The 60,333-nt window shown below is 41.2% G+C and overlaps 1 protein-coding gene across 3 annotated transcripts; it reads left to right on the top strand.

Annotated features, from left to right (window-relative positions):
- Positions 1–17,095: 17,095 nt before the first annotated feature.
- On the top strand, positions 17,096–55,876 carry LOC307126921 (E3 ubiquitin/ISG15 ligase TRIM25-like). 3 transcript variants are annotated; one of them, XM_079817793.1, is made up of 7 exons: positions 17,096–17,724; positions 34,317–34,412; positions 34,499–34,732; positions 36,927–37,086; positions 37,240–37,287; positions 51,363–51,918; positions 54,587–55,876. In XM_079817793.1, the coding sequence occupies exons 1-6, from the start codon at positions 17,161–17,163 to the stop codon at positions 51,887–51,889; spliced, it is 1,629 nt and encodes a 542-aa protein (XP_079673919.1). In that variant the 5' UTR covers positions 17,096–17,160; the 3' UTR covers positions 51,890–51,918; positions 54,587–55,876. The 3 variants fall into 3 exon arrangements, 2 of the variants coding, with proteins under 2 accessions (XP_079673919.1, XP_079673918.1); XM_079817792.1 differs by having other exon boundaries at positions 51,363–51,910; positions 54,611–55,872; XR_013816571.1 differs by lacking the exon at positions 54,587–55,876 and adding an exon at positions 52,868–53,255 and having other exon boundaries at positions 17,101–17,724; positions 51,363–52,413.
- Positions 55,877–60,333: the final 4,457 nt, after the last annotated feature.

Genomic DNA, 60,333 nt, shown 5'->3' on the forward strand with positions numbered 1-60,333 from the left:
AGGCTTGTGAGGCAGTTTTCTGGCCTGGCATCACAGAAGACGTAAAAAACTTTGTCAGCAGTTGCGCCACATGCAACACTATCCATGTGAAACAGCAAAAAGAAACATTGATTCCACACAAACTACCTCACCTCCCATGGTCTAAAATAGGAATGGACCTATTTACTGCAAATGACTCCATGTTCCTAATTATGGTGGATTACTATTCCGACTACTGGGAGATAGACAGAATGCCAGATTACACCTCATCCACAGTCATCGAATGCTGCAAAAGACAGTTCAGCAGACATGGCATTCCCCTTGAAGTCTTCACAGACAATGGACCACCATTCAGTGGCATGGACTTTCAAGAATTCGCAGAGGAATGGGACTTTAACCATGTCACATCATCACCATATCACAGCCAAAGCAACGGTAAAGCAGAGTCAGCTGTAAAAATAGCAAAGACACTGATAAAAAAAACCTCCACCTTGGAAGGGGGAGACCTGTGGAAAGCAGTTCTGGCATGGAGAAACACCCCAACAGAAGGCCTCAATAGCTCTCCAATTCAAAGGCTCATGTCAAGGAGAACACGCACCACCCTGCCTGCTGGAGAGGCCCTTCTGCATCCTAAAGTAGTGCAAGAAGTTGTCACAAGAAAAATAGCCAAGCGAGCAGCAGTGAAGCAACGCTATGACACTACAGCACGGGACATGCCAAGCATAATTCAAGGACAGACAGTGCGGGTACTTCTTCACCCCAATAACCCAACCAGTACATGGGCACTTGGCATCTGCATTGATCAACTCAGTGACCGGTCCTACATACTGCTAGTGAAAGGCAAAAAATACAGTCGCAACAGAAAAGACATTCGTCCTGTGCCTGAACAGCTCAAAGTCACCTTACCGGCAGACCAACCCACCGTAATTGATGATTACTGGGTGACAGGAGAGTCTTCAGAGAGCACCACACAGCAAATAACAAACAGAGATGCTACCTCGCCACCCACAGTCCCAGTTCTAAGACACACAAGAACCAGGTCCAACATCAAAATTCCTGCTAGATACTCTACGGACTATGTTATGTAAAAAAAAAAAAAAAGGGAATATTATACATATGCAAAAACAATGTCATGCTTATTTAACTATTCATTAAGACATTCGCAGAACAACAGATAGTTTTGTTCAACCTGTTAATCTGTATAAGGGGTTTTCTAATTGAGTTGGGTTATGTTGTGTAGTGTTCAATTTCAAGAACTTTCCTTTGTTATGTGAAGGGAGATGTTACGATATAGGTTAGCCAATAGGTGGCAACAGTGAGCTATCAGGAGATGGGGAGGACACGAGGTGAAGAACAGTGTGAAAACAGAGAAATGCATGTGGAGTACGAGGAAAAGTGAGCGGAATAAAAGCTAGTGTTTGACCCATCACAAGTCTCATTTATGAACATGAAACAATAGCGACTTTAGTTTGTGATTATACATGACTCTGTGCCAGCTTTAGTTTAATTGATGTTATATTAATGCAATAAATATAAATTTGGTTTTCCCATGGTTTACCTATTTGTGTTCATAATCATTAAACTAACCATAAATCTCACGTCATGAATAAACTCATCAATGAGTCTACATTATTGTGTGTAGTTTGTATTTATTTTTAATATCTTTAATGTGACTGTCCGAGCTGTTTTTAAGACAATGATCATGTGTGTTTAGCGCCATCCCCTGACAAATATAATGAGATTAATTCATGAAGGAATACCTTCATTCTCGTTTATTTAATTCTGACAAAATATTCGACCACGGCTGTTTCTCATGATTATTTACTGTAAAATAAGGTATCGTAAATAGCTAGGTAACGACCTTGACAGCTCCTCATAAAGTCAAGGTAATGTCATCGCTAAATTGGTCTAATTTGGACCGTCACTGTTTTAATAAGGGTGTCACATGCTCAGAGGTGGGTAGTAACGAATTACATTTACTTCGTTACATTTACTTGAGTAAATTTTTTGGGTAACTTGTACTTTTAGAGTAGATTTAAAGATGGGTACTTTTACTCTTACTCAAGTAAATTTCTTGTGAAAAAACTGTACTTTTACTAAGTTACATTCGGTGGCGTTCCTCCGTTACTGTCAAATGGTAATAATTATATTATATATTTTAAAATAAGTTAATATAACTTTCGCAAGTCTCGCGAAACGTTGGAGAGGCTGCTTCGCGAGAGGTTGCTACGCATCACCCGCTTATAATTAACGCACGTTTAGTTGGAAGATGATGGCCGAAGCAGAGGAAGATGTGTGTGAGCTACGGGAGGCAGATTGCCCGTGGCCTCAAGTTCAGTCTATGTTTTCACTCCAAGATGTCAAAAAGAATAGTTTCATAATGCGATGCATGTTGTGTGCACCAAAACAAACTGACATCTCTCAGCATACAAGAATTCCACCCTGAAAAGAACATGTAGCGGTAAGTGTCACAATGATGCCTATATTTGAACACTATTAACTAGGGCTGGGCGATATATCGCATGACATTGTTAGGCGCATCTCGTCAGTAAAGCTGGTTCCTTGATTAGTAGTAAATCGCCATCACGGACGTATTGCCTGCGATAATTAATGCGATATGGCTCAGCTTGTCAGTGAACTACGGCTCTGTGTAGTAAATGCCGCTCCATCTGAAAGCAGGTGATGGCGATTTACTACTAATCAAGGAACCGGCTTTACTGACGAGATGCGCCTAACAATGTCATGCGATATATCGCCCCAGCCCTACTATTAACGATCATTTGGTAACTATGGGAAATTTTCCCTTATTATAATACTATTTCACACACTGTCCGAGTGTTTTCCTCATATGCGCTCTTGTGCAAGCAATGACAAATCGTTTGAATCCTCCAAACAACACACGTCCACGAACAAACGTTCACATCTTCACATTTACATATCCTTTTTTTTTCACAAAACGAAACAAATTGAATAGCCTAATGTGACGTCTTGCATTTATACACAAATCCGGACAGACACCTGTCTGAAGTGTAGAAAATACATACAAATAAAAACGGTATTGTATTTTATTCCTACCTAAAGAATAGCCTATATACTATATAAAAAGCCTATATAAAAATATAAGAACAAAGTATGTTTTAAGAAGAGCTCTAGTTAGCCCAGCACACCATTAATTTACACTGTTTAACCATTAATCACACACACACACACACACACACACACACACACACACACACACACACACACACACACATATATATATATATATATATATATATATATATATATATATATATATATATATATATATATATATATGGTTCATTAGCTTACATTAGTTAACATGAACTAATAATGAACTGCACTTATAAAGCACTTATTTATCTTTATGTTAATTTAAACATTTACTAATGCATTATTCAAATATTGTTAACATTAGTCAATGCACTGTGAACTAACATGAATAAACCATGAACAGCTGGATTTTTATTAACTAACGTTAACAAAGATTAACTAATGCTGAACAGAGGTGTTGTTCATGCTTAGTTCATGTTAACTAATACATTAACTAATGTTAACTAATACAACCTTATTGTAAAGTAAGATCGATTGATCGATTGCTCTCCTGCCTGATCAATTGCTCCTGTCTGCCTGCTGTGTCTGTTGCTCTGTAGCTCAAGTCTGTAGCTCTGTAGAGCCTTGCTTACGTTTGAATCTTTATTTTGATATTTCCTCTTTCTTCTACTGCTAAATATAACTTACTCATCACCATACATTGTTTAAAAATTGCCTATCACGTTAAATTTGAGCTTTTAATCTAAATCACCATCACACGTTAGCATTTTGGTAGCCTGTTAGCTTGTTATCTCTGCACCCGGGCCTCCCTTTTTCTGAGTTCATAACTTGGATTAGTAAATTGTGTCCAGCAAACGATTGTGGTAAGTGGTAAATTGGATTAATCAACAAACACGGTAAGTCATGTCTTCTCCTGTCATTATCACCTGCAGTGCATGTCGCATGTTTAGTGTAGGCTTCTCCGCTGGCGAACAGGGCTTCACATGTGATAAATGTAAGGAGATAGTTAGGCTGACGGAGAAGATTTCAGAATTAGAAACACGCATCCATACTTTATCTGAGAGTAGTGAGGATGTAACAGCTTTAGACACTGATTTGGATGCGAATAGCTTAGTGAACTCTGTACATTCTTCGGTTCCGGCTGCAGGGCCCCCGCAGCAGGGAAACTGGGTAACAGTGAGGCAGCATAATCGCAGACCAAAGAACCGCTTTTCCGTTCCAGTTAGAACATCTAACAGGTTCTCCCCTCTCAGTGAAGCACCCACTGAGTATCCTGTTGAAAGTGCCCTAGTCATTGGCGATTCTATTACACGGAACGTGAAGATAGAGACACCAGCCACCATAGTCACTTGTTTACCGGGAGCCAGAGCACCTGACATCAAAGCAAATTTAAAAGTGCTGGCTAAAGCTAATCGTAAATTCTCTAAGATTATTATTCACGTCGGCACTAATGATGTTCGACTTCGCCAGTCGGAGATCACCAAAATTAACATTAAAGAGGTGTGTGAACTCGCTAGTACGATGTCTGAGGCTGTTTTTTTTATCTGGACCGCTCCCGGCAAAAAGGAGTGATGAGATAGTTAGCAGACTATCATCACTCAATGGCTGGTTGTCTAAGTGGTGTCTGCAAAATAACATAGGGTTCATAGACAATTGGAAAAGTTTTTGGGGCAGACCTGACCTGTTGAAGAAGGATGGCATCCATCCCTCTTGGGGTGGTGCCGCTCTTCTCTCTAGTAATCTGGCACATAGTCTTAGAGCTAAACCTTGACTCACTAGGGCCCAGGTCAGGAAGCAGACAAACTGGCTAAACCGACCGTCTGCTAGCTGTCTCACGTTACCGGAGTCAGATAAATCCCAGCACATAGAGACTCTTTCACCTAGATATTATCATATAGAGACTGTGTCTGTTCCCCGAATTAGTAAATACAAAAAAACATCAAAACCATTCAACAGTAAAAATTTAATTGACGTCCAACAAATAAACAAAATATATAATACAGATGAACAATTGATAAAGCTTGGGTTGCTGAATATTAGATCCCTTTCCCCAAAAGCGCTTATTGTTAATGATATTATTACAGATAATAATCTAGATGTGCTCTGTTTGACAGAAACCTGGCTAAAACCTGACGACTACATTACCTTGAATGAGTCCATCCCCCAAGATTATTGTTATAAACATGAGCCGCGTCTGAAAGGTAAAGGGGGAGGGGTTGCTGTAATTTATAATAATATCTTCAGTATTACTCAGAAGTCTAGTTTCAAATATAATTCCTTCGAAGTTTTGGTGCTTTATGTAACGCTATGTAGTGTACATGATAAAACCCGTTCAACATTTGTGTTAGCTACTGTATACAGGCCACCTGGGCATAATACAGACTTTATCAAAGAATTTGCTGATTTTCTATCAGAGTTAGTACTGGCCGTAGATAAAGTACTAATTGTTGGTGATTTTAATATCCATGTTGACAACGGAAAAGACGTATTGGGATTAGCATTTAAAGACACACTAAACTCTATTGGAGTTAGGCAACACGTGTCAGGAGCCACTCATCGCCATAATCATACTTTAGACCTAATATTGTCACATGGAATAAATGTTGATACCGTTGAAATTCTGCAGCAGAGCGATGACATCTCAGATCATTACTTAGTATCATGTATACTTAATTTAGCTAAGGTTGCAAAGCCACCCCCTCGCTTTAAAAATGGCAGGACAATCACTGCCGCTACTAAAGATTGCTTTTTAAATAATCTCCCTCATCAGTATCATCTGCTCAGCATCCCAGATAGTGTAGAAGAACTCGATGTTGCAACAGAAACTATTGACTCTCTCTTTTGCAGTACTTTAGACACAGTTGCTCCTCTGCGCTTAAAGAAGATTAAAGAAAATAGTCCAACGCCGTGGTATAACGAGCACACCCGGGCCCTTAAAACAGCAGCCAGAAAAATGGAGCGCAGCTGGAAGAAAACAAAACTAGAGGTATTTCGTAATTCGTGGAAAGAGCACATGATCACATACAGAAAGGCTGTAAAAACTGCTAGATCTGCTTATTTCTCAACTCTCTTGGAAGAAAACAAACACAACCCAAGGTATTTATTCGATACAGTGGCTAAATTAACCAAAAATAAAGCTTCAACTTCTGATGATTGTAAACAGCACAGCAGTAATGACTTTATGAACTTCTTCACATGTAAGATTGATAATATTAGGAAAAATTTTTTAACCATGCAGCCGTCTAATACAGCATCACATCAGACAGAGCATTGTAGTGTCACTGAGGAAAAATTACACTCATTCACTGCTATAGGAGAAGAAGAATTGGCTAAACTCGTTAAATCATCAAAATCGACAACATGTATGCTCGACCCTATACCAACTAGGCTATTAAAAGAGATGCTACCAGAGGTCATAGATCCTCTTCTTAATATCATTAATTCATCTTTGTCATTAGGATATGTACCGAAAACTTTTAAGTTGGCTATTATTAAACCACTTATTAAAAAACCGCAACTTGATCCTACAGATTTAGTCAATTATAGACCAATCTCAAATCTACCCTTTCTGTCAAAAATACTTGAAAAGGCAGTGTCTTCACAATTATGTTCCTTTTTAGAAAGAAATGGTATCTGTGAGGATTTCCAGTCAGGATTTAGACCGTATCATAGCACTGAGACTGCTCTCGTCAGAGTTACAAATGATTTGCTCTTATCATCCGATCGTGGCTGTATCTCTATATTAGTGTTACTCGATCTTAGCGCTGCATTTGATACTATCGACCACAACATTCTTTTGAATAGACTCGAAAATTATGTAGGTATTAGTGGAATTGCATTATCATGGTTTAAATCATACCTATGTGACCGTTATCAGTTTGTAGTAGTAAATGAAGATATGTCACACCGATCGCAAGTTCAGTATGGAGTACCACAAGGCTCAGTGCTAGGACCGCTACTCTTCACCCTGTACATGCTACCACTGGGAGATATCATTAGGAAGCATGGCGTTAGTTTTCATTGTTATGCTGACGATACTCAGCTCTATATTTCTTCACGCCCTAAAGAAACTTACCAATTCACAAGATTAACGGAATGCATAGCTGATATAAAACATTGGATGACTGGTAATTTCCTGCAACTCAATTCAGAAAAAACTGAATTTTTAATTATTGGACAAAAAAGCTCCACAAGTAGTAACCTAGAATACTGTCTAACACTTGATGGCTGCTCTGTCAAGTCCTCGTCGTCAGTGAGGAACCTGGGTGTGCTCTTTGATACCAATCTTTCGTTTGAAAGCCATGTTTCTAGCATCTGTAAAACTGCTTTCTACCATCTTAAAAATATATCTAAATTACGGCACATGCTCTCAATGCAAAATGCTGAACAGTTAGTTCATGCGTTCATGACCTCAAGGTTAGATTATTGTAATGCTCTACTGGGTGGTTGCCCTGCTCGCTTAATAAATAAACTCCAGCTGGTCCAAAACGCAGCAGCTCGAGTTCTTACTAGAACCAGGAAGTATGACCATATTAGCCCAGTTCTGTCAACACTGCACTGGCTGCCTATTAAACATCGCATAAATTTTAAAATCGTACTTATTACTTACAAAGCACTAAATGGTTTAGCTCCCCAATACTTGAGCGAGCTCTTAACATATTATACTCCATCACGTCTACTGCGGTCTCAAAATTCTGGCCAGTTGATCATACCGAGAATATCCAAATCAACTGCAGGCGGTCGATCCTTTTCCTATTTAGCACCTAAACTCTGGAACAGTCTTCCTAACATTGTTCGGGAAGCAGACACACTCTGTCAGTTTAAATCTAGACTAAAAACACATCTCTTTACTGTGGCATACACATAAAACACTTTTTCAATGAAATGATTGTTAGGCTGCATTAACTAGGTCAGCCGGAACCGGGAACACTTCCCATAACACCTGATGTACTCGTTACATCATCGGAAGAATGGCATCTACGCTAATGTTATTCTCTCTGTTTTATCCCGAGGTTTACTGCAGTCAGCCGGATCCGGGCCGGATCCAGATCAGATGGTGGACCTGCGCCCAGAGAAGACCAACACAGGACCCCGAAGTGTCTGGGAGACCGTGATTAGACTCCCCCTGAAACTGCCTCATCGACACGGCATCTCAATAAACCCGTCTCCAGCGTGTTGCCTCCGATCATTCGAATATTGCACTTTAATAATTATTTAATCAACATCATCCTCAATAAACCCGTCTCCAGCATGTTGCCCCCGGTCCCTCGAATATTCTGATCTATTATGACCTCCGAGCTGTAAAACTGCCAGAATAATAATAATAATACGCTGTTTGTTAATTGGCCAGAGGAGAACTGGCACCCCGACTGAGCCTGGTTTCTCCCAAGGTTTATTTTTCTCCATTAGGTCACCTAATGGGGTTTTGGTTTCCTTGCCACTGTTGCCTCTGGCTTGGCGTGCTCAGTTGGGGACACTAAATTTTTCAACTAAACATCGAAATACATCTAAATAATAAACTAAATTAACCATTTAAACTAAATTACTGATCAAATTATTGATCTAAAGCCCACACTGTCACTGTATGATACTTGAAATTTTTCCAGAATGGCTATACAGCTGAATAAAATTATGCTGCATTATTTTCCTGTTTGACACTGTAAAGCTGCTTTGAAACAATCTACATTGTTAAAAGCGCTATATAAATAAAGTTGACTTGACTTGACTTAAAGTGTTACAGAGAGGTGTGTGTGAAAGCTCTCCAAGTAGCCTGAAATTCAGGGTTTTCGCTTCTTATCAATCAGATCGAAAGTAACTATTAACTAACTAATTGAGTAGTTTTCTCATCGAATACTTTTTTACTCTTACTCAAGTAAATATTACGATTGTTACTTTTACTATTACTTGAGTAAATATTTCCGTAAGTACTTGTACTTTTACTTGAGTACAGATTTTGGCTACACTACCCACCTCATGCTCTGTGTCTGTCCTTGGACTTTTGTTGAAGTGTTTCCTGTGCTTTATATTGTAGTTTTTTGTAGTTTTTCATGTTGATTTGAGTTTCGGCTCAGGTGTGTCTCATTAGTCTTGTGAGCTGTGTCTTGTTCTCATTATCTGTTTGCTTGTGTATTTAAACCCGTGTTCAGTTGTTTTCTTTGTCAGTTCTTATCATTGCATGATGTTGGTTGTTCTGTTCCTGAGACTTGTTCCTGTCTCTATGATTTGGTATTTGTGACGTTTTGAGTTTATTTAAATAAAGACTGCATTTGGATCCTGCTTCCTCATCTTCTGCAACCATTCGTGACAAAGGGTATTTTAAGGCTTTGTGTCAGGGGAAATGAATGAATTGAAGGGTTAGTTCACCCAAAAATGAAAATTCTGTCATTAATTACTCACCCTCATGTCGTTGGACACCTGTAAGACCTCCGTTCATATTCGGAACACAAATGAAGATATTTTAGTTGAAAGCTGATGGCTGAGAAAGGCTTCAGACAGGCCTCCATTGGCATTCAGTACATTGACACTTCCAAGATCCATGAAAGGCACTTAAAACGTCGTTACAAAGTCTATCTCACCACAGTGGCTCTACAATGATTTTACGATGCGACGACAATAGTTTTTGTGCGCAAAAAAAAATCAAAATAACACCTTTATCCAACTTGTTCTCGACTTCCGTGTGTGCCTCCACGATGCATGCGCGAGAATATGACGTAGCGCCGGCGTTCGGGAATCCATGAAATACACACTTAAGCCCCATTTTGAGAACTACACCGAGACCTAAAGCACGATCAATGTAGAATCCAACAGCTTAGACACGCGCGTCTTCCTCTGCTCGTAAACAAATCGCTTCTGGGTCATATGTCCGAACGCCGGATCTGCGTCATATTCTCGCGCATGCGTCGTGGAGGCATACACGGAAGTCGAGAACAAGTTGGATAAAGGTGTTATTTAGATTTTTTTTTGCACACAAAAACTAGTCGTCGCATCGTAAAATTATTGTAGAGCCACTGTGGTGAGATAGACTTTGTAACGACGTTTTAAGTGCCTTTCATGGATCTTGGAAGTGTCAATATACTGAATGCCAATGGAGGCCTGTCTGAAGCCTTTCTCAGCCATCAGCTTTACACTAAAATATCTTCATTTGTGTTCCGAATATGAACGGAGGTCTGACGGGTGACCAACGACATGAGGGTGAGTAATTAATGACAGAATTTTCATTTTTGGGTGAACTAACCCTTTAAGTGTGTAATAACTGCAATCTTGTATTATTCCTGACCCTGTTTATGTGTGAAATTAAGTTGAGTAGTTGATTTCATCAACTCCTACAGTGGGAGTCGGGAGTCCACTCCAGAAAAACTTGATCATTGAAACATACACAACTGAGATTATTATCAATATATTGTCTCATTTACGCTTCTGCTGGGCTTCAGTATTCCATTCAAACACCCAGCACTGAAAACAGACCTTCTAATTGAGAAGTTAAAGTGATATTCAACTTTTACAGCCACCAACACATGACATCTGTACGTGTAGACTGTGGGAAAGAGTTTTATGTCTGAATTAACCCCTACGGGTCTGCACACTTTTGGGGCCCTTTAGAAGCTTTGACATGCTCTGACATTTGTGTTTTTTTCAGTTGCTTATAAACACATTAATGGCAAAAGTGTAATTACACTGTATTCCGCACAAACTTGGCTACCATAAAATGTGAGCAACATGTATGTACATGGTTGTCTTCTTGAGAGAATAACGTATATGTGTAGTTATTGAAAAAACAAAAAACTAATATGGTCAAAAAAAATGTCCACAAGACTTTTGACTAATGGGTGTTGTTGCCTATAGTTTTTCCTTCAATATTATGTACAAATCATTGTGTCTGCTCATTCACATAAAACAATATATTGATTTAAAAGACACTTTTTTGTTTACAAAGCCCAAATGTGAAGAGGCGTGAAGGATCATGAATAATGCTGTGAGGACAAAAGAACCACTTAACGAGCTGCATAATGAATGAGCCTTTGAGTCAGGTATGTGACTGAGAGTTTTGTTTTTCTCTAACGTGTGTGAGCGAGTCGTCCAATCACATAGCGTTTAGTGGGTATATAAACAGGAACTTTAAGGCACTGCTCATGTGTCAGAGCAGCGTTTGTGCGTCACTGCCCGTGGACTGCCCGTTCCGGTTTTTGCCTCCCTTCCGCTTTCAATTCAATTCAATTCAATTCAAATTTATTTGTATAGCGCTTTTCACAATACACATTGTTTCAAAGCAGCTTCACAGAAAGTGCATTTCATAAATGTACATTGAAAAATGTTAGAAAGAGAATGTTAAAGAAAAATGTTAGGATAAGTTAATCAATCATGTATTATTTTAGGCCATAACAACGCTGGCGTTGAGTCGTCTCTTCACAGGCGTCGAGTCGTCTCATCACAGGGGCATCTGAAGTCTCCATGAGAGGCTGGATACAAACTGGAGCTGACGAACTAGTTACCTCGGGACTAGTGTCCCGAGATAACAACAGAAAAGCAGATGGGAAATAATTAGCATAGCTGCTGTTCAGAATATTAATGCTGTTGGTGCGATTTAACTGTAGTATAAAACTTATTTATAATGTGAATGCTTGGCTAAAGAGATGCGTCTTTAATCTAGTTTTAAACTGGGACAGCGAGTCTGAACCTCGAACAATATCCGGAAGACTATTCCAGAGTTTAGGAGCTAAATGTGAAAATGCCCTCCCTCCTTTAGTGGACTTAGATATCCTAGGAATGACCAGAAGCCTCGAGTTTAGTGATCTTAAAGAGCGCGATGGATTGTAGGGCGATAAAAGATCAGTTAAATACACTGGAGCTAAACCATTTAGGGCTTTATAGGTCAGTAGCAATACTTTGTAATTGATACGGAACTTAATAGGTAACCAGTGTAGAGATGATAAAATTGGTGTTATATGATCATATTTTCTTGACCTAGTAAGAACTCTAGCAGCTGCGTTTTGGACTAACTGTAGCTTGTTTATTGATGATGCAGGACAACCAGCTAATAAAGCATTACAGTAATCTAGTCTCGAGGTCATGAATGCATGAATTAACTTTTCTGCATCAGAAATAGATAGCATGTTACGTAGCTTAGCAATGTTTCTAAGGTGGAAAAATGCCATTCTTGTAACATATGAAATATGACTTTCGAAAGACAAGTTGCGGTCTAATATAACACCCAGGTCTTTTACTGTAGTGGATAAAGTGACAGGACATCCTTCTAAGTTAAAGTTGTATTGTGAGAGGTTTTGTGGGCAGTTTTTTGGACCAATAAGTAATACCTCCGTTTTATCTGAATTCAATAGCAGAAAATTACACGTCATCCAGTGTTTAATATCATCAACACACGCTGTCAGTTTAGATAATTTAGCGTTTTCATCTGGGCGTGATGAAATATATAATTGAGTGTCATCAGCATAACAGTGGAAATTAATTCCATGTTTTCTTATAATATTACCAAGTGGCAGCATATATATTGAGAATAGCAGAGGGCCTAGCACGGATCCTTGCGGCACCCCATAGTCTACTGATGTTATCTTTGATTTTTCCCCATTTAGACAGACAAAATGGTAGCGGTCTGATAAATACGATCTAAACCAGTTTAATGCCTGTCCCTGAACACCAGTGTAATTTTGAAGTCGATCTAATAGTATTTTATGATCTATAGTATCGAACGCAGCACTAAGATCGAGTAGAACTAGTATTGAGATACAGCCTTGGTCAGAAGCTAGAAGTAAATCATTTGTGATTTTAACGAGTGCGGTTTCTGTGCTGTGATGCGGCCTGAATCCTGATTGAAATTTTTCATAGATATCATTTTCTTGCAAGAAAGAGCACAATTGAGCGGACACAACTTTTTCTAGTATTTTAGACATGAATGGAAGATTTGATATTGGTCTGTAATTTGCTAGGTTATTATGATCTAATTGTGGCTTCTTAATGAGAGGCTTTATGACTGCCAACTTGAATATTCTTGGAACATGACCTAAAGATAAAGACGAGTTAATAATATTGAGAAGAGGCTCTTCCACTACAGGTAACAACTCTTTCAGTAGTTTAGTGGGTATTGGATCTAATAAACATGTTGTTGGTTTAGATGCAATGATAAGTTTATTTAGCTCTTCCTGTCCTATGGTTGTAAAGCGGTGTAGTAGTTCTTGAGGGGCGATAATTGCGGTTGAATCATAAGACATCATTAATGATTGTACATTTACAATTTTGTTTCTGATGCTTTCTATTTTGTCAGCGAAGAAGTTCATAAAATCATTACTACTAAACTGTAACGGAATATTTTGTTCAGGCGATGCTTGTTTATTTGTTAGTCTAGCCACAGTGTTAAATAAAAACCTTGGATTATTTTGGTTATTTTCTATTAGTTTGCGGAGATGCTCAGCTCTGGCTGTTTTTAGGGCCTTTTTATAACGTGACATACTTTCTTTCCATGCGATTCTAAAGACCTCTAAATTAGTTTGTTTCCATTTACGCTCTAAGTTACGAGTTTCTCTCTTGATAACATGTGTAGCACTGTTGTACCATGGTGCTTTAGTTTTCTCTTTAACCTTTTTTAATCTAATTGGTGCTACAATTTCTAATGTACTAGAGAAAATGGTGCTCATACTGCTAGTCATTTCCTCTAGTTCATCTGTTTGTTTGGGTTCACTGAGCAGCTGAGACAGATCAGGTAAGCTATTTGAGAATCTATCTATAGTGGTTGGAAGGATTGTTCTGCCTGGTCGATAACGTGGCGCAACATGACAGATTTCAGCAGTACGCAGTATGCAAGTTACCATGTAATGGTCAGTGACATCATCACTTTGTGGTATAATATCTATATCGGTTGGGTTGGTTCCATGTGATATAATTAAATCTAGTGTGTGATTAAGACGATGAGTGGGACCAGTGACGTTTTGCTTGACCCCAAAGGAGTTTAATAGATCTGTAAACGCAGCCCCTAACGCGTCATTTGTGTTATCTACGTGTATGTTAAAATCTCCAACAATTAATGCTTTATCGACGTTGACCAATAGATCTGAGAGAAAGTCTGCAAACTCTTTTAGGAAATCAGCATAGGGCCCTGGAGGTCTATATACAGTAGCTAAGGCTAGAGATAATACAGATTTCTTTCTTACATCTAATAGCGTAACATTTAGCACTAGTACTTCAAATGAATTAAACCTGTGACCTGTTTCCTGGGTAACATTAAGAATATCTCTATAGATTGTTGCAACACCGCCGCCACGACCAATCAGACGGGGCTCATGCTTATAACAGTATCCTGGCGGAGTAGACTCATTAAGACCGAAATAATCATTTGGCTTAAGCCAGGTTTCAGTAAGGCAAAGTACATCGAAACTATTATCTGTGACCATTTCATTTACAATAACCGCCTTAGGTGTGAGCGATCTAATGTTTAGAAGACCTAGTTTTAGAAATTGTTTTTGTTCACTAATATTGCGATTTTCTGGTTTAATAACAATTAGATTTTTCCAAGATCCTACAGTAGATTTAATGTTTGACCTCACTAAACGAGGAATAGACACAGTTTCTATATAATGTTCTACATTGGTACTTATGTCAATTAAGTTTGGACAGCATTGTTTTTGTTCACTAATATTGAGATTTTCTGGTTTAATCACAATTAGATTTTTCCTAGATCTTACAGTAGATTTAATGTTTGACCTCACTAAACGAGGAATAGACACAGTTTCTATATAATGTTCTACACAGTTATGTTCAGACACAGTTTCTATATAATGTTCTACACAGTTATGTTCAGACACAGTTTCTATATAATGTTCTACATTGGTACTTTCAATTAAGTTAGGACAGCAAATACTGTGATTTGGACTTTGACTTACTAGTCATATGATGGCGGTGTGCAGCGCTCTCGAGATGTTGTCCGACAGAAGAGCCGCTCCGATTCTGCTGGGGTGAAGACCATCAGGACGGAAGAGCCTAGGTCGCTCCCAAAACAGATTCCAATTATTTACAAAGAGCAGCTTCTGTTCATTACACCATGACATTAACCATTCATTTAGAGCAAATAATCTACTGAACTTTTCATGTCCTAGTCGGTACGTGGGAAGCGGTCCGGACACGATGATCGTTGCTTCAGGCGATGTTCTGCGCACCGTCTCGATCAGGCTCCTGTAGTCCTTCTTCAGAACCTCCGTCTGCCGCAGCCTGGTGTCGTTCGTTCCCGCGTGCAGCACGACAGCTCCGATGCGCTCGTCACCGTTCAGGATCTCGGGAACCTGCGCAGCGACATCGAGAACTCGAGCACCAGGAAAGCAGTGAGTGGTAACCTTGCCTTTACCTGAGGTAGCGTGGACATGGCGGACGATGGAAGTACCGATGACCACAGCGTCGCGTTCCGTCTCGCGAAGAGGGGAGAAGCGGTTCCGGGTGGAGATCTCGAAGACCGGGAGGGGCGGAGAGGTCCTCGCTCTGGTCCTGGCTCGCGTCTTCCGCTGTGGAAACACCCAGGGTCCATGGCGCTGTGTCGGTGCCGGAGTGAACGAAACCAGGGATGATGATCGCGTCCTGGGTGCTTGGGTCCTGTGCAGAGAAACACGCGGAGTAGACGAGGTCGGAGTCAAAATGTTAGTATCCACTGACTTGTGTGCATCGGCGCGTGATGTTTCAAGCGCCGTTCGCCGCTCTCTCAGCACAGCTTGTCTGTCTAGTAGGTCGCGAATCTGCCTCGCCAACGACTCCAGCTCTAACTGCACCGAATGCAGCTCGAACGTGTCCTCACCTGCACTCAAAGGTAACATTAGACACACATCCGAGTTATTCGCCATTGTAGCAGAAGTGCTACGATGGCGAATTGTAGCTATCAGTGTTTACCGGGTGTAACGTTAAACAAGTTACCACGCGTGCAAGGCTAGCGGGCTACGGCTAGTAGCGGAAGTTCGGATATAAGTAGCGATATCAAAGCAATCCGATTGTTTTTTATAGAGAATCGTATCGGAGATATGTTCACACGCTGTAAATAATAGAAAGTATTCGTTTGTAAGCGAGTATTAAGAAGAAAATCAAGGATTATGAATCAATTTGACGGAGCTCAAACACAAACAACGCGCTCACAACCCGCGCATGCAGGTTTTCAGGTATTTGTTGCTCGTAGGGCTGTGAATCTTTGGGTAGGAAGCGAATTGATTCGATTCACGATTCTAAGGTTTTCGATTTGATTCAAGAATGATTTTTGACAATTCAGAACGATTCGATTCGAGATGATTCACATTAAAATTTGATTAATTCGATTCGATTATGCACTTTTTTATATGCATTCATAGGATTATTAAAACACTTCCCCTTATGTGTCTTAGTCAGGGTGTGCATTACACAGCGGCCTTCAGGGGTTGGGCGGGGGGGGGGGGCAGTAACACTTTATTAGGTTTATTAGTTAACATTAGTTAACTACTTTGATTTACATGAACTAATAATGAACTGCACTTATAAAGCCTTTATTTATCTTTGTGTCACAGATACACCAGGTTCCACCGTCACTCCCTCACAACGATCTTTGTCACCCGAATACTAAACACCTGCACCTGTCACTTATCAGCATGGACTACTTAAGCACACACATCAGTCACACTCATTGTCTGTTCTCCCAAGCAGATACAAGACTGACGCTCTCTACGCTACTTACCAAGTGAAGACATTCCTGCGAAGATTCCTATTCTCCAGCGTTCCACGATCTCCTTTTTGTATGTGCTTAACTAATAAGTATTAATATTTCCCTGGTCATCAGGGTGGCATAGTCAGCTATATTTTAGAGACATTAGAGACATATTTTACAATTCTTTCCTGCCACATTCAGTTTTATAAATGTTAAATACAGAAATGTTTATAAGAAATAAACCTGCTCGGGGGGCATCAGATATAATAACTTTCTCACTGGCAACTATTGTAGAAAACAAACGTGTGATAGCAAAGATTTGCAGTTTTGCACATGTGACGTCACTCAAACACAGAAGCAGGAAACAGGAAACTCTTCAGTTCAGAGAAAGAGAAACTGAAGTGAAGTTGAGCTGTTGTGTGTTTGTGTCTCTGTATTTAAGCTGTAAAATGGCAGAAGCCAGAATTTCTCAGGATGAGTTCCTGTGTCCGGTGTGTAAGGATCTCCTGAAGGATCCAGTGACCATTCCCTGTGGACACAGTTACTGTAAGAGCTGTATTACAGAGTGCTGGGATCAGGAGGATCAGATGAGCGGCTGCAGATGCCCTCAGTGCAAACAGACCTTCAGTCCAAGACCTGCTTTAGCTGAAAACACCATGCTGACTGATGTGGTGGACAAACTGAAGAAGAGAAAACTTCCTGATGACTGTTACGCTGGAGCTGGAGATGTGCAGTGTGACGCCTGTACTGAAAGAAAACATAAAGCCGTCAAGTCCTGTCTGGGGTGTCTGGAGTCTTACTGTCAGAATCATCTTGAAGAACATGAGAGTTTGTTTAAAAGAAAGAGACACAATCTGACCGATGCCACTGGACGACTGCAGGAGATGATCTGCCAAACACATGATAAACCCCTTGAGGTTTTCTGCCGCACCGATCAGACGTGTATATGTGTGCTGTGTACGATGGACGAACATAAAAACTGCGAAACTGTATCAGCTGCAGCAGAGAAACAGGTATGAACTTTAAACTAGACACTGATGAAATAATGCTGACACTGTTTATATATCTCACGTCGCACCTTTGACCATGGGTATCCTCAGAGGATCGATATGACCTATGACCAGTGCATATTTGAAATAGCGATGTTGGCTTACGATCCTCTATATCCTCCAGGGGGATCAAATTGATGAAATATTGTTTTAGAAGATTTAGAAGATTTAACTCTGATTTTGGGTTCTATCTGCAGGCCACGTGTTGGATTTAGCATTCCATCACAGAGGCATTTTATGTGTGCTCTCCCCTCATCTCTATGAGCAAGTGATAAAATACGTTTCTAATGATGAGATTAAGGACATTTTAACAGACCATATCATAAGGGTGAATCACAATATTTTAGCTAGATGAATATATAAAAATATCTTAATTTTTTCAGAGGGTCACAGCAGCCGTTGTGAGTGGATGCCAGCATTCAGACTGAGCAGTCGTACACACTTTCACATTTAGGGGAAAGGTTTTATGGGGGCTTTCCATAGGCATAACAATTTTTGTACTGTAACTTTATATTCTATCCCGTACACCTAAACACAGTCAGAAGAGATGGAAGCCCTGCACATGTTATTTGATCCCCTCATTTCAGTGGGTGAGGGCTTCTTAGTCAATAACACAAATACACAATAACAAGTCCTTAGTTGGTGTTATCTGCAGCTGTCAAACCTTCAGTGAAAACACAAAACTTTCCGAGAACTTGTTCAAGGCTAAAGACAACGAACACACTAGTTTTATAGAAATAAGTATCAAAGGTTATCAAACCAAAACCTGTTTACAAAAGAAAACTAGAATTCCGCTTTTAACAAAAACATCTCATATGAGTTTAACATAATTAAAAACACTGTAACTTCCCATTACAGGGATAAAAGTTGTGGTATTACTATCTTTTTGGCTACATTTTGTCCACACAACATAAGGGAATACCTGAACCACACACACACACACACACACACACACACACACACACACACACACACACACACACACACACACACACGCACAGGTGATTAAAGGAATATAAATAAAAAAATATAAAACAATGAATAATAATAAATATGTTACTAAAATTTATTTAAACATGTATCATGCTTCAGATGCTCACAGAGACAGGAGAAGTTATACTGTATGTAATATGTAAAGTAAGTCTGCTAACACCTTTCCAGAGTGAATGTTTGATAGAGTCAAAAGATAATTTCAAACCATAATCTAAAAAGTCTAAATTGCAACTTTTAAAATGAAAAGATTGTCTAAATGAGATCTTTAAAGTTTTATTACATCTTCTATTTTTCTTCCTAGAAGACTACTGTAAAATCGGATGCCCAATGATAGAAATGATATAGTTTAAACTTAACATTAAAGTATTTTATTTAAATATTTATTATTACTATATTTATATTAAACAGCGTCTGTTCAAAACTTTAAAGTGCTTAGTCATCTTTGATCAAAAGATTCAAGCACCATTTTTGTCCATGTGACATGAAACATATTGACAAAATCTGTAAACTAGAAATATCTTGTTTTAAAAAGATTTAAAATGTGAAGGTGTCTGACGCCGCACAGATACAACTCTCACATCGATTGTAAAACGAGGACTGCTCTTATTTAGTTTAAGTTATTTCTTAAATTATATTATATATAGGGAAGGCGGGGATATTATTGTGGAAAATCTGTCCAAGACAGGGTTTAAAATACAATTGAAATCTTCCCCTACAATAAAATTTTTGCTGTTCATTCCTGAGAATGTTGAAAAAATCTGGTGGGTGGGCTGGAGGGCAATAGACATACATCAAGAAGATTTTGTATCCTTGGACAGAGCCTTTAATCATAACATATCGCCCATATTTATCATTAACAGATGTTTAAATGGTAAGTTCTTACTTATCAATATTGCTACACCCCTACTCTTAGATAAAAAAGAGGAGAAAAACACCTGCCCAAAGCCTCCTTGCTGTAGTTTCATATGTTCTATATTGTCTTTTTCCGTCTTATGGGGTTATGGAACCCTCGGACATTCCATGTACAAATTTTCAGACAATTACTTATCATAATATTAATTCAATTCAATTCAATTCAATTCAAATTATTATTATTTGTATAGCGCTTTTCACGATACATATCGTTTCAAAGCAGCTTTACAGAAAATGCATGCGTCTACATTACAATTTAAATTGATTTGTACATGTTATGCATTATGCATCAGAAATGCATATATACAAAGCACACAGATTAGCTAACTATCTATTATTAATCAATATAATAACTATGGCACAGAAATAAGTGAAATAAGAATACATGTTGTTAATTAATAGGGTATATGGAGATGAGCATGAGTGCGTGTTGATGCAGAGCTGCGTCATCTGAAGTCCTCGCAGGAGTTGAGTCGTCTCTTCGCAGGTGTTCGTTATCTGAAGTCCAAGGGCGTAGGTTTGGTCTCAGCTTTGGTGGGGACATCCCGCGAGGTTTGCCCAGATTATATAGTCTATTATTTATGTTACTGAGTATGGAAATGCACCAGTTTAGGAATAAATACGAAAGAAGAAATACAGAAGTGAATTAATCTACTTCATCTCATTATACTGTATCCTGACTGATACACCATCCTGTATACTGTCCCTAAATAACTAGTATAACTGTATAATAATAAAAAATGCACTTTCTCTCCAAAAAAAAGAGACTGTGTGTAATGCTGAACAACCACATTTTTTATTAACAAATTATTATGTACAGTAGTATTTACACTAACAAAAAATAGTGTCACAATGAAGTACTCCAAAAAAAATTACCAAAAAACCAAAGCAAAAACATCTTTATTCTACTATTTGGCACTCAAAATTAGAACTCCATTATGGCTACTTTCCACATTTTACTGCATTTTCTTGATTCCTTCCTTTTATCTAAACTTGCCAAACAGATGCCTACGTCTGTCATTTACAGATACAAACTGTTGGCCTACATCTTTAAGGTCCACTTTGTCAAGGGCCTCTTGATGCACATGGCATACAGTTACATTATTAAGACGCTGCTGAAACAAGTAGATCGTAACCAAGTTTTCAGTCTCGTCAGTGCACTGAAGCTTCGTTCAGCTTCAGCTGAGGCCACAGGGACAACCAACAACAACCTAACAAGCTTCTCAACCTCATCAAATAAGCCTCTCACCTCACTTGGCATTGCTTTGAGAATGCATGCAGCTTCATCATTTGATGTGATCCTATGCTTTGAAAGAAACTTTGGTAGCTGAACCTTCAAAATGTCCCTGTTTATTTCTGGATACTGTACAATCACATCATCCATCTGCCCAGTTAGGAGAACATTCTCGATCTGTTTCAGTTTCTGTAAGTCTGGTTGGTTAAACCGTTCCTTGAATTGAATGCTCAAACTGTCCAACACCTTGAAAAATTCTATTCTATAGTATTCCTCTGGTGTTTTTGGCTTATGCTGACTAGCACCGCCAGTGAATCTTCTGGGGGGATTTCTTTGATGAGGGAGTTGAATAGGTTAAATTCCCAGGGAGTCTACCATTACCACTGCCTTCTCAAACACTTCTGCAAACTTTTCTTCACTCCTTTTTTCTTGAAGAGTTAAACAAACATAGTCAACAGCAGCTTGCATGCCTTTAATTGTTTGGGACTGCTTTTGCAATGATTTGTTTAAGCACTCAAGCTCTTCCAACACCTCTGATGCTAGCAGCAGTCCAAGTACAGTCTTACCCTTCTGGAAGCGATCTAGGAGACCATTGGCTCTAGTGCCAGTTTCAGAACCAATTGAGGCCATTTCCTCCAAACTACATAACACAGCCTCGTACTGGCTAAGAACTGTATCAACAGCTTGACCACGCACTGTCCACCCAGTTGGACACAGAGGTTTAACTGTTTTGGTAGGCCCCTCAGATGTTAGATGGCTAGCCAATACCCCTTTGAATTTCCCTGATTGGTTGCTCAGAGTTCCAAGTTCATGGACCCACTGCAATGTGTCACGTAGTAAGGTAGAGGCACTGCAAGCACTCTGTGTTATAAGATTCACACAATGTGCACAACAACGCACATACAAAGCCAATGGCTGTTCTCTCTTCAACACTGCCTGTGCCCCTGAGAACTTCCCTGACATATTGGCTGCTCCATCGTATGTCTGACCTCGCAAGCCAGAGATTGGAATATTCAATCTCAGGAGCACATCAATAGCTAGGTTAGCCATCTGATCACCAGTTGTCCCTAGTGCCTCATACAATCCCACAAAGACTTCCTGCGGCACAAGATCATGATCCACATATCTGAGACATATGGAAACCTGCTCTTTCCCCTGTATATCCTGAGTACCATCCATTATGATGGAAAACTGAAGCACAGACAAGGACCTGATTGTTGAGGCAATTTCCCTCACAATTGTGTTGGCAAATAAAGCTAAGTACTCATTTTGGCACTGTGGACTGATATAATCATGGCAACGTTTGAACCAAGAGGATAGAATAGGGTCCTTGGTTGCAAGGAATTTCACAAGATGGTAAAAATTACCCTCATTAACCTCATGTCCTCGAAAGGCAACTCCTTGCCTTGCTAGATATCTCAAAGAGCCCCTGATTTGCTCAAGACAGTACCTCGCATCCTCTTGTGATCTAGCCATTGAACTGGATATTTGTGTGTGCACTGGAGTTTGCTCCACTGCATTGACAGTAATGGCGTGATGGTGGGCTTTGCTTCCCTTGTGGCGATTAAAGCCTTCTACGGCATGTTTCCAATTGTTAAACCCATTAGAGCAAAAGGCAGAGTCATTTCTTTTCTCTAGAGTGGTCTTTTTGATGGTGTATGCTTTGACACACTCAAAACAAAGAACTTTCTGCAATGTAGGACTATAATGCAGCCATGGATATTGACTAAACCACTTTGCCTGAAACCGTAACTTCTTGTTTTGAAGTTTCTGTACTTTTATAAATTTTGGATCAGGCTGGTACGGCGCACTTCCCATGTCCAGGACACTGGTACACTGACTTGCTTGAGGATCACTGTTGCTCTTACTGACTGTCTCCTGAAGTGCAAACAAAACTTACCCTGGTCTTTATCCACAATGATATCCTTTTATACTTAGTACCAATTCATTTCACTTTCACATAATAAAACAGGTAGACTATATTTACATTTAATAATTTGCTACTAATCAATAGTAGTAGAGGAGCGTGGGGCACAACCTAAAGCGGGTTAGTTGTAACACATGGTTTAACACTTTCCACACGTAAGGATGACCAAACTTTGTGTATTTACTAGTCGCCATATCAACTTTATTTAGAGGAAAATATTGCGCCAAAATTAAAAAAATCTTTGGAAGATATCATTGAACATTTATTTAACCATCGCAAAAGTAAATTACTTAAGTTTATTTTTAATCTCTGTTTTTTGTGTTAATTTAAAATAAGAAAAAACTGATATAATTTTAATCTTATATCTGTTATTTACCAGTTGATATAGTTCTTTAATGCTGATCTAACAGCAGAAGACACGAGCCGGGGTTTAAATCCCAGTTGTGCAGGCGGGGCATGTTGTCACACTGAGCCCCTATTAGAAATAGAATCTGCACTACCGCTGCTAGTTTGTTTGGCTAGTTATTTTGCCTACTTACACTCTGCTTTATGAAAAAGCTTCGTATGTCCCCTTTCTTCTTCTTGGGTGGCATAGCTGATGTACAAAGCACAAAAAGGCAAACATGTACATGCTGAAGGGCAAAGAGCATAAATGTTTTACTCTGGCCTTTTATAGGGTATGCAGACAGCCCTGGTAACTTACCGCTGTCTTCGATAGACACACCCGCTCGCTTGTCTGCCAGTGTAAGCTTTTGACACTCCCGTGAGTGTAGATACATGCACACCAACCACCCCCACCCCCTCCCTCTCCCTCCCCACGTGTTTTCAGCCAATCAAATGGCGGCGTTTCTTGTACTGTCTTTCTGGCCGTCGGAATCAATCCATAACAGCCCAAAGAAGTTCGCGAAAATATTGGTGGGGACAATTTTGTAATCTTAAAATATTGATTGGGACTAGTACCTAGCGCCCCTGAGTCATCACGCCAGAGACGGGTTTATTGAGGATGCCGTGTCAACGATGCAATTTCAGGGGAGTCTAATTGACACGGTCTCTGCAGACACTTCAGGGTCCTGCGTTGGTCATGTCTGGGCGCAGGTCCACCATCTGATCTGGATACGGCCTGGATCCGGCTGACTACAGTAAACCTCGGGATAAAACAGAGAGACTATCATTAGCGTAGATGCCATTCTTCCGATGATGTAACGAGTACATCAGGTGTTATGGGAAGTGTTCCCGGTTCCGGCTGACCTAGTTAATGCAGCCTAACAATCATTTAATTGAAAAAGTGTTTTATGTGTATGCCACAGTAAAGAGATGTGTTTTTAGTCTAGATTTAAACTGACAGAGTGTGTCTGCTTCCCGAACAATGTTAGGAAGACTGTTCCAGAGTTTAGGTGTTAAATAGGAAAAGGATCGACCGCCTGCAGTTGATTTGGATATTCTCGGTATTATCAACTGGCCAGAATTTTGAGACCGCAGTAGACGTGATGGGGTATAATGTGTTAAGAGCTCGCTCAAGTATTGGGGAGCTAGACCATTTAGTGCTTTGTAAGTAATAAGCAAGATTTTAAAATGTATGCAATGTTTAATAGGCAGCCAGTGCAATGTTGACAGAACTGGGCTAATATGGTCGTACTTCCTGGTTCTAGTAAGAACTCGAGCTGCTGCGTTTTGGACCAGCTGGAAATGATTTATTAAGCGAGCAGGGCAACCACCCAGTAGAGCATTACAATAATCTAGCCTTGAGGTCATGAACGCATGAACTAACTGTTCAGCATTTTGCATTGAGGGCATGTGCCGTAATTTAGATATATTTTTAAGATGGTAGAATGCAGTTTTACAGATGCTAGAAACGTGGCTTTCAAACGAAAGATTGGTATCAAAGAGCACACCCAGGTTCCTCACTGACGACGAGGACTTGACAGACACTGCATGAAAAGTGGGATTTTCGACCCCGTAAACGCCTGTATACTCCTGGAAATCTCCCTAATTTTCGGCAGTTTTCGACAATTTAGAGGCAGCGAACGTCGCGTTCGTCTGTGCCACAAATTGTCGTAAACGAACCATGACGTAGGTGGAGAGCCCCCGCTGAGAGAGCCTGCGGAGGTGCGACACCTCTAATTTGCATATGAATAGCAGCGAAACCAGAGAGTCAACGGCCAGACTTGAATTTACTCACTCACTATTGGCTGAAGCCACTACATTTAAAAAAGAAAAATCCCTCGTGATTGGTTGGCAGATCACTGCAAACCAATCATTATTGGTCCCCCTGGCTCATTATAAATGTAAACCCCAATAATAATAATAAATATATAATTTATGTTGTAATAATTTGTTTTATATTAATGTTATTGTGCTATGAAGTATTCATACCATCAAGGAATATATGGGAAAATTATACGGACCGTGCCGTTTATTCAAACAAGGGGCTTCATTTATAAGCATACAGCTGTTCATTCAAAGAAAGGGCTTCATTTATAAAACACAGCGGTTTACTCAAAGAAAGAGCTTTATTGTTAAACACACAACTATGTACAGTGCAGCAGTAATGTCTCGTAATGTAAAGTTCGTCGAGCTCCAGGCTGCGAGAGCGCGGTGGCCGCACAATCCATCCAGACACCCCGTCAACAAAGCCGTCTTCCTCATCAGACATGAGTTCAATGGTCGCGGACTTCCAAATGTCCACCTCATCCAGCACACTCTCGCTTCCAGCAACTGTAATACAATCCACAAAGACAATAAGCAACCTGAAAAATACTCACATTGACAAAAAACGGATCTAATATAATAAATCTTACCCTTTTTCTTCTTGATCGACTCCGAGCTAAACTTCGCAGTTTCAGGTTGTTTGTATCTGAAGCTGCGGCGTGTCGATTCATAATACGTCTTACAGGCAGCTGGAAAACAATTACATGAAACTGGTATTAATAAAAACAGTCACGGTAAAATTAAACAAGGAATGAGAAACACATTAGAAGTTACTTACACACAATTTCGTCATGATCAGCGGTTAAATCTGGACTCGCGAAAATCTCTCCAAGCAGATAAGAGCTCACGGCTTCGTTATGAGGCGAGGATAGTCTGTGTAAACAAAATGTGCAGTTTTAAGCTCGGATCTATTAACGCATCCATTTCCTTATACAGCTGAATAAAAGCATATTCTTTAAATCGTAACGTTACATTAACTTACCCATGCTGTGGTTCATAACGCCTGCAGTTTGCCTCAGAGTTATGAAGACGAAGACAGCCTCCTGAAAATGAGTCCAAAAAGTTCGTCGCGTCCATGCAGAGATTGAGTTGAAGACGGTGTCCTGTCATTGTTGATCACGAAAAAGGAAAGCAGCAAAAAACATTAAAAAAATAGTTTAAAGCTCGTCTTCTACGCGTCATGGCCATGACCTCGACCTCGCACCTCATTGGACTAGGGCTCTGATATGGAACACGCCCGGGGCCAAATCTCTTTATACGAAACGCGTGACTTATGATCGTTTCAACCTTCAACACGCCCTGTTTTCCGCTTCACGCACAGTTTTAACATGTTAAGAAGACACATTTGAACGTGTTTCTTAACGCGCACATTCTGTACATGTCGAAGTGTAATATTTTTTTTTTAAAGCAGACTTACCTTTAGATATAGCCTAGGCTACATACATATTAATATAAGATATTAATTAATTGCTTAACTGACTACTGTGCTAGAGTAAAGTAGCCTAATGTTACAATGTATATTAAGTAAATGCTTAATATTATACAATTAATATAATTTATCTATATGGGTTATTGTTTGTTTTTTAAAGTTAGGCTATATATAATTTCTAAAAGTATAGGCTAATTTACACAGCACATATTTATAACTGAAAACACACACAACTTTATTCACTTTCACATAATAATGTTTTTGTAATTTGGTGTTTAGTTTGTTGTATAGTTTGTTTATACTGTTCTGTCTCTGTTTTGTTTCCAGGAACATCTGATGAGTGCTATAATAAAATGACTTCATTATATTTAAAATATGTTTTGATATTCATTTTATTTATATTATTAATATTTTATTTACCCATAAACGTGTCTTTAGGAAGCCATAAGTTATAGAGACAAGAATAACTTTTGCCATTTAAATGCCACATTAATTTACTGAGGACCCATACAGCCAATGATCATGTGTGAAAACACATACATAAATTGATCACTTAGAAATCAAAACTAAGGTTTGAGAAAGAAAGAATATGCATACAACAAAATATATTGTTTCATAGCAGCTTCAGTAACAAGTTCAAAACAAATTCTGCTGTAAACCGGCTCTAACAAGCCAATATAGTGTCAATATTCAGCTCAAGTGACTTTAGTGTTGATTCAGTTCAGTTGATTTCAGTTCAACTGTAAATTCCTCAGTTGTGCATTGTGTGTAGTTAGATATATGCAAAAACAACATTTTTGGAAATAGTTAAAATAGTTTTGCACAAAGTGTTGCTTTTGCAAGAGATGTCTGATGTTTTGTGTGTAGAGTTACAAGAAATGGAGCCATATTTTCAGAAATTGTGTGTAAGCAATTAGATAAAACTGTAAATGAATCCAGTTTATTTTAGTTCAGGACTCATAGTCCAGGTGTTAGTAATCTGTGCTTAATCTTTGTTCCAGGCAACAATTTTTTAACTCACGATTAAATAGATTAAGGCCTACTCTTGGCATAATTTAAACCCTGTCCAGGAAACCACCTCTTGAAAATCTGCATTGATAATTCATAAAATGTGGTGTGAGCTCAATTTAAATGACAATTACAGAAAAACACAATCTGACTTAACTATAAACACACAAACTTGTACTTTTCACATTTATGATTAATAGCCATTTAAAAAATCATTCACAGTGCAGGGTGGAAAAATTAATGTTGGTATGTAAACTGTATGCTTTACTTGATTTATTTGTGTGCTTTGATTCATTGTCTTGTTGCATCACATAACCTCTCTAAAGGTTGAAGACATGAACTGCTGTCCTGTATTTTTTTATTTTTTTTACATAACATTGGTTATTGCTAATGACATACAGAGTAATTAATCTACACTGTGAGCCCGGACAAGTTGAATCTACTTAAAAAATTGGAGCAAACTGGTTGCCCTAAAAATGTAGTAATGTGTACTAAAACGAGTACATTTAACTTAAATTTAAGTTAACATTTTAACTTAAACTTTAAACTTGTTTTAGTCAAAAAAATTCAGAACCTAGATAAAACTCCCCCTGCTGCTACTCTGATTTGCATTTGTGTAGCTCACAGCATCTTCATTTACATGATAAAGCCTCCCCTAGAATTAAGGGGAGGGGGGGGTCATGGGGGGACAACTGCCAAGCAAGGCCCACGTCAATTTCCGACAATTTACGGCAGTTTTCGGTGTTGCCTGCAAATTGCCGTGCACAGTCGTAAACCTGAAGTTTCACGGCAATGTACAGTGTCACATACTGACGAAAATCCCACTTTTCATGCAGTGAGAACAGCCATCAAGTGTTAGACAGTATTCTAGGTTACTACTTGTGGAGCTTTTTTGTTCAATAATTAAAAATAAAAAAAATTCTGAATTAAGTTGCAGGAAATTACTGGTCATCCAATGTTTTATATCAGCTATGCATTCTGTTAATCTTGTGAATTGGTACGTTTCTTCAGGGCGTGAAGAAATATAGAGCTGAGTATCGTCAGCATAACAATGAAAACTAACGCCATGCTTCCTAATGATATCTCCCAGTGGTAGTATGTACAGGGTGAAGAACAGCGGTCCTAGCACTGAGCCCTGCGGTACTCCATACTGAACTTGCGATCGGTGTGACATCTCTTCATTTACTGCTACAAACTGATAACGGTCGCATAGGTATGATTTAAACCATGACAAAGCAATTCCCCTAATACCTACATCATTTTCGAGTCTATTCAAAAGAATGTTGTGGTCGATAGTATCAAATGCAGCGCTAAGATCGAGTAACAGTAATAGAGAGATACAGCCACGATCGGATGATAATTGTAAGTCATTTGTAACTCTGATGAGAGCAGTCTCAGTGCTATGATACGGTCTAAATCCTGACTGGAAATCCTCACAGATACCATTTCTTTCTAAAAAGGAACATAATTGTGAAGACACTGCCTTTTCAAGTATTTTTGACAGAAAGGGTAGATTTGAGATTTGTCTATAATTGACTAATTCTGTAGGATCAAGTTGCGTTTTTTTAATAAGTGGTTTACTAATAGCCAACTTAAAAGTTTTCGGTGCATATCCTAATGACAAATATGAATTAACCCTCTGGAGTCTGAGCTGTTTTGGGGCCCTTTAGAAGTTTTGACATGCTCTGACATTTGTGTTTTTTTCAGTTGCTTATAAACAACTGAATGGCAAAAGTGTAATTACACTGTATTCAGCACAAACTGGGCTACCAGAATATGTGAGAAACATGTATGTACATGCTTGTATTTTTGAGAGAAAAATGTTTATGCACGGATTTTGAAAAAAAAAATAAATAAATAAATTAAGGCCTCAAAACAAACAATAGATATGTGTTCACAATACTTTTGACTCCATCTTGTATTTCCATAGAGTTTTTTCTTTAAACTGATGTGAGAATCATTGAGCCTACTCATTCACATAAAAAAATACACTGATTTATAATTTGTAAGACAGTTTCTCTTCTAAAAGCCAATATGCGAGGAGGCGTGATATCTAATGAATAATGATGAGATAGCACCTGAGATAACAAAGGACTCGCATTAATGAGCTGCATAATGAATGAGCTGCAGGTAAGTCTGTGACAGAGAGCAACAGGGCAAAGGAAATATATATTTTTTGTACTTTATTATATTTGGAATGTAATCAACAAAGGCCTATTATATTTTAAATGATCAGAAGATTTGACTACACTGCAAAAAATGCTCTTCTTATTTGGTATTTTTTTCTTGTTTCCAGTACAAATATTTAAAATTCTTAAATCAAGATTAATTTACTAGGTAAGTACAAATTTCTGGGCGGAAAATCAAAAAAATTCATAAAAAACTGTTCATACTGGCAGCCGGAGGGCACTCCGTGCACATTTAGTCCATATATAGCACGCATGAAGAAGATATCTTCTTCATGAGTGCTATATATGGACTACATGTGCACGGAGCGCCCTCCGGCAGCCAGTATGAAGTATGAAGAGTTTTTTTATTAAAGAGAGCAGCTGACGCTCGTATTACTATCTTTAGAAGGTACCGACGGTTTTCATATTCATAACTCCTGAAACATATTAACAAATTACGTTCACTATATGACTTTTAGAATAAAACAGAGGTCAAAAATGGAAGCTTGAGTCTTAGATCTTTTAAATGATATATAGTTTGTCAAGGTTGAACTTACATCTGACAGTAATTTTGAGCTAATTTAAACAAAGAAAGCTTCAGTGCGCCTCGTTACACGATGTGTTTGTTTGAGCTGGTGTGTGTGTGGGCGTCGCCTCAGTATTTGAATCTCAATGGAGCGCACGCTTAGTGGGCGTGGTCGCATTAACGTATAATGAGCCGCTCAGGAATGACTGACAACGCTCTGCTTTCAAACTAATTACATAAACACAGAATATTTGTTTTTGATTTGGTTTACAGTGTTTAAAACCTGACATTTCAGCGTTTCTTCAGACACATGTCTCTTGTTTGTAAGACAAGAATTCACTAAGCTAGAGGTCATTTTCTGAAGACTATCTGAATGAACGACAGAGAGGCTGAAGATCGCGCATCATGTTTGATTTCTTTATTTTGCAAAAAGCACAAAAATTTGTTTTTATTGTGACTGTACTAAAAAAAAAAAGAAACTTAACAGATTATAATGATGTATAACTTGCCTGAATAATAAAAAACGACAGTTATTTGAGTCTCTTTGGCACTGATAAGAAAAAAAGCAAGCCAATCACGCCGACATGATTGCCGACTCGAGAGGGTTAATGATATTAAGAAGAGGATCTATGACCTCTGGTAGCATCTCTTTTAATAGCCTAGTCGGTATAGGGTCGAGCATACATGTTGTTGATTTTGATGATTTAACGAGTTTAGCCAATTCTTCTTCTCCTATAGCAGTGAATGAGTGTAGTTTTTCCTCAGTGACACTACAATGCTTAATGGTCTCACTACAATGGTCTGATGTGATACTGTAGTAGACGGCTGCATGGTTAAAATTTTCTTCCTAATATTATCAATCTTACATTTAAAGAAGTTCATAAAGTCATTACTGCTGTGCTGTTTACAAACATCAGAAGTTGAAGCTTTATTTTCGGTTAATTTAGCCACTGTATCGAATAAATACCTTGGGTTGTGTTTGTTTTCTTCAAAGAGAGTCGAGAAATAAGCAGATCTAGCAGTTTTTACGGCCTTTCTGTATGCGATCATGCGCTCTTTCCACAAATTACGAAAGACCTCTAGTTTTGTTTTCTTCCAGCTGCGCTCCATTTTTCTGGCTGCTGTTTTAAGGGCCCGAGTGTGCTCGTTGTACCACGGCGTTGGACTATTTTCTTTAATCTTCTTTAAGCGCAGGGGAGCAACTGTGTCTAAAGTACTGGAAAAGACAGAGTCAATAGTTTCTGTTGCAACATCGAGTTCTTCTATACTATCTGGGATGCTGAGGAGATGATACTGATGAGGAAGATTATTTAAAAAGCAATCTTTAGTAGCGGCAGTGATCGTCCTGCCATTTTTGAAGCGAGGGGATGAAGCTAAATTCTATATATATACATATATATACAGTTTATATATATAAACTGTACTGGAATATTTTGTTCAGCTGATGTGCGTTTATTTGTTAATTTGGCCACTGTACTAAATAAAAACCTGGCATTGTTTTGGTTATTTTCTATCAGTTTATGGTAATGCTAGAGCCTTTTAAAAACGGGAAGTGCTGTCTTTCCACGCGATTCTAAAGACCTCGAAACGTGTTTGTTTTCATTTGCGCGCTAGATTACGAGTTTCTCTCTTGATAGCATGAGTAATATTGTTGTACCACGGTGCAGTATTTTTCTCTCTCACCTTTTTTAATCTGATCGGTGTAACCGTTTCTAATGTACTAGAGAAAATGGTGCTCATACTGCTAGTCATTTCCTCTGGTTCATTTGTGTGTTTGGGTATACTGAGCAGCTGAGATAAATCTGGTAGGTTATTTGTGAATTTATCAATAGTGTTTGGGAGAATTGTTCTTCCTGGTCTATAACGCGGAGCACTATGTAAAATATCAGCAGTACGCAGTGTGCCCATTACAAGGTAGTGATCGGTGACATCATCACTTTGCGGTATGATGTCTATCTCAGTAGGATTGATTCCATGTGATATAATTAAATCTAGTGTATGATTAAAACGATGAGTGGGTCCATTTACATTTTGCTTGACCCCAAAGGAGTTTAATAAATCTGTAAACGCAACCCCTAGCGCATCGTTTGTATTATCTATGTGAATGTTCAAATCACCGACAATCAGTGCTTTATCGACAGTAACCATTAGGTCTGATAGAAAATCCGCAAACTCTTTTAAGGAATCAAAATAGGGCCCTGGCGGTCTATATATGGTAGCCAAAGCAAAAGATAATAGGGATTTTTATCTGAGAGTGTAACATTTAGCACAAGCACTTCAAATGTTAATCTGTAATGTACATACTATTTTGATCTTTGTATTCCACAATCATTCCATCACTGTACCAGTAGCCTATGCACTATGATCTTTAAACAGATTGAGCTGATCAAAGCAAAAAACAAAAAGCAGAAAAACACTAAGTGAACACAAATTCAAGCGATCAGACAAACATTGGTGTAATTCCTGTAGCTTAACCTACGAGGGAATTCAGTCTTTTCCCTGAACTTTCCATCTACAACCTCTAATGATTTACATACCAGACTGATAAAGAAAAGGAGAACGAGGCTATCCCACTTCACAGCACACATGCCCTTAGAAAAAATAAAAATGAAAACCTACTCCTAACGAGCTACCAAGAGTATGCTTGCAAATTAAAAGAACATACGATTACAACATTGGGCTGTTAAACAAAACACATACTCTACTGAAACTAGAGTAGTAAATCCACCAGATAATCTGAATTTTACAAGACAAACCTGCACTAATTTATCCCAAGCGTCCACAAAAGCAGATGCTTCTTCTGGGATACCCAATTTCTTAGGCTTTCCGTCGATCATCTCTCTTAATATTGCTGGGTACAGAAGTACATAATCAATCTTCTTTTCCTTCAGCCGTGCTTTCACCTGATCAAATGCCTCGTGTTTTTTTATCAATGCCGCTGAAAAATCATTGAAGAATAAGACCCTTGTCGTCTCCAGCACACTGCGCTTCATCCATAACACGTTGTTTATATGTGAAGTTATGGAGTTTGATGATCACAGGTCTGAGACGTTGATTCAGACCCAGTTTCGTTGCTAGCGACCGATGCACCCGATCCAACTTGATGTGCCCAGCTTTAGTGGTTATCTGAAGATGATCAGGGATCCACTTTTACAAGAATTTAACCGGATCAGATTCCTCTGCCGCTTCAGGTAGGCCGATGATTCGAACGTTGCATCTGTGTCCTCGGTTTTCCAGGTCATCGATGTGGTCCGTCAATTCGCGCACCTGTTTCTCCAAGGCCGCTGTTTTTGCGTCCACGGATGAAATAAGAGTCTCAACAGCAGCAATCCTCCCTTCCACATCCCCAATTCACGGATTCATCATCTAAAGTTGGACTGTTTGGTCATGTATTGTTTCCAGGAACGTAGCAATTTTAGTATCTATAGCACACATTATATTTTATGTGTCATCTTTTCCATTGCCGTTAGTAAAACCAGCTCCGCTTCATTGACGGAGGTGCAGGCCTCCATAGTAGCTTGTTCAGGCTTAACTGGCCCGATTTTCATCTATTTTTTCATTTTCTTAGATTTACTACTAGTCAGTTTCGCGAAATAATCTTCTAGACTCATTATTAAAGATAAAGTAAATTTTTTGTGTGAATTAGCAAGCACTTAAAAGGATAATTGAACGAATATTGTCGGAGCTCATTCGAGTTGCGTCAGAACTCTACGGCGCCATCTTTCCACCTCCCAAAATCAATTTTTAATGGAAATGTGATTTCCAGATATCGGACCACCACTTCAGGCTCAAGACCGAAAACTGGACAAGGCATGACAGAGCGAACTCAAAACCACACACTTACACAATAAGACAGAGCGCACGAGAATGAGCGAAATGCTCATCCTGTGCACTCACAACAGAATAAAAACACAAGGAAGCACGAATGTCTGAATCCCGACACAGAACTGAAACCAAACTAGACATGTGTCGGAATCCGAACACCATGCTTTGAATATGAAACAAGGCACACAGACAAGAAAACGCACAAAAACAAGACAATACAGGAGTGTCAGGGCTCTGACACAAAACCAAGAATAAACTGACAGAACCTTGACAGATATACTGACAGTAATGTGATGGGACATCTCTGTTATTGGTTTGTGTTTTAGCACAAGCTGAAGGAGACGCAGATATTGTTCCAGCAGAGAATCCAGCAGCGAGAGAAAGATCTTCAGCAGTTGAGAGAGGCTGTGGAGGCTCATAAGGTGAGTCTGGAGAAGAAGAGAAGTTTGAGAAATCTCAGCCAGGACTCACTGAAGCCACTGTGTGATTGTGATGTGTGTCCTAACAGAGCACTGCACAGACAGCAGTGCAGGACAGTGAGAGGATCTTCACTGAGCTCATCCGCCTCATTGAGAGAAGCCCCTCTGAGGCCACACAGCGGATCAGAGATCAGGAAAAGATTGCAGTGAGTCGAGCTGAAGAACAACTGAAGCAACTGGAGCTGGAGATCAATGATCTGAGGATGAGAGACGCTGAGCTGGATCAGCTTTCAAACACACAGGATCACATCCATTTCCTGCAGGTAACAGAGATCTAGAAGAAAGGGTTCATAGTAGATTTGAGCAAGAGACTCATAGAGAAACATTTCATGAGAGCAGAATGAGCCGTTGACTGCAATGTTGTCAGGAATTTTGTGTGTTGTCTTATATAATTATAAGGTAGATTTTCATCTGATCATCTTGTTTTAAAATAAACAACACTTATAAATGCTTTTCAGTTCTGGAAATCTCTTAATCCACAACTCCACAAGTGCAACAAACAGTTCAAAACTTACAGAACATTTAAAACAATTTTAACCAAATGATCCCATCTGGTTTCTTACATCATGGTGAAATCAATTAACTTGATGATACCAATTTCATAATTGTTTGACTGTTCCCTTGAGGATCACACCCATGAGTATGTCCATGTAGATCACATTTGCATGCCGAGTCCCACCTACCCAGACATATGGGTAAAAATAGGACACGCATTACTCACTTCATTCCTATTTTTGCTTCGGAGCCAAAAGGTTGTACTGTGATCGCTCATTCTAGTCACCTTTCTAGACAAAGAGTACATTTCTACAAAGAAAAGAGCAAATCGAAATTTTAATTGCTAACAAGCTATTGCTTGCAGCTTGTCGTGGCGCATTCGTTGAAGGCGCATTCTGCGGTTTTGCACAATCCAGCTTGCTGTGCATGGAGAGTGCAGCGCTTCACTGTTCAGAGTAGTTTCCCTAATAAAGCGAGCACAGGTGATCGTCTTTTTCAAGATGTGACAAGAATGTACACCGACTGGACCCTCAGCATGGATGTACTGGCACAGAGATGGCCCCAGGGCCTGCGTAAATATGCGTTTCCCCCAGTAAGCCACCTTGCATAGACACTGTGCAAGGTCAGGGAGGATGACGAGCAGGTCTTGTTAGTTGTGCCGTACTGGCCCAACCGGACATGGTTCCCAGAACTGATGCTGCGCGTGACAGCCCCTGGCAGATTCTCCTGAGGAAGGACCTGCTTTCTCAGGGCCAGGGCACCATATGGCACCCTCATCCAGCAGACCTCTGGTCTCTGGATGGGACGTGGAGGACTTAAGTGACCTACTGCCAGTGGTAGTTGACTCTATCTCTTCAGCTAGAGCTCCTCTACAAGGTGTGCTTATGCATTGAAGCGGAGTCTGTTCGCTGAGTGCAGCCCGGTCCGAAAATGCCCGGTCAGCTCTGTGCTTTTCTTCCTTCAAGAGGGCTTGGAGCGCTCCACCTTGAAGGTATATGTCACCACCATTTCAGCACATCATGATGCTGGTGATGGCAGGTCATTTGGGAAAGCAGTTTGCTGAGAGGCGCCAGGAGGAGAAATTCTCCCAGGCCACGCCTCATCCCCTCCTGGGACCTCTCTGTCGTCCTTTCGGGTCTACAGAGTGCTCCCTTCAAGCCCCTAAAGTCAGTTAAGCTTAAAGTCCTGAAAGTAAAGAAAGCATTCCTAACCATGTGCACTTCATTCAAGAGTGTGGGGGGCCTGCAGGCATTTTCAATCAGCGAATCGTGCCAAGAGTTCGCACTCCCTTTCAGGACCATGTGGTGAATTCAAGCGCAGCGGCCGGAGGAGGCAAACCCAGCCCGTGTGTTGGTGAACTTAGAAATGGAGGTGATTGGGCTCCAATGAAACGTCTCTGTTCCCTCCTTCAGGTTTCTGGACAAATTGTTTATTTTTTTATTTTTTTTATGTGGTCATAATAAACCCAACACTGTATTTTGCTGTTGCTGTCATTCATTTTTTAAATATATAATTTCAATATGCACTAAAATATGTAGATTCAGCATCACAGTCTTTCTAATAACATTTAAAATATTTTTCTTATGGCTAATATTCAGCTGCTCACATGTTCTTAGCACATGGGGATTTTCTGCTAAAATGCAGTGTCACTAGGTTACAGTGTTAACTATTTCCCCTGTGTCTAGAAACGGCCCTGAATGTGACACCACTAATGCACTTGATCTGTTACATTTATGTTATTGGGAGATGCTTTATCTTCCAAATGATTTCCTAGAAAGTTCACATATGGTGTAAATGGCAAATGCTAGAATTTGTAGCTCTAATGTCATATAATGAATATGAGAAGTAGTGCTGGATTGAGGAAAGTTACTAAAGATCAACAAGAGCCGCTCAAATCTGACAGTAGTGCAGGTTATTGGCTGAAGTGTGGAGGTGATGAGATTTGATTTCTGTTTCCTGTAGAGTTTCCAGTCTCTCTCAGCTCCTCCTGAATCTACTGACGTAAATGACAACTCCTTCAGTTCTCTCTCCTTTTTGGATGTCATGAAAGAAACTGTCAATAATCTGAGAGAAAAACTGGAGGATTTCTGCAAAGAAGAGCTGAAGAAGATCTCTGACAGAGGTAAAGTCCTGGAGATTCATCTACTCTCAGAAATCATCCTCCATCATCTCATATCATGTAGAAGATCATATTAGAAATGTCTTAGGAACGGACACAGGGATCGTTTTCTCTTGACATGATAATCACACTCTTCATGTCTGTTGATTTCCACAGTCACTTCCACCAACATTGTTCCCAGGCCCAGGGACGACTTCCTACAATGTAAGTCATTGAGAAAACAAGCAGAAAAACTCACTGAGTGTGTTCATATTCTTCCTGGAGGAGGAGAAAGAAAACATGACAGAAGAGCTTTAGAGTGGATAATGTAAATGATGATTTGCACAGGATATCTGGTAAAGTGTACTGAGACTGCTGACATATTGAACTAGAAGAGTTCAGCTACACTGAAAAAAAAAGTATAACACTGAGTAACACTTTATTTTAAAGGTCCATAATTATGTGGTAGTTAAACATTAATACAATGGTGATGATTAACTTTACATATATTAAAGGCATATTGGCCACTATTTATGTGGTTATTAAGATTTAACAATCCAATAATTCATAATGAATTGAACACATATTATGGGCATATTAGCATTATTTGCAACTTATCAAAAATGTGATGGATAAATAAGCAGAAATAAGCCAATAATTAACCCCTGTGGGTCTGCACAGTTTTGGGGCCTTTTAGAAGTTTTGACATGCTTTGACATTTGTGGGTTTTTTTCAGTTGCTTATAAACATATTAATGGCAAAAGTATTTTTGAGAGAATAATGTTTATGCATGGTTTTTGAAAAAACAAACAAATTAAGACACTGAAATAAGGCCACAAAACACACAATAGATATGTGTCCACAAGACTTTTGACTAATGGGTGTTGTTGCCTAGAGTTTGTGCTTCAAACTGATGTGAGAATCATTGAGCCTACTCATTCACATAAAACAATATATTAATTTACATTTTGTAAGACACTTTTTCTTTACAAAGGCAGTATGCGAGGAGGTGTTAACAATCATGAATAATGATGATACATCTGATACACACAATATCACTCAAATATCATGTCTCTGAGGCAAGTAGCCGATACGCTGAGTTTCTGTTCATTTGATATGTGCTCCAGTTTGCAGGTGCCTCATCATTATTATATCGTCTATTTGCTTCTTATTTATTAAATCCAGGCAATTGGCTGATGAAACATTGATTAAAATTAAGATCCAATTTATACAAAATGAAATTCACTTTCGCGACCGCTGACCGAGGAAAATCATTTTAAAAAATATGTCTTTATTTGAAATTATTCTGTACACTCAAAAAAAGTTAAATGACCAATAGTTCAATTAACTTAATTCAATTAAGAACAACTTTTCCACACAATTAATTTAGGTCAGGTCCGTACAACAAGACTAAAACAAGTTAATTTAAACAAATAATGTTTTGCTGAACCAAATTAATAGATTTAAGTTCCTGTTCTAGATAATAACTAGCAAATGCTAAAGACAATTATGTTAAGTGTTATTGTATGTAACATATGGTATGAGGAAGTAAGAAGAGACTAGTCTCAGTATGAGTGCAGTTATTGCTCATTGAATAAAGCGACACATGATGTTTGTCATGTCGCCTCACACGACCTGAACACAAACACTCTTCTGAACTTACAGAAAGTATTTTACATGTCAAACATAACTGATCATTAAACACTAACAGGCCTTTCCCTCAAAAACGCATAAAATAACACTTAACCCCCTCAAGTCGGCGGTCGCGCCGGTGTGATCGACTCACTATTTTTCTTATCAGTGCCAAAGAGACTCAAATAACTCATTTTTTATCATTCAGGCAAGTGTTATACATCATTATAATCTGTTAAGTTTCTATTTTTTTGTGTACAGTCACAATAAAAACAAAATGTTTTGCTTTTTGCAAAATAAAGAAAACAAACATGATGCGCAATCTACAGCCTCTCTGTCAAAGACATTCATTCAGATAGTCTTCAGAAAATGAACTCTAGCTTAGTGAATACTTGTCTCACAAACATGAGACATGTCTAAAGAAACGCTGACATGTCAGGTTTTAAACAATGTAAACCAAATCAAAAACAAATATTCTGTGTTTATGTAATCTGTTCGAAAAGAGAGTGATGTCAGTCACCCGCGAGCCACTTCATTATCCGCTAATACAACCACGCCCGTGGCCACGGATCAACTCCATAGACTGTAAAAACTCATACAAACATCTAGTGAAGCGCTGTAACGTTACTTCAGCTTCATCGTTTTGAGACGCGTTGAGGAATAATTCATCTCATGAAAAGCTGTTCATTTCTTAAAGCAACGGATTTAAATATAAATCCTGCTGCAATATAAATTGTCATACACGCAAGACTGTTTAGACAAGATTTATTTGAACTGCTTTGGACAGATTATAATGTGTTTATTGTAAAAAAGCCTAAAGTGTCACATCAATAAAGCTTTTATACGCAAATGTCTGCTCAGATGCTATAAATATAGTACCAGTCAAATGTATTTTGCTTCATATTGATATTGATGTTTAAATATTATAGCCTAATGTTATTTTTCAAATTTTATTTCAAAGTTTATTTTATCGAGTTACAGTTTTTCTTGATTGCTTTGACCTGGTTAAAGAAACTAGGATCCACTCAGTCTTCATCATCACTATCTCAGCAGAGCAGAAGACCCGTCTTGCAAATGTGTTAACCCTTTCTCATTGGATTGACACATTTTCCCCACCCTTTTGCAAAACAGTTAACACGGATCTCATTCAAGCAGTCCAAACTCCATTGTTTTAGCTATGGTAATCAAACAGAAACCATGTATTCCTAACTATTAGAAACTACCTAGATCAGTATGAAATCACTGAAGCACCTGTTTGACACTCCTTTACACAAATCTTCAATTAGCAATCAGTCTGCAGGCCTTATTAAAAAAAGGTGCCACATCTGTGTTGTTCTGTGCCAGCATGGATGGAGGAGGTCTAAGGCAGATGAGAGTGAGAGGAAGAGGTAGAGGGGTCAGAGGAAGAGGAGTCTGTGTGCGAGGTGGAGGTGTAGTTGGAGGGCTCAGGTTTCAGATTAAATTTGGGCAACTGTTATTGATCACGTTATCAATCATTGCCTTTCTCTTAGAGAGGCTGGACAAAGAGTCCAACCTGTTCTAAACAGAAGCACTGTTGCATCCATTGTCAGAATTTTTTGACAGGAGAACAGGTAATGTTGCTGTACAGTAGATACAGAAATATCTTCAGTGATATGTTTTATGTAATTGTTTACTCATTCCCATTGTGTAATGATTGACTGAAAGAGCTCATATACTTGTTTGCAAGTTGTGTTTTTTGAAGGCAAAATTTGCTTTTGTTGCGTATTTTAAATGTTTTGGCGCGGTTAGAGTCATTTTGACCATGAGTGCCACTGTTTAGGCCTGTGTGTTAACCGTTTTGAAAATGTGGAGTTTGAGTTGACAGCTGCATCAAAGCAATCAAGAAAAACTGTAATATCGAGTTTTGTTTTGTAGAAAGGGAATTTTTTTTTGTTTTGTAGAAAGTGAATTGCTTTCTTTAAAGTGAATTTTGTTTTGTATAAATTGTATCTTAATTATAATAAAAAAAATTAATTTTTTAGCTTGAGACTACTTTCAAAAGTATAAAAATAGTACAAAATTTTTTATAAAAAATGCTCTTAGTCATTTTTGTCTTGTTTCTAGTCTAAATATTTAAACATTCTTAAATCAAGATGCATTTACTAGATAAGTACAATTTTCAACTAAATAAGAAGAGCATATTTTTGCAGTGTAGTCAAATCTTTTGATCATTTAAAATATAATGGGCCTTTGTTGACTACATTCTAAATAAATTATACTGGAGTTTTGTTTTGTAGAAAGTTAATTTTTTTGTTCCCTTTCAAGGGAACTCGCGCTGCCTCACCACTTTGGGAATGCCTCTGCGTGATTGCGTCGTGAAGCACGTATGTAATCAGTCCAATAGAGAGATGGAACCTCATAGGCGAGTGTATGGGCAGACTGGCCATCTGTGTGATCTGGAGAATCACAGAATGGCCGGTACTCCAGGACTGTCAACTGTCAGTGGGTAATGACGCAACTGTCAACTGTCAGTTCTGTGTTTGTGTCTGAGTTCAGACTTTTTTGTTTTCATACAAGTTGTAACACATACTGATAGATGAGAGACACTATGGCGAGCGAGCAGCATTACAGACAGTGTGTTCCTCCCTGCCCAAGCTATATCACGAGCGGCGATACACACTTGATGTGTGTTGTTTATTTGGGAGAGCAGCACGCGCAGTCGGCGCTCGAGGGTCAAGGGGGTTAGAGATGGGCCCGCCCCTTTTTTAAAACACTTTTTTTTTAAAGCCCGCGTTGCGGTTTCTCCTGCCCAGGAAGCGGCCGCGGTGCTGCAGCTGTCCAGCTCTGAGGAGTTGGATGTCTGCAGTATCGTTGCAGGGATTGAAGACTCGCCACTTCAATCTCCTGCCAGTGAGGAGCTCATGGAGGTTTTGTGCAGAGCTGTGTCTAAATTAAACATCGACTGACCACAAGATAATCAGGAGCGTGCCTCAGTTAAAAGCAGGCTCGAATGAGCGCTTCCTGCCAGCCCTCTCTGTGCAGCCTCCACGTTGGGGCATGCCGTTTTTCACCTATCTCCACACTAAGGTGTCGAGATTGTGGAAGCAGCACGCATGCACTCACCACAAACAGTGTCCGAGGCTGCCCTTGTACGCATTTCCCCCAATTGCTCTGCTTCCGGGAGTTCTAGAGAGAGTGCGTCAGGATAGGGCCCGGCCCGTCTGTTGTTAGTAGCCCCGTTCTGGCCGGGCCGAGTTTGGTTCTCGGACATTGTGTCTCTCCTCGACGGCTCTCCCCTGGAGATTCCACTCAGGAGGGACCTTCTCTCTCAGGCGGGCAGTGTCTTCATACACCCTCGCCCAGAGTTGTGGAAACTGTGGGCTTGGCCTCTGAGGGGGCCCAGCTCATGAGTTCTGGTCTCTCAACCGAAGTTGTGGAGACCATTCTACACTCTAGAGCTCCTTCCACGAGGAAACTGTATGCTTTGAAGTGGAGACTCTTCACCTTATGGTGCAGAGATCCCCTGTGGGATCCAGTTAACTGCCCTGCGAGCGCGGTGCTGGAGTTCCTGCAGGAGAGGGTCTCCGCTGGGTCAACTCCCTCCACATTAAAGGTGTACGTGGCGGCCTTAGCAGCTTACCACACTCCTTTGGGTGGTGTTTCATTGTGTCGCTCCAATGAAACACCACCCAAAGGAGTGTGGTAAGCTGCCCTTACGTTACTCGTTTCCTTCATGGCACTTTGAGGTTGAGACCTGCAGTTCGCACCAGGGTGCCGGCCTGGGACCTCGCTGTCGTCCTAAAAGGCCTTTCCGAGGCTCCCTTTGAGCCGCTCGAGGAAGTTTCTGAGAAGTTTCTCACTTTAAAGACTATCTTTCTTCTTGCTATATATTCTTTGAAAAGAATAGGGGATTTGCAAGCCCTCTCTGTGGCACCCTCATGCTTGGAATTTGCCCCCAGCATGGCTAAGGCCTTTTTGCATCCTAGGCCGGGTTATATTCCTAAGGTCCCTATTAATCCTGTAAGACCCTTAGTACTGCAGGCCTTCTGTCCTCCTCCATTTCTTAAGTCAGACCAAGAGAGACTTAATCGGCATTGTCCTGTCCGGGCACTAGACGCCTATGTCCACAGAGCTGCCCTGTGGAGAAGATCAGAACAGTTGTTCGTTTGTTATGGGCCACCCTCGAGGGGGGGGCCCTACGTCAAAGCAGAGGATGAGCAAGTGGGTAGTCGAGGCTATCTCACTTGCTTATGTTGCGGCCGGACGGCCTTCTCCTTTGGCTGTCCGGGCCCACTCAACTAGGAGTATGGATGCCTCTCAGGCACTTTTGGCAGGGGCCTCCCTGCAGGATGTTTGTGATGCGGCAGGCTGGTCCTCACCGCACACTTTCGTCAGGTTCTACGAGCTCGACATTAATGCTACTCCTGGGGCTCGGGTGCTCGCCCCTTAGACAGTGTCACTGCGGGCACCCGGCTCCTATGGGGACGTGGGTATTCTCGTTCCCAAAGCGGTGATGCAGCGCAAGTTCCCTTGAAAGGGAATGTCTCGGTTACGACTGTAACCGTAGTTCCCTGAATAGGGAACGAGACGCTGCGTCACTCTGCCATACTCCCCGCATGCCGCAACAGTCTTGCTTCATCCCTTCCAGAAGCTGTGGGCTTGTACTTCCTGCTCTGCTTTATAGTCTCCGGTCAATGACGTCATCCGCCTATGACGTTCCGCCTCTCTATTGAACTGATTACATACATGCTTCACGACACAATCACGCAGAGGCGTTCGCAAAGCGGTGACGCAGCGTCTCGTTCCCTATTCAGGGAACGTCTCGGTTACGTATGGTAACCCTCGTTCCCTGAAGGAGGGAACGGAGACGTACGTCGGACGTACCGACGAATTGGGATCACTTCTGGGAGCCCCTATCAGCTTCGAGCTATCTAGAACCGGCCAATGAACAATTGGCGTGCGAGATTTGCATCTCGCGCTCCGCCCCGCGCCGCGGGTATAAACAGGAAGCGAGAGCGAATGCACGCTGTTTTTCACTGAGGAGCCACACGTAGTGGCTCGACCTGCAGTGATGGTACAGCAACTGTGGCGACGGGACGTACGTCTCCGTTCCCTCCTTCAGGGAACGAGGGTTACCATACGTAACCGAGACGTTCCCATTCAGTCGGTCACGTTCGACGTACGTCGGACGTACCGACGAATTGGGATCCCCTATGGAAAACGCCATAGTTACTACCACTTCCAGCGCCCAGCGATGAGCCCCACAGACCCCGATCTGATGCGGGCGGGTAGGTTCACGCAGGGAGAGTCAAAGCTGCTGTTCCGCAAGACCCACTCAGCTGACTGTATTGGATAACGCTGGGAAAGCGTGCCTGTGAAGGCAGCTGCGGAAGCCACATCATGCCCAGAGGGAGTTAACATGTGGAGAATACACATATGGGCTGGCCGTGGGCAGCACAACATACGGAAGTCCCAGGGGTGGCCCCGGCCAATTCGTGGAGGGGGAACAACACGTACCTGGGACTGAGGGAAAGACACGGGCTCGCCGTAGGGAGCCGTACCGTGGAAGAATACACATATGGGACCGCCGTGGGGGTCACTACATACGGAACCCAGCCTAACACAAGTTCCACCAATGCATACGAGTGTTAGACCTGGCGTCGAACGCTCCGCCACGTCCGACTGCCGCGGGTTGCGGAGGACTCAACAGGGTTCGCCGATCCGGGGAACTCGACTGGAGCAGAATAAGCGCACGCATCCGTCTACCATAGGGGAGGGAAAGGCGCAGCAAGCCGACACTAGAACGGGCACTTCGGTGTTACTGACTATGGGAAGTGAGCACACAGGAAGAAACCGGCTCTACACGGAGGCTATAGAATCTAGCGAACGTGTTAGGTGTCGCCCAGCCCGCAGCTCTACAAATATCTGTCAGCGAGGCGCCACGAGCCAGCGCCCAGGAAGAGGCAACACCCCTAGTGGAGTGGGCTCTTAACCCGAGCGGGCAGGGCACGTCTTGGGACTGATAAGCCAAGACGATGGCATCCACTATCCAGTGGGCCATCCTCTGCTTGGAGACAGCCTTTCCCTTCTGCTGTCCTCCGTAACAGACGAAGAGCTGCTCTGAGGTCCTGAAGCTTTGCGTTCTGTCCACGTAAGTCCGGAGAGCACGGACGGGACAGAGAAAAGCTAGGGCTGGGTCTGCCTCCTCCGAAGGCAGCGCTTGCAGGCTCACCACTTGGTCCCGGAAGGGAGTAGCGGGAACCTTGGGCACGTATCCAGGCCGGGGTCTCATGATCACATGAGAGTTACCGGGCCCGAATTCCAGGCACGATTCGTCGACCGAAAATGCCTGCAGGTCCCCTACCCTCTTGATGGAGGCCAACGCAATCAGGAGTATAGTCTTTAACGACAGGATTTTTAACTCAGCTGACTGCAGAGGCTCAAAGGGTTCTCTCTGTAGTGCAGTAAGCACCAGAGCTAAGTCCCAAGAGGGTATAGAGGGAGGACGAGGCGGATTTAATCTCCTCGCTCCCCTAAGGAACCTGACGATCAGATCGTGCTTACCTAGAGATTTCCCATCTACGAGCTCATGATTAGCGGCGATAGCGGCGACATAGACCTTGAGGGTGGAGGGAGACAGCCTTCGCTCCAACCCATCCTGTAGAAAGGTAAGCACAGATGCGATCGAACATCTTCGGGGGTCTTCTCGGCGAGAAGAGCACCAATCGACGAACAGGTTCCACTTCAACGCATAGAGGCGCCTCGTAGAGCGGGCTCTAGCGGAAGTGATGGTGTCAACTACCGCTTGCGGTAGGTCACCTAGAACCTCCGCGTCCCGTCCAGGGACCAGACATGGAGTTTCCAGAGGTCTGGACGCGGGTGCCAGGGTGCCCCGTCTCTGAGTCAGGAGGTCCTGCCTCAGAGGAATGGGCCAGGGAGGTGCTGTCGCAAGGAGCACTAGTTCCAGGAACCAAGTCCGGTTGGGCCAATACGGAGCGACCAACAGGACCTGCTCCTCGTCCTCCCTGACTTTGCACAGTGTCTGCGCAAGAAGGTTCACTGGGGGAAACGCATACTTGCGTTCTTCCCGGGGCCAGCTGTGGGCCAGGGCATCCGACCAGAGGGTCCCCTCGGTCAAGGAATAAAACCACTGACAGTGGGTCGTCTCTGGGGAGGCAAACAGGTCTACCTGTGCGGCCCCGAAACGACTCCAGATTAGCTGGACCGCCTGGGGATGGAGTCGCCATTCTCGCGGAAGTACCTGCTGACGTGACAGCTCGTCGGCCGCACGATTGAGCAGGCCCGGAATGTGAATAGCACGAAGCGACCTCAGATGCTTCTGACTCCATAAGAGGAGATGGCGGGCGAGTTGCGACATGCGACGGGAGCGTAGACCACCCTGTTTGTTGATGTACGCTACGGCCGCAGTGTTGTCCGTCCGGACCAGAACGCGCTTGCCTCTGAGCGGCACTTTGAAGCGGCTGAGTGCAAGACGAACTGCTAACAACTCGAGGCAATTGATATGTCATTGCAGCTGAGGCCCCGTCCACAGGCCCGAAGCTGCAAGCCCGTTGTACGTGGCATCCCAACCCGTGGATGAGGCATCCGTGGAGACAACGGAGTGCCTGGACACTTGTTCTAGGGGGATTCCCGCCTGGAGAAACAAGGGGTCCGACCACGGGCCGAAGGTTTGGCGGCACCTCGGAGTCACTTGGACGCGGAGGGAACCGCTGTGCCACGCCCATCTCGGGACTCGATCGTGTAGCCAGCGTTGAAGCGGTCTCATATGAAGCAATCCGAGCGGCGTTACTGCAGCTGCAGATGCCATATGCCCCAGGAGCCTCTGAAAATGTTTCAGTGGAACCGCTGTCCTGCCTTTGAACGAATTCAGGCAGTTCAACACCGACTGGACGCGCTCCTCGGTGAGGCGCGCAGTCATGGCGACCGAGTCTATCTCCATTCCGAGAAAAGAGATCCTCTGCGTGGGGCAGAGTTTGCTCTTCTCCCAGTTGACCCGAAGTCCCAACTGGCTGAGGTGACTGAGCACCTTGTCCCTGTGTTCGCACAACTGCCCTCGCGACTGGGCAAGAATCAGCCAGTCGTCGAGGTAGTTGAGGATGCGAACACCATGCTCTCTCATGGGAGCAATGGCCGCCTCCGCAACCTTCGTAAAGACGCGGGGCGAGAGGGACAGGCCGAAGGGTAAGACGCGGTACTGACATACCCGTCCCTCGAACGCGAAGCGCAGAAAGGGCCGGTCGAGGGGAAACGAGAATGAAAGTACGCGTCCTTCAGGTCGATCGCTGCAAACCAATCTTGGGGACGGACGCACCTGAAGATGTGCTACTGCGTTAGTATTCTGAACGGCAGCCTGTGAAGGGACCGGTTCAAGAATCGCAGGTCCAAGACCGGCCATAACCCGCCGCCTTTCTTGGGTACAATGAAGTACGGGCTGTAGAACCCAGACCTCATATCGGCTGGAGGGACCGGCTCCATCGCGTCCTTCGCCAGTAGGACTGCGATCTCCGCCCGGAGCACGGGGGCGTTCTCCTTCGCTACTGGGAAGTGAACGCCCCCAAACTTAGGGGGACGCCTGGCGAACTGAATCGCATAGCCGAGTCTGATGGTACGGCCCCTAGACGGGCTGGGAAGCTCTAGCCAGGCTTCCAGACACCGAGCAAGGGGATTAACCACAGACGTACCCGCAGCGGGGCAGCGACACGGAATGCAGGGATCCGACTCGGACGGCATGGAGCGGCCCGAAGTGGGATCTGAGTGTGCTGTGCAACACTTACCTGCGTCCGCGGAGGGGGCGTGCGAGTGTGGGGAGGCCGCTTGAATGCGTTCCCACAGCCGGCGCCCCCTGCTGGCGAAGGGAGAGGCGTCTGAGGGTGGCGAGGCATGGGAGCGTCGACCACCGCCAAGCGCGCTCCCAAATGAAGGAGGGGCTGAGCGTGGCAAGGCTTTGTGGCGTTGCACACGGTCTGCCTCACCTCCTTCCTCAGCGGGGAACAAGAGTGGCGAGGCATAGCGTCGCGCACTGTTGTCCACGCACCGCTGAGAAGAGGGGAATGAGAGTGGCGAGGCTTTGTAGCGTCACACACACTGCCATTCTCGCCCTCTTGTGGGGAGGGGAATGAAAGCGGCGAGGCTCTGTAGCGTCACACGCTGCCATTCCTGAACTCCCGAGACCCAGAGGTATTGGAACTGCTCTTTTTTTTTTTTTTTTTTGGTACCACTGGCTGTTTTTAACATCAGTGGCGGAACAGAATTACTAATGGTTTTCCACCCGGCCCTCCTCCGGGGAAGAACAGTTCCAGACCAAATCCGGGTCAATTGTGCTTCTGGACCAGGGTGGACATCGTCTAGCCAAGGGCCAGCGCTGTGCGCAGCTCAACCTCAGCTCAGAACTACCCTTGTGCACTAAGCAGGGCGGAGGTGGCCTGCCAGTGGCACTGCCACCCCACCGATGAGGGTAGTGAGAGAGAGGAAAACTTTATACAGATTATGGCCCTATTGGTGTTCCATATTTTGGCACCAATAGTTCCACAATGCCAAAGCCTTCCAATGCACATCCGAAAAAAGGCAAGGGGCAGGCAAGGCGATTTACGCGTTGCACTATGCCTCAGCCATCCGGGAAAGCATGGCTGTCAAGTATGAATCTGATTCAGCACGAGCGCCCACTATTACGGTGGGAATCTCAGCATCATCTTCATTTTCAACACATAACAGCCCTCTCTCCGATGCAGCGATTGACATCTGTCCTCTGCTAGAGACCCAAATGAAATGCTAGGTCCCCTTTCAAGAACCAGCAATCCCATCTGTAAGCTACCAGCAGACACGTGAGACAGTGGGCGTGGCCGTGAGACGGCACACGGCGCGCTGAACACTCAAGCCCCTATGAAAAAGGCAAGACAAACAGCGCGCCGACGTGGCCATGCTCTCGTGAGAGAGCATAGACCACCCACGAACACAGTCTCAACATGCTTGCGATGCGATAGAGGAGTGAGGGGCCCACAGAGATGTACGCGGCGGGGAAGCCTCACTGTAATCCTCAGGCCACCCAGGCTTATCAGCCAAAATAGTCCCCCCTCTGGTGCACCAGAAAAGAGACTAGATCGGGGTATAAGCGAAGGGACTCAACCCCGTTTGAGGCATCATAGTCTCGACCGCGCATCGGAGGCGCCGAGTGACGCGCACAGAGTTGCCGTGGCAACCCGCGCTGTCACCCGGCAGCCAGACGGCACACGGCGCGCTGAACACTCAAACCCTCACGCGGAAGGTGAGATGACCAGCGCGTCGACGTGATCCCGTTCCCCTGGGAGAACATGGATCACCCACGACACAGTCTCAACATGTTTATGCGAGATGGATCGTGGCCGTCAGGACAGGAAACAACCGCATCCAGAAACGCACGAGTGGTAAGACATCTTGAAAAAGACGGCACGTCACCCGTGAAGCTCTTTTGTGAGGAAAACGCTCTGTGCTGAAGCACTCAGGGGGAAACGCGACAGCGCACGGGATTGTTAGTGCAGCCCGTGCCTGTACTCAGCAGGAAAACGCTCTACCCAGACCAACAGGTTGCTGTGATAACAGCAGTTTTTCTGCACTCAGAGGCAGCTCGATGAGTTCAGCGCGATCCCACTGAAAGGTGCCGTTTCTCCAACACGCGTCCTCCTCTGGCTTTCCGGTGTCTGTAGACAGTCTTGCTGATAGCAGCGAAAAATACTCGTCTTGAATGAAGAGAGTGAGTCCTTCATACGCCTGTGTGGCTCCGAAGTGAATGACAGCGTGCATTCGCTCTCGCTTCCTGTTTATACCCGCGGCGCGGGGCGGAGCGCGAGATGCAAATCTCGCACGCCAATTGTTCATTGGCCGGTTCTAGATAGCTCGAAGCTGATAGGGGCTCCCAGAAGTGATCCCAATTCGTCGGTACGTCCGACGTACGTCGAACGTGACCGACTGAATGGGAACTACGGTTACAGTCGTAACCGAGATGTTTTGTAGAAAGTGAATTGCTTTCTTTACTTTGAATTTCGTTTTGTATAAATTGTATCTTAATTTTAATGATTTAATATTGTTTTTTTACATGAGACTACTTTTAAAAACATAAAAATAGTAAAAAATGCTCTTAGTAATTTTAGTCTTGTTTCTAGTCTAAATATTTAAACATTCTTAAATCAAGATGCATTTACTAGATAAGTAGGGGCGCAGTGGTTCATGTAAGTTGTCTACAAACCGGAAGGTTGGTGGGTCAATCCCCGGTTCCACCTGACCAAGTGTCGAGGTGTCCATGAGCAAGACACCTAACCCCAGCTGCTCCTGACGAGCTGGATGGAGCCTTGCATGGCTGACACCGCCGTCGGTGTATGAATGGGTGAATGTGAGGCAAGATGTAAAGCGCTTTGGATGGCCATGGGTCTCTTGAAAGCGCTATATAAATGCAGTCCATTTACCAAGTACAATATATAATATATGTCCTTTGTCCTGTTGCTCTCAGTCACACACCTGAATTAAGTTCATTCATTATGCAGGTCATTATGCAGACTATTATGTTCTTCTGTCCTCTCAGGTGATATCCATCATTATTCATTAGATATCACGCCTCCTCACATACTGGCTTTGTGAAGAAAAACTGTCTTACAAATTTTAAATCAGTGTATTGTTTTATGTGAATGAGTAGGCTCAATGATTCTCACACCAGTTTGAAGCAAAAACTCTAGGCAAATACACCCATTAGTCAAAAGTATTGTGGACACATATCTATTGTCTGTTTTGAGGCCTTAATTTATTTTTATTTTTTTCTCAAAATTCATGCATTAACATTTTTCTCTCAAAAATATAAGCATGTACATTGTAATAAATCCACTGGAGGCAAGTTACTGAACCCAAGTGCAGTTTAATCAAAATTCAAAATGTAAAACAAAGACTTGGCATGAATTGGCATAAACTATAAACAAAGACATGGCTCACATAGCATGGCTAAAACAAAACTCACCAACAGTGGTAACAACCTCAATATCAGACCAGGACACACAGCAAACATGAGGGCTAAATACACAGAGACTAATGACTAGACAAGTGACACCTGTGAACAGTGATTAAACAATGAACCAATGACAGAACTGAGGGCCTGGGAATCACATGACAAGACCAGGAAACAAGACAGTGAACATGACACACTCAGAAAACATGATAAACTAAAAACATGAAACATGAACCAACACCAAAACACCCTGTGACATACATACATGTTGCTCTCATATTATGGTAGCCCAATTTGTGCTGAATACAGTGTAATTACACTTTTGCCATTAATGTGTTTATACGCAACTGAAAAAAACACAAATGTCAGAGCATGTCAAAACTTCTAAAGGGCCCCAAAACAGCTCAGACTCCTAGGGGTTAATTTCAAAATTTACTCTCCTGATCCAGACCTGTGCAAAGCATGCTGGGAACTAAAAATACACTGCAGTTTCACTTTATTCAACACTAATTATTCAGATAGTCCAAATGGATTAAGTAAACTTCAGTTTTACATATTTAAGTGGATTTTACACATTAAAATTAAACAAAATATTTAGTAATTGTGTGGTTTTAACTCATTTTAATTAAGTAAATTTAACAAGCAGTAAAAATCTTTTTACAGTGTACATTAAAAGATCAGATTCATAATGCCTGATTCTGATATGTTTTCTCTCCATCAGATTCCCATAAGCTAAATCTGGATATGAACACAGTGAATGAACGCCTCTTTCTGTCTGAGGGAATAGTTAAATACACTCGAACAGATCCTCAGTCGTATCCGGATCATCCAGACAGATTTGATGTGCATCGTCAGGTGTTGTGTGGAGAGAGTGTGTGTGGACGCAGTTACTGGGAGATTGAGTGGAGTGGATGTGAAGGTGTGTTTATATCAGTGTCATATAAGAGCATCAGCAGGAAGGGACGGGGTAAAGATTGTTTGTTTGGAGCTAATGATCAGTCCTGGAATTTGCTCTGCTCTCCCATCAGTTGCTCATTCACACACAATAGCATAAAGACTGATCTCCCTGTAGAGTCCGTCATCAGCAATAGAGTAGGAGTGTATGTGGATCCCAGTGCAGGAACTCTGTCCTTCTACAGCGTCTCTGGAGACACAATGAGCCTCATCCACACAATCCAGACCACATTCACTAAACCGCTCTATCCTGGGTTTAGGCTTACACGTGCATCATCAGTGAAAATGTGTTGATGAATGAGCCGCATTGATTGAGTAAACCAGTGGTTCTCAACTCCAGTCCTGGGGACCCACTGCTCTGCAGATTTTGTAGCTGTGTCCCAATTCGGGGGCTGCATCGTTCAAAGGCCGCATTTGAAGGCCGATTGCGTCACCGCAGCGCGACGAAGGCTGTCTCAATTCGAAGGAGCCTTCAAATGCAGCCTGCCGTCCCTGTTGCCAAGTCCCCGTTTTTTCAGCCGAATTAGACCACTTTTAAGTTGTTGCCGCGGGTGAAAAATTATTTCCGCGGGTTTGTTTCTACCCCATAAGTACGATTTCGCCGCTCCAACACCCCCAAACGTACAACTGCAGTGGAGAATTCGGCCGCTCGATGGAGAAAATCGCATTGGGAGTTTTGGACTACTTTTGTTGCAGAGACCTGGCAACCCTACCCACCGTCTTTCTCCCTTGCCGCGAAGGATAGAACCAACCAGAACAAGTGGATCCTTCGCAGTGTATTCCTCTGCCCATCCCGCGGCCGAGGAACACTTATACATGTAAGTAGCCTGTTGTGTTTTAATTTACTAAAATAACCAACGAAACGTTTTAAAAGCCGGTGGTCTTTATTTCTGTGTTACCACGGCACAGCTTTATTCGTTAGGTGATCTGATGTAATATTTCGTTTTGTTATGGATCAAGTTACTTTTAGCAGCTTTATTAAAATGAGGCAGCAAATTAGTATTTATTTACCAGGCCGGAAAAATCGAGAATATAGAATTTGAGTATCTATAAATATGATTTCTGGAGTATTTTGTATGTTTGTAGGCTACTGATGCATCATATTTTTAATTTTTCTTAAGATTGCACCCCTGCCTTGCAGGTAAAAAAAGTAAACTTATTACAACTTAAAAAATAAATAAAAAGTATGCAAGTTAATAGACACATCTTTACTGAAATGTATTGTGCTGTTTTGTTTGTTGTTGACAGACATATTTGTTTTCTCTGCCTTAGTATTGAAAGTGTCCTGGGACAGGTGAGGGAGTGGGGAACTTGGCCATGGTTTGTCTTCATGAATGAGGTGTTGGGACAATCCCCACTGTCCTCATTGCCTCCATCCCTGAGGACACACCAGGGCCAAGTTCAGCAGTGGATGACCAAGAGGAGACGAGACCGAGAGGATGAGCTGATGGAGATACTGAGGGAGGACAGGAAGTTTCAGCGAGAGACAGAGGAGAGCAGGGAGAGAATGGATTGATTGTTTTCTCTTCTTGAGAGATAGTTGAGAACTAAAATTTTGGTTTTGTAAATTAAAATGTGTAAATGAAATATTACCGTTCTACACATTATTTTTGTTATGCAAGTTATAATTTGTTAATAAAATAAATAATTCTGTACATTTATTTTTGTCATGTCAATTAATTTGTAAATGAAAAAATAAATTGTTCTATACATTTTTATTTACAGTACTTTTTACAACTATTTACATAAGTTATGTTTAAGATTAGAAAAACTAAATACATTTTAAAATTAACAGTACATAAAACAGATGGAAGAAAATGTTTTTATGTAGTCTTTTATTGAGCTGGGCTTTATTGACCCTGGTGAATCCTCTGTCAGCGGGACATCATCTGGATCAGGGCATATTTCCACTGTCTACCAACAGGTTTGCAGTGCTGACTTATTCGACGGCTGCCATGTCGCTAAGATGTTTTCAGAAAGAGGGAAGAATAAATTAAATTAACTCACATCCTCAAAGCAAACAACAAAATATTTTAACATGCATAACTGTTCTATGAGCTGAACTCTGCAGGACAGTGGTCCTCCAAGACCAACGGTGCCTATCCCTGATCTATAAGACATATTTCTAGTGTATTTTATTTTTAGATTCTTTTTTAAACGATAACTAATATCAAAATGTAATATCCATGTGTTAAAATTCAATTTTTCATAAAACCACAATATTTGCCTCTGAGATGAAGTTGAATAAAAATCTGAGGTACTTCACAATTATACTCAAATACAGAGTAAATGTATTTCGTTACATTATTTGTAATATTTAGCAACTGTTGACAGCTGCCGTTGAAGAGAACTGAAATGAACATTTATACTGGACTTTAAAGTTATATTCAACTGCCTAAAAACAAAACAGCTAAAGATGTTTACCTCGGCCCATTTATGTGCATAATAAAGAGTATAAACTATATAAAATCATATGTTGGTAACATATTAGTCAACGTTTTATTTTTATCAGTAGATACATTAGATTACTGGAGTAAATTGAAACCCAATACTTGCATTTAAAAGTGTAATCTGGCAATTTCTCTTCAAAAATCTGACGTCGCGGCGCGCAATGAATTCTGGGTTAGGCAAGGCTGCGAAGCATCCATCCAACTATCCTTCATTTCATGGGAAAAGAAGGACGCATTTGCAGGCCATATTTTGAAGGAGCCTTCGAAGGACCTACGAATTGGGACGGCCTTCGTCGCGCTGCGGTGACGCAATCCGCTATACCTTCCACTGTAAACGAGTCTCGGTGCGTCCTTTGAAGGCTGCGTCGGCCGCGCACTTCAAAGGACACGGCCTTCAAAGGACGCAGCCCTTGAATTGGGACACAGCTAGTGTCTCTCTTATCTGACACACTCAGTTCAGTTCATGGAGCTCTCTCCTAACGAGCTGATGATCAGAATCAGGTGCCTTAAATAAGGTAGCCATACAAAATGTGCAGAGCAGTGGGTCCCCAGCACTGGAGTTGAGAACCACTGGAGTAAATGATGAGCTCCCACTAAACGAGATAAAAATAAAGTCAGAGAATATTAAAGGATGAGTGAGGGAAACAAGGCGAAAAGCAAGATAAAACAAAGAACAAACAGGCAGGGAAACTAACAGTGAAGAGAGAGCAAATATGAGACAGAAGAAGACTCACTGCAAATATGTCTGGATGATACCAGCAAATCCAAGACTTTCAACTCAAAACTTAATTTAAGACATCCAAAGATGATCTCAAAAGACATGTGGAGAGTGAATTTGCAGAGTTTAAAGAACAGTGAAAGAAATACAGGAACAGAACGTCAATGTCGAGGGAGTTAAGACTCAGACTGAAGAGAATGAATCAATCACACCGTTTGTTGATCAATTCCTGTGTAAATGAAGGATCTAATGATTCTAATAGAAACCTGTGTGTGTGTGTGTGTGTGTGTGCGTGCGTGCGTGCGTGCGTGCGTGCGTGCGTGCGTGCGTGTGTGTGTGTTACTTCAACCATACATCTGTGTTGTGCTTTATTTTATTTTATTTTATATTATAATCAATCATTTATAATCATTAGTCATGTTTATATTTGTCATTTGATTTATACCATTTATCATTTAATCATTTATTCATTTTATTATTATTCATGTAATTTTATGTTTTTTATATTTTATATTATTTCCTTGTTACTGTAGTTTAATCTTCTGATTGTGGGGTTTCACAGAATGTGGCATGTTTGCCTTCATGAATAAGAGATAGTTTCAGGGTTTTATGGGATGTTGTTGTGAATCAGTCAGAGTAGAATAAACACACTTATTGTATTTATGCTGGTCAGATAGTGATGATGGGGAGTCGACTATAAAAGAGTGGATTCCTGGACTATGAATAGCCGTAGAGTCGGGCTCTGACTCTGTGTCTGAACTCTCTCACTCGTTCACTGATTCTCTGATCCCTATATAGTGCATGGCAGTCGAGTGCACTATAAGGACTGAAGGAATTCAGACACTGCCGTATTACACCGTGTGTCAGAGAGCTGGAGTACAAACAACTGTCACACACATTTATCCTACATGTAGTTTACTGTAGAAATAGATAACAGTCATAGCGACTTTAGTTTGTGATTATACATGACTCTGTGCCAGCTTTAGTTTAATTGATGTTATATTAATGCAATAAATATAAATTTGGTTTCCCATGGTTTACCTATTTGTGTTCATAATCATTAAACTAACCATAAATCTCACGTCATGAATAAACACATCAACGAGTCTACATTATTGTGTGTAGTTTGTATTTATTTTTAATATCTTTAATGTGACGTTCCAAACAGTTCATGTATGGAAATCGAGGTGCATTTTGGAAAAATACCATCACAGATCTTGATCCAGTCATTGGAATTAAACAGAACTCCTAGGTCCCGTTCCCACAATGGTTTCAGAGAGTCATAAACTGAAGAGTCAGAGTAAACTAGTAAAGCATAAAATTTGGAAATAAGACCTTTGAAAGAATTGACTGACAGTATGGTTTCTTCCAGTTCAGATAGTTTGAAACGAAATGTGTTTTGCTTTAAAAGCGACTCTATAAAATGCAGAATTTGAAGATATTTAAAAAAGTCTTCGGAGGGAATATCAAACTCTATTCTAATTTGTTCAAATGATCTCAAAGTTTCGGAATTAAACAATCCTGAGAAATCAGACAAACCTTTTAAACTCCAGTCCAGCAGTCCAATGCTCCTAATCTGAATAGGAAAGTCTGGATTCAGAGCCAGAGGGGAGTGAATGGATATATTTTGGGGGATATTCAAATGTTTTTTCACATCATTCCAGACCAGTAATGTGTTATAAACAATCAAATTGTCAGAAAGAGAATTTATCTTGGATATATTATTAATAAACCAGAGGGAATCTAATCTTCTTGGATGGCAAAAAGAAGATTCAAAATCAATCCACAGAGAGTCCTGCCTATTCATAACCCAGCTTGTTATCATTTTGATTTGAGCAGCCCAATAATAAAGCTGGAAATTGGGTAAGGACAGACCCCCAAGTTCCTTTGGTTTACAAAGTTTAGAAAGACCAACTCTCTGCTGCTTATTATTCCAGATAAAACGAGATATGTAAGAGTTCAAAGATTTAAAGAACGATGTAGCTAAGTAACATGGAAGATTTTGGAAAAGATAGTTTAGTCGAGGAAGTATGTTCATTTTAATGACGTTAACTCTCCCAAGAAGGGAGATTGGCAAAGAGGTCCACTTTTCTAAATCTTTTTTAACTTTTTGAATTAAAGGAGAGTAATTTGTTTCAAACAGGTTATTCAAGTCAGGAGTGAGATGAATGCCCAAATATTTAAAACCTTTTTTAGACACCTCAAAAGGAAATTGTATTGGAGAATTATGCGAGTGATTGAAAGACATAGAAACAGATTTTTCGATATTAACTTTATAACCCGACACAGTACTGAACAAAGCTAAGGAATTCAGAACAGCGGAGGAGGAGGTCTGTAAATTCTCTAAATATAAAAGAATGTCATCTGCGTATAGAGAGATGACGTGTTTTTTCCCATTAATTATAATTCCGGATATCTCAGGATTAGTTCTGATAGACTCTGCCAGAGGTTCAATAAATAATGTAAACAATAAGGGTGATAGGGGACATCCCTGTCTGCAACCTCTACGAACTGGAAAACCTTCAGACATCAACCCGTTTGTACTGACGGAGGCAATAGAATCTGTGTAAAGATATTTAATAACATTAATAAAATTAGAACTTAAACCAAATTTTTCCAAAACCAAAAATAAGAAGGGCCACTCTACGCGGTCAAAAGCCTTTTCGGCATCCAAAGATAATATCATTGATGTCTTTTTCTGAGTATGAAAATAATGTATAGCATTAAGAGCACGACGTACATTATCCGAACCATGCCTGGATTTTACGAAGCCTGCTTGATCGGGATTTATCACCTTAGGAAGAATAGATTCCAGTCTACGAGCCAAAGCTTTTGCCACTATCTTATAGTCCACATTAAGAAGACTGATAGGCCTGTAAGAAGAGCATTCTAAGGGATTTTTATCTTTTTTTAGGAGTAAACTAATTGAAGCGTGTCTCCATGATGGGGGGATTTCACCTTTCCAGATACCATTGATCGCAGGCATAAAAATCGGGTGGATATTAGGCCAGAATTTTTTTAAAAATTCCAATGGGAAACCATCTGGACCGGGGCATTTCCCAGTCGGCATGGACTGAATTGCTGCCCAAACTTCCTCTACTGAAAACGGAGCACTTAAATTAAAACGATCTTCCTCAGAGCATAACGGTAATGTAATATTACTTAAAAAGGCAGCAATGTCAGAGTCCGTCGCTATTGATTCAGAACTGTATAGAGATTTATAGAATTCCTTGAAAGTATTGTTTATGGCTAAAGGATCTCTCGAGGTGGCACCATTTATATTTTGTATCATATTAATTGACCGGTCATTATTTTGATTCTTTAGTTGGTATGCCAGTAACCGGCTGGATTTATTGCCAAATTCATAATATTTTTGTTTAGTAAAGAGCAGAAGCTTCTGAGTATGGGAGGTGTGATCCATATTTAGCTTAGTTCTTGCATTTACCAAAGCTTTTAAGTTTGAAACTGTAGGGAATTGCTTATGTGTTTGTTCCAATCTGGTTACTTCCTTTTCAAGATTTTTCCTATTGCTATCTTTGACTTTTTTAAGATGAGAAGTGTAAGAAATAAGATGGCCGCGTAGAGTGGCTTTAGCTGCATCCCAAATCATGGCAGAAGACACTGGAGAATCTCTGTTGTCGAGCCAAAATTGAGACAATCTATCTGAAACAAAAGATGAAAAAGGGTCGCTGTTTAAAAGAGATGTATTGAATCTCCAATTTGAAGATCTAGGGATACTGAAAGAAGGATCAATTTGCAAACTTACAGCTGCATGATCTGATAAGACGATAGAATCAATAAAGCATGTCTGAACTGCATGCAGATATTGATTAGGAAGAAAGAAATAATCAAGCCTGGAATATGAATTGTGGGGGTGAGAATAAAATGTATAATCTCTCACTTTAGGATTCAAATGACGCCATACGTCCACCAAGGCAGAATCTGAACATAAATTATTAAGCACCTTAGATGATTTAGGGTTTGATACATTTGCAGATGAAGATTTATCTAGGGAAGCATTCATTATACAATTAAAGTCTCCGGCTAGAAAACCTAAGCCTTTACAGTGGTAAGTGAACAGTAAGATCATCTGAGATATAAAGTTAGGGGAATCATAATTTGGAGCATAAACATTAAGGATTGCTACATGGTGTTTGAAGATTGATCCTGTTATCAAAATAAATCTCCCTTCAGGATCAGATTCTTTGTGTTCTAAAATAAAGGGTAGATTTTTATTAATAAGAATGGCCACACCTCTTTTGTTCTGTGAATAGGAGGAAAAGTAAACTTGACCAACCCAGTCTTTCCCCAGCTTTGAATGTTCAGCGTCAGATAATTTTGTTTCCTGAAGCAATACTATGTCGGGTTTTTGTTTTTTCAGATGAGTTAAAAGTTTTTTCCTTTTAATTACATGTCCAATCCCTTGAACATTCCAAGTGATAAGTTTAAGTGAACCAGCCATAAAGGGCGCTGACTAATCGCGTAGATAAAAAAGTTTTTTGGCAAAGACGGCAGAGAGTTGGCTTACAGTAAACACATAAAACATAAAGAAACACCTTGCAGCGCATACCCACCCCAACTCTGTCCCCAAACGACAGAGTTACACCCCCCAAAATGAAGTCAACGAGCGTGATAATCCAATACAAATACAAATTCAATTTAGAGACCACAGTAACAGTTCAGTCACCAGAGACAACGGCCAAACCAGAAAAAACGAATAAAACCCAACGGGGAAAAGAGAGTCCCTTTTGAAACAAAATAGTAACTGTTATAAGTGGGAAGCTATCTTAAAATTAAATCAAACCTCATGTAAATATCACTTTGAAACAGCTATAAATCAGAGAAAAAGAAAGAAGAAAAATACGCATTCAAAGTGGGTACAAATAGGTAAATGATAATGACATTATCAATAAGATTAGCTTCGTTAAATAGTTAAAATAAAAATAAAATATACAGGGACTCGCTGTAAATCATGTCAGTATTCCTCCAGCAAACGAGAGTAAGAACAAAAATACCTCAAGTAAGAGTTTCCAAAAAGGCAGCAGCTGATTCAGGGGTATCAAAAAGACGAATTTGCCCGTTGTAAAGACATCGAAGCCGCGCGGGATAAGCAAAGCCTCGATACATATTGCGACGGGCCATCAGTTTCCCCACGGAGTCAAACTCACGACGTTTGCGCAGGACCTCCGCCGAGAGGTCAGAATAGAACCTCAATTTAGATCCGTTGTAGAGGATGTCACGCTTCTTCAAAGCTGCTCGGAGAACCGCTTCTTTCTGAGAGTAACGGAGAAAACGCACTAGAATGCTTCTTGGCGGCTTGCTTGCGTCCGGACTAGGTACCAGAGCGCGGTGGGCACGTTCAATCTCCAGAAGAGGAAAGTCAGCAGGTAGGCCGACTAAAGTTGGAATGGACGTTTGGAGAAAGTCCGCGAGTGAAGTGGAACCCTCTGCTTTCTCCGGGAGATTGACAATCTTTAAATTCTTCCGACGTCCACGGTTCTCCAGGTCGTCAACCTTCAGCTGTAACATATCCACTGTCTTTTGCATAGCTGATATTTGGGCTTCGTGGT

The sequence above is a fragment of the Gobio gobio genome (genome assembly GCF_949357685.1).
Source record: "Gobio gobio genome assembly, chromosome: 5".
In the NCBI taxonomy this organism is placed as follows: Eukaryota; Metazoa; Chordata; class Actinopteri; order Cypriniformes; family Gobionidae; genus Gobio; species Gobio gobio.

Excerpts from the sequence above, each read along its gene's own strand:
- LOC307126921 (XM_079817793.1), top strand. The coding sequence starts at position 17,161 with ATGGCAGAAGCCAGAATTTCTCAGGATGAGTTCCTGTGTCCGGTGTGT. Across the intron at positions 34,733-36,926 it reads ATCACATCCATTTCCTGCAG|AGTTTCCAGTCTCTCTCAGC; the intron begins GTAACAGAGATC and ends TGTTTCCTGTAG. Across the intron at positions 37,288-51,362 it reads CAGGGACGACTTCCTACAAT|ATTCCCATAAGCTAAATCTG; the intron begins GTAAGTCATTGA and ends TCTCTCCATCAG.